Source organism: Larimichthys crocea, chromosome XXI, assembly GCF_000972845.2.
Source record: "Larimichthys crocea isolate SSNF chromosome XXI, L_crocea_2.0, whole genome shotgun sequence".
NCBI classification, from domain to species: domain Eukaryota; kingdom Metazoa; phylum Chordata; class Actinopteri; family Sciaenidae; genus Larimichthys; species Larimichthys crocea.
Window position 1 is genome coordinate 15,726,250 of NC_040031.1, and position 72,089 is coordinate 15,798,338.

At 42.7% G+C, this 72,089-nt stretch overlaps 1 protein-coding gene across 7 annotated transcripts; it reads right to left on the reverse strand.

The window, feature by feature from the left end:
- Nucleotides 1-28,476: 28,476 nt before the first annotated feature.
- On the reverse strand, nt 28,477-48,042 carry tle3a (TLE family member 3, transcriptional corepressor a). Of its 7 annotated transcripts, none has more exons than XM_027272820.1 (22): nt 47,452-48,042; nt 46,651-46,831; nt 46,014-46,114; nt 45,755-45,818; nt 44,316-44,360; nt 40,091-40,153; nt 39,746-39,850; nt 38,050-38,079; nt 35,982-36,186; nt 35,555-35,562; nt 33,927-34,049; nt 33,425-33,475; nt 33,173-33,325; nt 32,571-32,703; nt 32,285-32,457; nt 31,892-31,965; nt 31,563-31,812; nt 30,913-31,160; nt 30,641-30,788; nt 30,377-30,527; nt 30,148-30,224; nt 28,477-29,859 (listed from the first exon to the last, which is right to left on the reverse strand). In XM_027272820.1, exons 2-22 carry the CDS (start codon nt 46,672-46,674, stop codon nt 29,752-29,754), a joined length of 2,334 nt encoding a protein of 777 aa, XP_027128621.1. In that variant the 5' UTR covers nt 46,675-46,831; nt 47,452-48,042; the 3' UTR covers nt 28,477-29,751. The 7 variants fall into 7 exon arrangements, with proteins under 7 accessions (XP_027128621.1, XP_027128620.1, XP_027128623.1 ...); XM_027272819.1 differs by having other exon boundaries at nt 32,285-32,460; nt 47,452-48,036; XM_027272822.1 differs by having other exon boundaries at nt 32,285-32,460; nt 39,776-39,850; nt 47,452-48,035.
- Nucleotides 48,043-72,089: the final 24,047 nt, after the last annotated feature.

Genomic DNA, 72,089 nt, shown 5'->3' on the forward strand with positions numbered 1-72,089 from the left:
TGGCTGGCTCACCATATATACAAGCATCACATCCCAAAACAACGCTGCGTTTGTTGGTAATATATTCGAACAGAATGTCTTACACAATACGCAACCCAACTCCTCCACATTTATAAAACACTAAAGCAAATGGGCTCAAAACATGCATTTGCATCCTAAAGCGTATACATTCAAAAATGTGCTCTCACACACACACACACACACGCTCGCATGACCTGCATTGCTCTCTTTCCAGCTGTAGGCAAACTGCAGCAGTGGCTATTAATGTTTTACAACATAGTGTATCTGTGTCTCTGTCTCTGTCTTTTTTTTTTTTCTTTTTTTTTCAAGGGCACACTGCCAGGGGGAAAGCGTGGGAGGGGTTTGGTGGAGGGTTGGGTGTTCAGACACAGACAATATTTCCCCCATCTCTCGTGCCTCAATGCTTCACTGCTCGCCAGACTCAATCACATGTGCGGTGTGCTTTCATGAATTAATAACGGGCACTTTGGAGGCCTGGCAGGAACATGGTGACCACACACTGATGGAAGTTTAATGAGCAGCACGGGGACCACGCCGCCATGGCATTGGCGGGTCTCTCAGCGCACTAGGCCATGTCCCCGGCCCTCCCCACAGAGCCACAGTGTTTGGGCTCTCATTACCTAGATAAATATATCTGCCCTCTGGATCAGCCCACAGGCTCTGCTTCCTCCTTCTTCCACTCCCCCCCCCCCCCCCCAAGAGATGCTATCACGGCCCTGATTACACTGCCATGCCCTTGGGACAATGGCTGGGCTGAAATCACAAGAACACAAACATCAGTCTCAATTCACTCCTCTGCTAAATATCAGGCCTCAGCACAGCAGCAGCTCAGCCACAGCACGACAGAGGTTCAGCATTGTCCAGGCAGAGATCACTGAGAGCTGTGACTGGAGCAAGGTTCAATGGTGTTTCCAATAGGCAATTATCTCAATTGGATCACATTTGGATTCAGGCTGTAGCACAGGGTAATTACGGAGGTCAGCAGCTAAGAGTGTACCTCCCCCCTCCCTCCCTCCCTCCTCTTTCCCAATGTCTATCTCCCTCTCCTTCTTCCTTGCTATCCAGGCTCTCTGGGGACTGCCCACTGATGAGTCTCTGAGATGCAACACGCTCATTGATTTAAGACCAGCCACAGGCATTGATTTGAAATGGCTGAGGTACCAGGGCGCAGAGCACCCTGCCCATCTTAATGACTAGATCAAATGCATCACACCTCCTCAACTGGCCTGGTCCAATACTCACTACATTCCAGACGAACTACAATCACACAAGTAATTCCCTTTTAGACTCTTGAATTTATTCCAATGCTCCATCTTTACTTTAATCCATAGGAAGTGAATTGAACATTGCTATTCGCCGTGAATGAAATGTTGAAGGGGCGGCTACAAGAAACCAGCTTTAAGTACATTTACTCAAGTATTGTAAATTCTAAAGCACTTTGTACTCTGCTGCAGTATTCACTTGTACACTTGAGCATTTACAATTTATAATAACATAATTATAATTAAATATTGCACTTCAGGGCTGCTATTAAAAATTTATTTTCCTCAACTAATCTGCTGATTGTTTTCTCAATGGGTCTTTCAGTCTATGAAATGTTTAAAGAAAATAGTGATAAAATGCCATTCACAGTTTATAAGAGCCCATAGACGCTTTAGATTTTCACGTTTTGTCCAACTAACATTTCAAAATCTAGAGATATTTCATTAAATGTCATGTGTATGAGAATGCACCAAATCCTCACATTTAATAAGCTTAAAAATTAAGCAATTAATTAATTAACAAAGTGCTTAAAAGAGAATTCAGGAAACTGATTAAAAGAAAGGATTTTTTTAATAAAACCTAGGTCTTTTCATAAAATATGATACGTTATTATTGATTCAACAACACGTACAACATTAAAGGATATAATAAATAATGTATATATATAGTATATATTAATATTGCCCAGAATGCAACTCAATCATTGACACTTTGGTTGGAGATTTGGGTGTGTTATGGTAGCAGCGGCTAACATAGCCTCAAGCAGAGATGAGGAGGGGGCTACAGCGGTCTGGTAACTTTCAGTCCTCAGCCAATGAAGGAGAGAGTGAGTCGACATTGTAATCATCAAATACAGAGTGTGATTCTACTAAATCCTACACACTTGGTCCTTTAAATAACACTCTGAGTGCAGGACTTTTACTTGTAGTGTGAGTATTTTACACTGTGGTATTGGTACTTCTGCTTAAAGCGTCTTCTACCATGGTTCAAAATGGAACATGCACGATGCACATTAATATATCATAGTGGTCTGTAGGTGCAATTTGTATTCAAAGAGTAACTGATGGCTTTGGAGGCAGATGTAATATGCACTTGTAATGAAATGGAAAGGCCTCCTTGAAATCCCCGGTGTGGAGGGGTCTCTTCGTTTTCTTGCCTCTTGCACCTCTTGCTCTCATGTTTATATAACAGTATAGTCTCAATCATTCTCTCCAGCTGGTTGAAGGTTACCAGGGGCAAGAGCGGTAACAAATGGGCTCTGCGCACCATCTGAGAGCTAGCAGGCTGAAGGCTGGATAATGGCCTGTCATAATGGACAATATAGGCAGAACCCTCCTGAGACCAGGAAACCAAAGAACAAGTAGGCTGAATTATTCATGGTTACCATGGCGGCCCGCACAGCTGCATTACATTAGGCTCTTCATTAGCCGTGCCGTATTCTACAAAAAGCTTGAAACTAAAATATGACCAATATTTCCCATTGAGGGAAGACATTATCATAAGCTCTCAAGGGGGTTTATTCCTGCTTAAATGTGCCTGAGAGCTGACCTTCCTCACCACAGTAATAATGTGGTGGGGATTAAAATGTGATTCCATCCACGACAAGAGCTTCTCATGCTTATTCTAATGATGGGTGCACTGTGACAGCTTGGGCTCGTCTGACACTGCAGTCATTTCCCACTAATAAGACACTTAACACAGGGCCTCTCACTCCTCTTCTCTCTCTGAATACTGCAATGAGCCAGACACAAGTAGGAAGAAATTGCACTCTGGGTTATATTTGCTTTTCACCTACATGTACAAATCCGTCTGTCACTCAGATTACATTTAGAGAGATAATATGGAGAGCGAACACTTTCTATATCACAAAAGGTTGCATGCTTTCTGCATGCATATACACAGAGGGAGTGATGTTAGGGGTTTTTGTCATCACTTTCATAAAAACGCACTTCAAATTTGCAAGTGAGATCAGGCAGTGTGTTTCCAATGCTGCGCAGGATTTTATGCCAACATCCAGTTTTTATATTTCGAAATTGCAGAGCTTCTTAGCCGAAGTCCTCAACTTTGCTTACGCTAGTTGTTGTCTCATTAAAGCTAAAGGTTGATCTCGACCTTACCTTATATAAAGTGTCCTATGCCATTAGTGCCAACCTTCAAGGCTGAGACAACAGAGAACGCAGACAGTTGGACCAATGTACCACATTTAAAAAAAAGAAATAAATGTTGTGATATTCATGCAAATGCAACGCCACTGCCTCAGGACACAAGCTCTCCTCCAAGAATGATGAAGAAAAGTAATGTGAGGGATTTGTTTAAGTTAGTAATTCCCCTTTTAAAAGGTACATGAACATCTATCCATAGCCACATAGCCACCATAACTATTTCATAGCTTCCAACAAGAGCTTATAATCTACTTAAATGTTCATGATTTGTCTATATAAAATGCAAAACCCACACAAAGGTTTGTATAAAAAAATCTCACTGCAACTGGTGCGATATATCTGATTAGATATCCGATCTTGCTAATTAGCACTACACACAAAGTACAGTTGAGGAAATATGACATTAGTTTGCAGGTACTTAGAAACCAAGATATAAGACCAATTAAAATCATGACCTGATGATGGCACTAAATGAAATGAATGCGCCAGATTTCATGGCGATCCATCTAATAGTCCAGACATTTCACACAAAGCCACAAATGTCAACCTCAGGGTGGCGCTTGAGGAAAAGTCAGAGGATCACCAAAGTCATTAATATTGCTCCTCTGGGCACAATGGATGCCTGTACAAAATGTTATAGCTATCCATCGAGTTGTTGTTGAGATATTTCAGTCTGAGCCAAAGTGGTGTACCAACTGACTGACAGCACATCCCTAGAGCAACGCTGCTAGCGTGGCTAGACTTGCCTGACTTATAGCTGGAAAAGAAAAGCTTTAAAAACAAATGTGTTTTTAACATATAAAAACATACCCAGAGTAAAGCAAAGCTGAAAAAAATGACCTTAGACTTGGATTTGATAACAAAGTCATACATCATCCTTCTTACATAAAGTACAGACTGCTGTATTGATCGTTACGTAAACTTCTGATCTTGTTTAAGTGAAATAAATTGTGTGAGCAGCCCACGCATCCCAGCTGTTGAAACAAGGGAGAGATGAAAGCAGTAGCACATCAGCGGCGCTGCTATTTCAGTCATCAACCGATGTACACACAGTCCATCATTTATTCATAGGGGGCAGTCTGTCAGAACAGGATGGCTCATGTTGACCACTGTACCTCCAAACCTGCAGTTCAGGACCAGTGAATAGCTGGGCAGACAGTTTAAAGGTCATAATACCTGCACAACCGAAGGTGGGTCTCAATTACCAGAGGCATCTCATTTTTCAGCCGCAAAAATGTTTTAATCAGCTGGTGAGATATTTGACAGCCAGACTGGGGCAATTAGTCGTCTCACATTTGACTTCATTCCATAAATGGGATTCAGACACATGTTGACACACATGTACACAAATCCATTCAGGCTCAGACAGATACCACACATGCCACATGCAGTCAGTTATGCATGCATGACCTTTCATACATAAACAAATGCACACACTCACACACACACATCCACAGAAACCCATCCACCCATTCAATCACACACATTAAACCGCACACACACACACAAACACACTCACACAGCACAAAGATCCATTTTCTGGGGAAGCAAAATGATTAGCACTGCTGAAACATGAACGGTTATTAAAAAGTCAATACATTGTCATTATAAGTGAAGACTGTTCCCTCAGAGTGAAGATATCGATCCATTCATGTGCTTACTGGTCATCGACCCGGCCAGTAATTTGCTCCCAAACAGATTTGAGATGAGGTTTCTATTCCATGATGGCCTATATCTCTGTTACACTCGCCCAGAGCTGAAGCTTCCACACTGAAATGGATTCAATATGATTTAAATATGTCCAAGGTCACGACGCCATGTTGGACATAGGAGAGCAGGGTTTTGTTCTATATAATTATTTACTACTTCACCGCAATTTGTATTTAATGACCGGATCCATCCTGGAGCTTTTAATCATATCACTTGATCTTCATCAGCAGATAGCAGAGTTTGCCCATTTGTCATGAAACTGTAGACGCTACAATCTATATTGACAATTTTCATCTGTAACTACAAATCCAGGACAACCGAGCTGAACTCCATACATCATGTGATATGACTGAATGCTACAGCAGTCAACTAGGTCAAAGAGCAAATTGACCCTCAGTATTTTCCCCGTTAGGTTCTCAAGCTCAAGTTTGTTTACTTTTACTTTTCTTACAACTGGTTGTGTATTTTAGTAGCTGTGACCTTTAGTTTTTATAGCCAGTGGGGGAGCCACCTTAGTCAACAAATGAAGCTTATTACTGTATATACTACTACTACCTCGTGCAGACAGTACTATACAGTCAATCTCCATAAGCCCCCATATTAAAATGTCCCACTTCACAGCAGAAATGTAATGCAACTCACCTGTTCAGGCTTAAAGTTATGCATAATTAACAGTTGCCACTGTTGACAGGTGGATGTCATTACATGTGGCTTGTTTGAGCACTCAGGCGTCATTCAGTCCGCCTCTGGAAGATCCACATCTTTGCCCATTTGTAGGTCGGCCAAGATGCCGATGGCTAGAGTCACCTCACTCTGAGCTTCACGACAGCTCGGATACGACGTCCATATTCATACTATCTCTGGTATCAACTCACGTTTTTGTATAGTTAAAATAATCAAAATTACAATTTTTTGGCAGTGATCATGTTGAGAAAAGTAAAGTGTGATTATTTAAGGAAACAAAGCTTCTGTTCAACAGTTGTATTGTCCTTTAAAAAGAAAAGAAAGAGTAGAAAAGAGTAAAAAGCTCCTGAGCCATTGGCTTTGATTTGGCTTCATTTGATCAAACTGATTCTCTGTGGACTTCCACCTCCTGTGCCTTCACCAAGCTCCTATGACAAGCCTGTTTGTCTTAGAAACAATGCATTATTTAATTGGATATTATTCATAGGTAATTCAAATGCAGACCTAGTCATAAAAGAGACCTTGAAGATTTATGTTTGCTTAATCCTTTGAATTTGTGTATGCTGTGTGATTTAGCAATGCACTGGAGCAAAACCCAATCATATGAAAAGAAAAAAAAAAGCCCTGTTTAATATTCATAATCCCTTTTGAACTGTAAACTCCATCTGTAGTTTAAAGTGATGACTCGTTCTAAGCATAATCTTAATCCTTTTTTACGCAGCTTAGTCCTGAAACCAAAGGGAACTGGGGGGAAATTGAAAGCTGCCATCAATGCAATAAACCAGAATCAAATACAAGCAGAAGGGCACCATCTAATTCTCATACAAGGGCACTAATGCTGTTCATCTGTCCCTCACTGCTAAACAATATATTGTTCTACAATCCAGGATCTCCATATTAGAAAACTAGATTCTTTAGAACTGTTAATAGTGAAGAATAATGTGAAAATCCAAGGTGCAAACCATAAAAAAAGTTTCCAGCAGTAGGTCATTATAGTTTCACTTTCCCTTAGTTTGGGTTCCATCAGACTCTCCTGGTTTCATTCTGCATCCTTGTGTATTAAACTTAGACTATGGTGACCCTTGGTTTGGTCCAAAGAAGACATTGCATAATTCAGTTTGTTAACATGCTATAATACTGTAATCCAATTATACCAAGTGTAAGGTCAAAACTATAACTAGGTTATCTTCCTCACATTAAGGTAATTGTACTGCACTGAGAAAGATTTGATTAACATAGTTGGATTATTTTAAGCCCCATTGTGTAACTTTTCTACCATAAAATAACAGATTAAAATGTTAAATTAAATCATTTTTATGGACACTTTCATGTAATCAGGTGAATGGTGTCTCTCATTCCTACTCTGTCTGTTCTTGCACAATGTAACTTTGTGCCCAGCTACAGCAGAAAGTCACAAACTAAGGACTACCCTCTTTTCCTCTGACTGCTCCACATCAGCTCTGTAATTTACAGAGTTTCCTGATTGACAGTAAAATAAACTGCTGCAAACTATAGCTGCTGTTAACTGATATTGGCTCGGTTTAATAGCCTGAATTGTGAGCACAAAGCACCAGGGAGTGTTTGTACCACAGGCGTTTTGGACCACCATGAAAAGGAAGTTTTCAAGTCTGGGGTGCTCAGTAATGCTGACAGTGTCGTGCTAGAACTGGAGCTGGGCAAGTGGGTAATGGCAGAGGAGAAGACACTGAAGATGATGTAGATGGAGGAAGTTAAGAGTGAAGCAGCAATATTATGATAAACAAATTGTTGCACGTAAGCGTGGCCGAAAGGCTGAAAGAGATGGTCAGGATGGAGGAGGAAGATAAGAAAGAAGTCACGCTGAAATTAATGACAAAGAAATTCAAGAGCTAGAAATATCAAGAAACAAATCTAGGACAGAGGTAAACAATGCTGCCATTCAAATGTCTTACGGCAACGATGCTGGCAAGAGAAACAAAGACAGCCTACAAGGATTTATGTTTTAGCAGTCACTGTTTCCTGTCCCCTCGTTGCTGCTCCCAAACCACCAGCCTTTTATCTCCATCCAAACTACACCAGTGATCTGAGGTAAGTCTACAGTCTACATCAAACAGCGAAGAACCACTGTGCAAAAACTCTCTGGTGCTACCTAAAAGAAGGAAAAATCGAGGGACAACTGTGAATCATCCCTGCAATCTTACTGACGCTCCAATTACAAGAGAAGTTCCTGGAGTAATATCCTTGCTTCTAGCACAATTAACACACTTGTCCAGATAAATGTAATCACTGTTAAAAGGGCAATAAGCCACACAAGGCTGTGATTTACAGTGATTTTAGAACAGCTAAGGGGTTCACCGCTTCACATCGTGCCTAACAATGCTGTTCTAAAATCACTGCAAACCACGGCCTTTTGGGGCTCGTTGCTTAAATTAACGTGAGAGCTCCCTGCACAATCACTGGCTATGCTAAAGCTGGGGTTAACAACAGTCACATAAAATATTATTGCTGCTAACCTTCAGACATATATAATATAAGTTGCTCAGGGTCAGGAAACACGCAGGTTTGTTTGAGATGGTTGTTAGGAGAGCTGTGAGTGGCCTTAGTAAACTGAAGAAAGTCCCAGAGAGGAGAGTTCACAGATGAGGAGATATAAAACTCTTCCCACAGAGGTGTCAGGTTTTCCTAACTGGATTATGAGTGAAAGTCAAAGCCATCAGATAAACAAGCCTGTGCCAACACAAGGTATGAGCAATCACCCTTGCTCATTTAAGACAGACACAAAGTGATTCACTGTCCACATACATGTCCAGAAAAGCCGTGAAAATAAACAGACCATCTGAACGTAAAGTATCAAATCTGTGGCCGTCCACAGATGTAGTTTCCTGTGTATCCAGATAGTGTATCTGGATCTTGCCAAGGCAGACTGCAGCACACACAACACATTAAGAATGTGTCTCGAATGACCACTTGAATGACAACTTTGCTGCTGAACATGCAAATAACCAGTTACACAGTTTCTTTTCCACAGACTAGAGCCAACACTTGACATCAGAGGTCTTGAGTTACAGCTTGACAAATAAGGTATTTATTGCAGGGCTGCTGTGCTGGATCACATTATCTACAGTATATACTGCACGTCTAGTTTATGCAGGTGATGACACATGACCACAGTGGTGAAAGTAACATCAGTAGTATTTACCAGTAAAATGCCTGCCTTACTTCAGAAAACAGTAAAAGTATTAGCATCAAAATATACTTAGACTTTGTACCCGGATGGCCCATTCAGAATAATATTATATTACTGGATTACAATTAGGGATGCACGTTACAAACTTAACTTCTTCCTCAGAGTTTTTGTGCTCACTCGTCTCGCAGGTTCTCATGGATCAATAAAGTCTATTTCATCTCATCTTATCTTCACCACTGTCTGACTACTAACAGATGTGATTTGAGAAAATGGTGCCTGATGTGTCCCACGTGTTTTGGATGCAATTACACTTGTATTTAGTGTTTAAGTTCTGCTTGTGCTGAGTATGAACCGACTTTTTTAAAAAAAGGGTAATGACTCGTCTTCTACAAAACAATATAAACCACCTTTCTTGATCTCAGTGTAAGTAATCTGAAATACACTCTGCAGAGAGATTAGGTTGAAACATTTTGTTGTCTTCATCTGTGTCTGTTTTTCACTTAGCTTTGTGCGATGATGAATGGAGCCCTGGGAGTTATGGATGGGTTAATTAGCAGTGAGAGCTCATCTCATTAGACAGTGAATGGCATTAGTGCTGAGTCTAACATGCTGTCAGAGCTCTGATGACACATTCCTCCACAGACCTGCTTGTGCAGCTTTGCATGTGTGTTGGTCTGTTTATAGACGGTGACCACGTTATTGCTGAGACACATCATTACATTGCTTGTCTGCACAACACACTTACACTATGCAATGCTACACCTGTACTTGCAAAACGACTTGATGTGTAATTTTGTGACAACTCATTTTTAAAAAAGTAGCTGCCTGCAGGCTTCAAGCTAATGTTTCTCTTACTGTATTGTGAACATATCCAAGAGACTTACAGGAAATAATCACAATGCATTAATAACACACAAAAAAATAAATAAATGCAGAAGGACAGTAAGTTTTAAAGTCTTATTGGTTTCTGTAGGCTACCTGGAAACGTGGTTTGGTTTTGCTAAATTTATCAAAAAATAAACTGGTTATCAAATATTATTTTCTTATTCTAAATTAAACTTGACAAAAGAGATTTTTCAGCAGGAACTACATTATGAAATACAGCCTGCAAAGCCAAAACCAACTTCACATATTTTCAGCCTCATTTGTCTATAAGTACCTCTGAAAAAATAAAATAAAATAGCCAGCCAGCCAGCAAGTAGTCCTGGTGCAGAACTATTATGTATGCATCGCTCTGTCAGTGGCCAGTAAGTACCACCATATTTCACCGAGATCCTGCGCAGCAAAACGAACCACCTACTCACTGGCCAGAGTTATAGTAGGCCACCAACAAGGGACTTGTAACCTTGAAGCAGGTCAGATTTATCCAAGAAGAATTGAATCCAAAAAAATCAGGTGAGTTGTCTCATCTCGTCTGTACTGTACATGTTTATACATATAAAAAAAAAATTCTCAAAACGCAGTAAAGATTGTTGTTTTAAATGCAAATTGAGGAATTTTCTTAAATCCTTTCAGATGATAAACCACATCTTCTGTCTAAAACAAGTCAAATGACGAGAGAGAGAGAGAAGCCAGCAAAACAAAGCTGCAAACGATTTAAAAGAAATGACTTGACACATTAAAATACATCCACACCACATCATTGCAGCTGTGGACCAAACAGAGAAATCTTTTTTTCCTCAATGGAAGTCTGAGTATGATCGCGTGGATCTCACACAATGTTAATAAACGGGTTTAAATAACATTATAAAAATGAAGCATTTTGCCACATTTGTTACACTTTGTTAGGTAATGTGGTCGGAAATGAAGCAACCCCAATATATATATGATTTTTACAGGACATAGAAGAAAATTGCGGAGTTAAATCTTTCACTTGGGTCTTCATTTTCATGCATTTTCTCCACAGCCGTCTGTTCAGTCTGACCGTCTTTACTTCCACAGATAGATTCCTGCATTAATGGTCTGATAGCAGATGCAAAGTGTCTTCAGTTTAGAATCTAATTAAGTTTGATCTAACCGAGCCACGGAGCAGGTGTGAATCCCTCTCCTTCCACACTGTCTGCTTATCTTTGACATGGGAAGCAATCCAGCAACTCACACGTCCGTAGCACCTTTCTGATCATTTACACGTCTTAATAATTTAATGATTCTGGCAATTGGACATTAAATTTCTTATTTTTTAATCAGGTAAACCACAGGAGCTTTCTCTATGTCGGTCAAATACAGATCATTTGACAAATCATCCCCGGTAGCAGGCTTAATGTCTCGTGCATATTCATAGCTTTTTCAGATTTCCAATCAAAGTGGCTGGCAGGTCTCTGGTGAGAGCTGTGCCTCTCACTCCTCTATGAATCATTCATGCTGTTTAACTCACAGTTGTTTGGGTGCATCTGGCTCGGGGAGGTATGGGGTTGGCCAAATGGAGAGGCCACATGGCGGCTCCAGATGTTTTGCTTTTGTATATGCACAGCTCATCAAAAACAACAAGCACTGCCACCCGAGAGTCTCCACCATCTGGGAGACACCAGACTACAGCTCCTTGTGTTCCCTGGTGAGTTATTGGAGGGCTCTTTTGAAAAGATAGGAGTTAGTTTCAGGCCACCCCCTCCCCTTGTTGTTGTACATTCAACAGCTATGATGACAGGAGCTCCTCGTTTACCGTTGCTAAATTTTGGGCAGCAGGCCGTTAATTTGAAGACAGTTATTCAGCTGGAGGGTCTGGATTAAAAACAAAACAAAACAAAAACATCCACCCTGTTGAAGTATTCTTGAGCAAGACAGCAAATCACTGACAGATGAGATGTTGTGTAGCTGCCATTTGGCTGACCTGCTCAAGTAAAATAGGTTGCAGCAAACTGACTTCACTCTTAACGGATCAGTGCAAAAAATGATTAACAGTCATAGTGATGAGAGAAGTGTCTGAGAGCTGAAGTTCACTTTTTCGCACAAAGTTTTTGAATATCTGTCAGGTCATAATATGCTGTGTGCTGTGTGCTGTGTTCTCTGCAGGCTCTTTGTGTCCAGCCCCTTGTGCACATCACACCCATCCCCAGATCCCTGCCACTCTCAGTAAAATCATTATTTAGTCCTTTTGTAAGCAAGCAGTGTCCCAGATCACAAATTAATCTTTCATATGTTTCCAAGATCTAGCCTTCTGTAATCCCATCTGTATGAGACACAACAAAGCACAGCCAGAGAGAGCGCATGAATTATTCATTCATTTCTCATGAAAGGCTTTCGTTATGTCTGTCATGTTTCACTCTCGCAAGGAAAATCCATTGATCCTTGCTTTTTCTCTGACAACAAGAACAAACAAGCGACATCACATGGCTGTGCATTTTCTCACACTCGCGACAAATAGATCTGACAAAAATGCGCTGGCAGCAAAGCAATGTATAATATGCATATGTGCATAATGTGTAGACACATTACAGACGCTCACTCACACATATTGTATGCACACCACATTAAACACATCCCCGTGCTCTTAACTAATAGCTGCAAGTGCAACCTCAGGGAAAATGTTTGAACTAGAACACAGCGAGACACAGTGGATTAAGTCACTTGTGCCTTGCCAGTAATCATTTATCTCCAGTAGTATTATAATATAATGGGCGCGTCTTCTTTTTGACAAGCTGCCTTCATAATTCAGTGCAACAGAATAGAGAAAACAGCATTGTTAACAAGAAAAGGCTTTAAATCACAAGCATGGAGTACATTTCCTGTAAAATATTAATGTGGAAAGTGTGTTTGTGTACAAGGAACAAAGGGCAGAGTGTTGTACATCAATGGGCTGACAGTGCTGCAGGCTCCACAGACCGGGCTCTGCTTACTCCAGCTATGGCACACTGTGTATGTATAGGGGGTTGGTGCATGGGGGAAAGAGAGAGGGTCATTTATAATATATAGGCCTGCTGGAGCGTGAGGTGTTGGGTCTGCTTAGGTTAGTGTGCATAGCTCTGTGTGGCTGGTCCTCACCTCACTCTGAGCACTTCCCTTATTTACTTTAAAGGCTTTCCTCTGGAGCCTTGTTTTGAAACTTGGGTGGGAGCTGGATGGATAAGACAGATCTAATTCACCGATACTCCATTTTTACCATGAGGAGCCTATCGTCTTACAAGATTGGGATCACACACACACACACACACACACACACACACACACACAGAACTCTTCCCCCTGATAGTTACACAGTGTTGTAAGTCCACATTAGCGTCTTGTTACCTGCGATGTAATGAGGTTAGTTGGGTGGTTGTCTGCAGGGTGCTCCAGTAATGCTCTTGGCTCGCAGGTCGGAGGCATCTGACTGCATCCTATTAAGAGCAACACGGTGGCTTTATCTCCACAATGAAAAACCAAACATCAGACACTTTGTACCAACTGTACAATTACAATTAGTCCTATAGTGCACCTGTAGTCTGTTCTATTCCTGTCACGCATGCTTATTTCATAGAACGCTGTAGCTCTGTCAAGTTGCTTGTGCTGATTGTGTGTACTTGACTATGTAGATTACACAGCAGCTTGCAGGATAAGAGTGCTGTTGTTGGCCCTGGCTGCCTCCTCCCTGCCTGTCAGCGCCAAGCGGAGATGAGCTTGTGGCCCGTTCTGTCTGCTGTTAATCCTGCCTGTTCTGCTTTGTCAAAGCTGCTGTTTGAACAATGGAGCTGTCTTCTTGTCTGCTAATTTAGGAACAAACATTTGCCTGCGTAGCAAACAAGCTCTCCCAGGAAGTGCTATTAATAGGATAATTAAGCAGACGGTAATGAGCAGGATTACTGCTAATTATGACAAGATTTGTTTTGGCATTTGCCTGAGAGGCAGCGGAGTGTTAAAGTCTGCACAGGAGTTCATCACTGCACTGAGCGAGCAGGCACCTGAGTAAACAGACTGGGACTCACCGGGGGTATGGGTGTGCTATGTGCACATGTGCATGTGTGTGTTTGTGGGTGGATAGGGGGGGTGCCGGGATAAAGAGAGGGGAGATAATAGCAAAAGCACAACAATGCCAGAGGTACTGCCAGGCAAGGCTATCACTTTGAAACAAGGTCAATCCAACATGCCTCCATTCAGCTTTATGGCTGTGAGTGGCTGCCAGCTGACCCCGTATGCAGTATCCATGTCCTAGAGCTAGTGGAAAAAATGCCCACCATAATTTCCCAGACCAATATAACATCTTCAAATGTCTTGTTTTGTCTGACCAACAGGCCAAAGCCTAAAGTAATTCAATTTACAATGTTATAAAGATGAGAGAAAAGCAGCAGATTCTCCCAGGAGAGGGTGAGATGAGGAGTTGCAATCAGCACCTGGTAGAAGTAGGTCAAGGATATTGGTGCTTTACGGTGATAGCAGGGATAATTATGAAATTTAATTGATAAAAAACAATTAATAGACTTACCAGAGGAAGAAAGACAGTAGTCAACTCATTAGACACACTTAAGGAACATCTGTTTAATTTTCCCTCGTCTGTCGAGACAACATCTGACTATAAATGATGCTACTAATTACACTGGCTGCAATATATTAAAATTTAGGTATGTTTCTCTTGATGTTTTCATCAAACACTTCATTTTTTCAGAATAAAATGCGTCACTTGCAGGTGACAGAAAAAAAAGAAGCAAATGACTTTTTTCAGCTGATTGCATGGTATTGTTGTCAAAGAGCTTCATTAACTATCCATTTCTTCTGTCATTAAAAGCTAAAAGACGTGATGTTTTGTTTGAAATTTCATATTTATAAAATAAGTGATTTTTTTTTACTTTTGTAGCCAACAATAAAGGGCAAAAAGGCACATCTTAACACTAGATGTTTGATTATTTTTCAGCATATTAGTGTCATTAGTTGTTGTAATATTGTCATGCTCTCACATTATGATAAGATATTAAATTAGACTGTTCCTTCCTGGGAACACAGCAGTTGGAAGAATTAAACCGTGGGGTGACTTTAACGGAGATGAAACCTTAATTCACGAGATTCAATCAGAAACTGACAACAAACAAGCCTAGTTGAAGTGAAGGGGAATCTTAATGCGATTGTAGCTAAAGCTCAGACAGTGAGCCGCCTCCATTAAAGCATGCCACACGGCCCAGCAGCTCCAGATAAGACAGCTGAGTCTGGGATTTAGAGCTTTGGCTTATCGTCATCTTCACACCACTGTCTCACCAAGAGCAGGGAACATGGCTCCCACCAAATCCTCTCCGACTGGGAACCAAGTTTGTGTTTGGGCTGTGGGTGCAGTCCAATTCGGGCACAGGTACATTAATAGGTTGTGACTCTCAATTAGGACCTTGATCTCTTAGCCTCCTTAAAACACATATCGGCTTTGGCACGCCAACAAGACTTTTCATTCTGTAGCAGAAGCTAGGATGAGATTATAGAGAGGGAGAGCTGCGTGGAGCACTGTTTCAGAAATAAAATTGCTTTTATTCCACCCAACATGTGTTCAGTGAGATTAAGGCATAATCTTACAACGTTTAATAAGAGCCCGTTTGTGGCCTTCCGGCTGAGGCAGAAAAAGTGGAGCATGCCTGCTCTACTTTAAATCCTGTTTATTGAATTATAAAGAACCTTAACGGATCAGCAATGTGACTCATACATTTAAATATTTGGCATTTTCACGTCAAGGCGCATCATCGAGCAAAGTATGCATGTGTTTAGAAAAACTTTTTCTAACCAGCAATTTAATTTAATTCAAAACATAAATGAACTCCATTAACAAAATAATGACTATATGTGGAATAGTTTGAGGGTATAGGATGATTTATTTTATGTAAATTCATACAAAAAAGGTACAATTTCAATTACCAAAGGATATTGGGTAGAACACGAGTAATGATCCTTTTATTTAAGATTCAGTAGTGAAGGGGAAAAAAGATAAAATGCACGAGATTTGTCACCACAACCTACATCCAAATCCTGCTCTATTCTCAAACATAAGGCCATATTGGAAATCCCCAACCTCAATTTATGTAATCCAAAGCCCTTGCATGAACTTCAGCTTGAGCTCTGGCTTTCAAGAGGTATTTGGAAGTTAAAGTCTCAGATCAGATTTGGACAGATTAGAATTAAGAGTTGGAAGTCTGGGAGGGGTGGATATGAGGATTTGCACTGCTCCACGAGACGGCCTTGTCAGTGATAAGTTATACTGAGCCACGGGTAAGAGGATTGCCCAGACTAATCCGAATCAAAAGACATACCATGTGAATTACATCCCGAAACAGGTTCGCTTACAGAGATTAGAAACCTGCATGTAAATCCTGTCATACTCTACTTGGCGCTGCAAGATGAGCCTGAAAGAACAAATACAAACATGCGCTTTGTACCCTGCTGCAACGGCTGGCAGCAGGTCGGCTACCAAAAATCGTCAGCTTCCTTGATTACAGCTTTCTTTTTCCTATTCTTTAGAAAATTAGATATCCATTGATGAGACTATCTAGGCCAAGCACACTAATTATTCACACCACATCTAAGAAAGTGCTTATGCTGAGGGTTGAGAATAACCCTGACACCCACATAACAGCCTACTCACTCCTCCCATCCTTCCCTCCCTCCCACCATCACTAAAAGCTAAGCTCCACTTCAATGAAGCATTTATTTCTCTTCCTGTTTGACACGGGTGATTCTATCAAGGCATCTGGCAGCAAGTGCTGTAATACAAGGCTTTCTGTTGAGACGTCAAAGAATGCTACTCTCTGCCGTAGTGAAAGAGAAAAAAATAGCTTACATTTTTCTCCCTCTTTTTTTTTTTTTTTTTTTTTCCTCCAGAAGTACTGAACAAACAAGACTTGTATCCCTGGCCCAGAAATGCTTCAAAGAGCACATGTCTGCTGGGACTGGCTGTGAAATGTAGAGCAGTGTTGGCTGCTTAGCTTTGCATTTCAGCCAGAGCAAGCTCATAAGAGCACTGCAGAAATCTGGGCAGATCTGTAAACCAGAGAGAGTGGAGTATGAGCCACAACATCTCTCACTGCAACATCTACACAAGGTGGAAACATGTTACTGTGATGCAAAAAACAAAACAACAACAACAAAAAAAGCAAAACAGCTGCAGTTTCATAACTTATCCACTACTCGCATATTTCACACTGTCTGAACTGCATACTTATTGCTGCGGGTAATAAGACACAGTGATCCCAGAAAGCTCGGAGTAACCATAGGTACTGCTACTGATAAAAACTGATGAATAATATCACATCTTTAAGATGGAATGAATCTGTTGGGCCCTCATGTGTACAAGGGAAATATACTATGGTAATTACCCTACACATCAGGCCTTGTGAAAAATGCAGCAAAGCAAAGCTATTTTGTTGTAGATTGAATGCATGTAAATGCTTTAGGGCACAGTGTAAATGGAGAGCACTGAGACGAAAGCAGTAGGAGCCGGCATAAGAAAAACCATCAAGCGGTGGTGCAAAACTCTCTGCAGCGCTATGAAGCATGCCGAATAGAGGTCTCTCGCTGCAGTATAATGGCTCATAAAGCCGCAAATGGTATTTCCACTTCATTCAGTCTCAGGGCCAGGTTCCAAGCAGCTCCTCAACGATGGAATTGAACCCATTAGCAATCGATTAAAGAACCAGCAGGCAGTCACCACTCCTGCCTGCAGGGAGGACAGGGTATGGCGGGGGTGGGGGACTGTCGGCCAGCCAACCGAGTCTCCTGGGGCTTGAGGTTCAAATCTTTGTTTATGTAGAAATGGTGGCGAGCACTTTAACCTTGGATCCCACCCCTGTAGAGCAGATTAAGACAGTCAGATTGTGGGAGCTGGGAGTGCTTTGAGACGCAGAGCACGTCTTTTGATTGACACATCACGTCACTGATGCACAAGGTACAACGCATCCCTGAGATAAGACAGCACCCGCAGGACACCTGTGACTCCTCAAGAGATGGCCGGTTACCAATTTTAATGAGCATATTCATAAGTACTATTGAATGTTTGAGCCGGGGATGTTTACCCAGACCATGAGATATGAATGATGAACAATTTGACCTTTGGAAACAGATTAGAATTTCAATCAAGTGACCACAAACCAATCCATAAAACTATATAAAAACGGAGAGCAGAGTCCTGTGATCACCACAGGCTTAAAACATCTTAAAACGGCCACTCTCGGTTTTTACAAGTCCCTTTGGCACATACAAGTAATAGGATATAAAATTTAAAGTGTATATATATAAGTTCTTCTCTACACTGCACTGTATATGCTCCGTACATACATCCTGTCAGCTTTTTGTTCTTGGAGCCGACCTTTGCCTGCATGGGCCTCATAACTGACATTTTCAATTACACTGCAAACAACTTATCAATATGCATGGATTTCCCAGCCAATATTAGAGCAAACAGAGTCGTTTGGAGAGCCGAGTCTGTCAGGGGAGAGAAATAGGACAGACATGTCAAGGTCAGGATTTTGTTAATGAGGGACGGCCCGCTGAATAATTGAATGGGCTGAGCAGTATCGACTGTTGAAGCAGAAGCGTTTAAAGCGTTGGCGATCGTTAAGGAAAATCCTCCCAGCACTTTATGTTCCGTGGCAGTAATTTATGCACGGGCATCCAAGCGGGTGCCCTATGGTTCACAGCACTGAATGCACAAAGCAATGAGTGGATTAGCCAAGCACACTCTAGAAACAGCAGCCAAGCGTGCAAGTCATTCCTGTGGATGAAGTAATGACTCTGGCAGTGCAATTATTCAGCTGAGCATTTTAAATACACAGACAAATGGCAGCGAGAGAAACGTGGAGGGTTTGCTCTGCGCACCTAGCAGAAACATGGAAAAAATAGTTAATCGTGAGCAGAATGTCAAGGCTGAATGTGCAAAGCAGAGCAGCTACAGTAGTGACAGATTGTGATCCAGAGTAATGGAAACATAACGTGTGACTTTTATGCTGTGTACTCTGTAAACATGTCCCTAAGAAAAATCAACTAAACTGATGACATCAGCTGCTACCGGATTCCCTGGCAGACACAACTGTGATATTTGGCCACAGAAAACAAATTCTGATAACTGTGGCACAAAAGCAACAGATGCAAACGCATGCAAACATGCAAAGTAATGCTGTTTTAGCCAAATGCCCCCTTTGTTTTGAGCGCAATCTCAGCCATTTTTAATCTGCAACCAAGAACTGCTCAAGCTGTTGTTGTTGCAGTAACATACTCGAGCACTTCTCAGGCCTTTAAGCCTCCACCCCTCTCTCCTCTCTGTAGGTTGGGAGCTTTGGGGGTCTTCTAATCCCTCTATGTAATTACTGCTCCCTGCAATGGGCAGACCATCTCTGTGTAAATCAGATTAGCTGACCTAAATCGCTCTTGTTTCTCTCTACCCCATCAAACAATTCCTTATCTGCACCCAGAGAGCTAAACAACACACAGACACCACTCCTCCAACCTCCCGCCCCCAAAGACATGGCCTGTTTATTTGATCAGCGCAGGAAAGCAAACAGTTTCTCCATGATACACAAACAGGCTGGGCTGGGCCGACCCTGCTGGGTGGCCAGAGAGCAAGGGTAGGGGGCTGAAGACATGCAGATAACCACCTCCATCACGTCCACAACTTCCATGCCAGGGACATTAAAAGCAAAGGAAGCGAGGCAGACACATCACACGGACAGCGTTGTTGCTCAATGTGTGGTAAATAAAGGTCACCCGAACATGATAGAGATGTATTACTCCTCTCTGTGCTGCCTCCTCGCCTCCTTCCCATCCAATTTATTCCTCAGGTCATACATTTACAACTTTGAGAGAGGGGGGCGGAGGGGGCGGAGGAGGGGGATATAGAGAGGAAATGCTGCTCTTCAGTGGGAATAGAGACAGGCTAAAGTAAAGAGGGGGAACAATGAGGTCCTGTGATCCCTGCTGTCTCCGCCGCATCCCTTGCTCCCCCCTCCCTCCCTCCCTCCCCCCTGAGCCCCAATCAGGCTGAACCACTGCTCTCAGTGCGACAGCCAGGCCTTTGTTGCTGTCTGAATGGAGGTTAAATATCCCTCGAAATCAGAGCTCTTTGGCTTTCTGGATGCATAGTCAGAGACCCAGTTGCCTTTCACATGCTAATGCCCGTGTTTTTTATTTCCTTTGTAACCATGGTTAGACAGCGGTATCATGCTAAAGGGCGATGAATAAAGCGGGTGAATTTGTTTTTTTTCTCAGCTTTTTTCCCCTCTTTCCCTCTCCTCTTTTCTCCCATTCCTCCCCCCTTTTCTCTCTCACCCTCTTTTATCACCATCTCTGCCGAGCCAGCCCACATTCCATCCCCCTCCTGCAGGGGTTTAAAAAAGCACAGATGGTCTCTCCTGACCTGCTATTCATCATTGTGTCAAAAGCTTTGTCAGAATAATGCTCCACAACAACAAGCTGAAGGATTTTATTTGTTTCTATTGATGAGGCCCGTTAATTTCACAGACGTCTCATTAGGCTTAAACCACCAATTAATTTCTTTTGTTCTCATTAAATGGCTAATTCTAAACATGAACCGCACTGACAATGAGTGCTGCTCAGAGCCAAAGCCAGACAGCGCTGCTACCGCCACGGAGCTACTGGAGCGTGAAGCAGGCAGGTAGAGGGAGAAAATTGAAGAGCAGGAGATGGGGGGTGGATGGGCAGGAGAATGAGAGAGAGAGGAGAGAGAGAGAGAAAGTGTCGGAAAGAGCGAGGTAGCGAAGGAGAGCCCTGACAAAAGCCTCTGTTAATTTGTAGACGCCCTTAACACTAGGCATGGATGGCAACTCATTAACTGCTTGCAGATTTTTTTTTCCTGTCAGGGGATCAAGTGGCCCTCAGAGGTAAAGGTTGCAATCATCTGTTGGTGGCAGCAGCCAGCACTCAGCTCTGTCTAAAAAATGAAAATAAAAATGATAGCGGAATAAATCAAAATACAAATGGGAACAAAAGAAAAAAATGAAAGGCACAGACTGGGAACCAAGGTAGTAATTTTTCTATTGGAAGTGTGCTCACAAAAGCTATCTTGTGCCTGCACTCCATTATAGCAGTGCAAGCTGTCATTATGGCCAAGGATATATGGAAGCATCATAATATCCAGAGATTGGTAGTTTGTTAGACAGCACTGTACAATTTGCTGCAGCCTTGAAGGATCCTTGAGCCTCTCTTGACAATTTACTGAGGGAATTGCCGGAGCGTTGCCTTTTGTCTGCTGGAGACACAGGGGCAATTATCCAGCCTCCTGTAATGTTTCCCTGACTTTAATCTCCTGGCTGAGAGCGTAAAGCAGAATGGGTAAGGTTTCAGAGTGCCTCTGGGTTCTATTAACACACAACTGCTGTTTCTGTTCAGGCCAGGCAGCCAAGAGAGGACTGCAATCTGACAGACAGGCATCCCCTGGGCTTTTAGGGAGAAAACATGATTATGTCATAATATATTTTCAAAAAGAGATCCATTTGAAAGATTGCCCCTCTGTCTTTTCAATATAACATGGCTCTGCTTTTGTCAGGCACAGTGGGAGCACTGGGAATGACAGATGCTTCAATGAACCAAACAGGGATAGAAATAAAGTGTTTACCAGGAGAGAGAAAAAAAAAAAAATCACAAGAGAGCCAGGGCAAGAAATCTAGTTTCACTAACCATTTCATCAAACAAATCTCATTAGCCTTGCGTTTATATTCCCTTAAATGTATTTTCCTAGAGTAAATATACTGCAGAGTCATGGTCATTAAAGCTCACTTATGATTTAACTCCTCCTGCCACCATAAATAATAATTAGAAGTACATTTAAGCAAAATATTAGAGCTGCAATAATAAGTCCTTGAGTTGATTAAAACTATACATCAATAAAAAGTTAACAGGCAACCTTTTTGATAATCGATTCATCATGTTGTCTTTTCCAAAGGTGCTAAACGTTCTCTTGTCCCAGCTCCACGAATGCTTTTCTTCTAACTGATTAATTTGGGTTTTGTGCTGTTGGTTGAACAAAACAAAACGTTTGAATGAATATCCTTGGGCTGTGGGAAATGAATGGGCATTTGTCATTGTCACTTTTTAATAATGTATCCATTAATACAGGAAATAATTAGCAGGTTAATTGATGATGAAAATAATTATTAGCTAAGGCCCTAAAAAACATGACAGACACACTGGATTTTACATAAAGCTGAAAGTTTTTCTAAAACAGTGTTTGGTTCCTGAGGATCAGTAGGTGTGTCTGTCCACTCCACTAAATGAAAGCAAACGTATCACTCCGTGGCTGTGAATAACACTTGAGCTTCAGAACAGAGTGTGTGTATGTGGACAGGATTGAGCTCTCCAGCACAAAGATCATGCACCCACTTCACTTTTACTTATATGTGTAAGAGCTTTCCAAATAGCTAAGAGACAAGGGTAGGCAATCTTGTGATCAAAGTATATGCCTTTTTAGAGTGTGGGCTGCTCTCTGCGACTCTCCAGTGATGACTATAGGATGCTACAGCAATACTGAAACGAGATGAGAGGGAAGCATCTCAATGTTTTCTAAAAAAGAGTATGCAATGTGTGTATTAGACAGATAAAAAAATACATATACACCACACGAATCAGTCCACTGTGCTGGACATTGTAAATTTGTTGTGGAAAGTATTATCTCAAATCAACATTCAGAGATTTCACTGATTATCGCTTCTCTTTCTTTTCTTTTTTTAAAATTATTGTTCATCTTTTTTGTTTCAATCCTATTTTTTCCTTTAGTTTCTATCACCAGAAACAGTATTTTCACAGTTATGATGCAATTGTGATAATTACAGTTACAGTTATAAAGTTCAAATCAGTTCAAACCAATTATATTTGTTTAGAATATTTTCTATATATATACATATGTATTTTTTTCTGTGAAGATCAATTTGACACAATATTTTTCAATACTAAGGGAATTGTTAATACAGTCGATATAAATATAAATGCGATGCTGCAGTGTTTAATTCCATTTTTCATGAATTTGATAAAATTTGTGTTAGTGAGCTCTTGTCCTTTGCCACTCGATGCAGATGCGGCATATCAAGATGCTGATTATTATTGCACATGTGTGTCTTGGAGTGGTCATAGAAAGAAAAATCAACTCTAAAATGTTCAGTTTTGTCATGCAACAAAATACCACAACTTCCGAGGGACTGTATGAATGACCTGTTGCCATTTGGTAGTACATGCAACCAGCATGCTCACAACTGCAGCTTCCTCCACATCCAGTTTCCTTAAGACAGCTAATGCCATCAGATCTGCGGCATAACAGGAACTTCGGCCTAGATGTAGGAATACGTAAATTGTAAGGTTTAGGGCTGTCTTATGACAAAGTAGTGCAGCGAGAATATATTTACTATAGCATGCACTTAAATAGATATTAACTTTTCTTTTGTCTGTCCACAGCAGTGCTTTGCTCCACTTCTGTGCTGGTGAGTGCACTGTCTTCTATATGTAACACGCTGACTATATATAATTAACTCATATAACCTCACTTCAAAAAGCCCACACTATCCCTTTAAGCCACAGACAATGAACACAGGTGTATTTTATTGATGTAAGTTGAATGCACACCGTGGCAAGATCCTGAGGCCCATTGTTGTGCCATTCATCCACCGCCATCGCCCCATGTTGCAGAACAATAATACGTCTGTACACAACTCCTAGAAGCTGAAAACATCACAATGACCTGTATACTGTAGACATTTTGCCCATTGAGCATGTTTGGGACGCTCTGGATCGGCGTGTACGACAGTGTGTTCCAGTTCCTGTCTATATCCAGCAATTTCACACAGACGTTGAAGAGAAGAACAAGGCCACAATCAACAACCTCCAATTCACAAGATGTGTTACCCTTCCCCCCAAAAAAGCAACTCTGTAGCCCTGTGTGAAATAGCCATAGCTCAGTGCCTAATAATGCCTTTTTTCAACTGAACATGTTAAGAGTCGCCTTTTATTATGACCAGTTCAAGGCACACATGCAATATTCATGCTGTTTAATCAGCATCTTGAAGTGTCCTCGGCAAAGGAAAAGAAAAACAAACGCGCTGCATTTTTCTCGAGTGTGTTTAACACTTAAAGCTGGTCCAACACACAGCAAGTAATGTAACTAACGTTTGCTAGGTTGTGTATGAGCGAGCACATAAGATACTCACAACTCTCCTGCTATTACAGCCAACATCACAACAACAGCACGTCTTGAAAGTAAGGTCAATGTCCTCGGGCAATAATTTAACATTACCTGACACAGAAATCATGGCCTGGAATGTTTGGAATGGTGTTCCCCATTTACAGTCAGCGCTGTGTAGAAACAACAGATTTTTTTCCAGCTTGCACACAGCGGACAGCTAGTGGACTGTGAGGAGATATTCACAGAATTCGACATGACGTGTATTTGATTAGAAATGCATACTCTATCTTTAATGCGGTGAGCCGCTTGCTGTTCAAAGGAGTGATACAATCTACTACAATGAAGCATTAATCTGAACAAACTCAAGAATCTCTTTTGAATTCAAAACAATCGGTCATGAGAGTTCTCCTTCAGTTTCCAATTCTTCCAGTCAAATCAAGCCCGACAGGGCTGGCTTGATTTGATAGTTGATTTGACATGAGTCTGGATATTTTCAGCTCTTCAAAGTTGGTATCTGGAGCTGCTGTCACATGAAATACTGAAGGACTGAGGCCTTCTAAGGTGGCTATTGTTGGGTTTCCTTTAGAGTAGCTGTGGTTGAGTTTGTGTCGGTTGCAATGGATCCCTATAGTGACATATCTTCACCGCGGAAAAAATCAATCAAAACATCCATAGAAAAGTATCAAATAACCCCTCCAAGACCTTGCACATCTCTGCTAGTCATCTGTATTACGGAGAAAGCACTGACGGTTACTTGTTTTTCCATTAATTAATCCACCACATAGTATTCCAGAAATATGTCCTATATTACTCGAACAAAAGCATATTGTTTTTAAGAAAGTTACAGGCAAAACTATCCGATTTTATTCGACAGTTTGAGAGAAAATATGAGGCCCAATAAAGTTTACTACTAACCCTAGCCCTGTGTCTGTACATAATTTATTCCATAGTGCTGAAACAAACTCAAACAATAGGAATACTGACATAAACTGAGATAAATATTAACTATTAAACTATTAATTAATTACCCTTTTTTTAAATTCAGTAGTATGTAATCAAGCTGTTCAATCAGATTTATGGTTAAAAAAAAAAGATATCTTACAAGTAAACACAGGCAGGAGAAAGGGCCAAAGGGAAACACCGCTCCCACTTTAGTTCAATACCACAATTTCCTCTGTAATTAGTCATGTTGCTTATACACCTCCAGCTGTGCCTTAATCAAAGAATGTGTGTGGAAATATAATTAGCATGTTAGCATAATGCATATAATAAAGAAGTACTTGTAGCTGTCTTGATCTGAACATCAAAGAGCACGTTGGTTCCTTCTCAGGGCATTAGTATCATACAAATCTAATTACTCCAAGTATTGAATTACTGGGTTTTAGTGGATACTTGGAGCAAGTACAAAGGAATGTCTCGACAGTAGCCTTGCCTTCCAGTGAAAAATGGCCATTATAAAAATGCCAGACGTGAGAAGATGGTGAAACAACATACTGATAATGTGTGGTCGTCTGCTCCTCATGGCAAATCAGAAGGAATTTAGCTTTTCTAGCTTCACGGCCCTCCAGCTGCAGTGACACAAACCTGCCCGGTGCAGACAGTCCCTTGACCTCAATATCTAAAATAGCATCCAGTCCATTACTGCGCCTGTGTCATCTCACTAAGCTCTAAGACTCCACGAGGTGAAGTGCAACATCAAGTTCTCATGTAGAAAGTCCTGCAAACATCAGTAGTCTGAACACAGCCGCGAAAGCAGCAGAAGCGGCGGCGGCGGCAGAAGCAATCCAGCCTAATCCAAATGAATCCGGGTCTCCCAGGTTTGTTCATCCTGGTTGGAGGGTGATGACTGCTCTGCTCTGCTGGGGTGCTTATCTGCTGTCAGTGGTCGGTGGCTGTACAGGCCTCGTGTTATCAGGGCTCAGCCTGCTCAGGGATTGGAGGGCCTATGGAAAGTAAACATAGAACCTGTCCTTTGCTTATCTATCCCAGGAGAGAGAGAGAGTGTGTGTGTGTGTGTGTATTATATGTGCGTGCATGTGTGTCTGCGTGAGGCAGAGAGAGAGAGAGAGAGAGAGAGAGAGAGAGAGAGAGAGAAGCGTGTTGCCATGGCAAACTCCTCCTTTAAACCCCCCACCCACCCACCAGCGCCACCACCCCTCCACTCTAGAGGAGAACCCTGGTGGTCTTTGTGTAATGCGATTCCACTAGAATGCACTGTGGATTAAAGCTGCACTGCCTTTGGGCCCTAAGCAGGGCAACAGTGAAGACATTATTACCCAGATCAAATGCTGTAATCACTAGGCACTGGGGGCTTTCACATCCATTGCAGATAAAAACCTAGGACTGGCAATACTCAGGTGATTAGGGGATTATTATTCTGCATTTCAGCACGGTGCCAGTCCCTCACTGTTGAAAAAAAAAAAAAAAAAAAAAAACCCTGATTCTCTGTGTGACGGATGGGGGGGGAGGGCGGAAAACAAAATGCCAGCCAAAAGGACCAGCCAGGATTCTGGTGGACTGTGATCAATGCCTGGCAACTACAGCTAAAAAAAAAAAAAAAACATTCACACAGTGGTTTGCATGTGCAAGCCCACATATTGGCAGTACAGACCCCCCCTCTTGATTTTCTGTAGGGTCTTTGAGTCTTGGCTCTAACAATCGAAGCAGAAGTAGAGAATTGGACTATGTTTAGAGCTGTTATAAAACACTTAAGCCATTCTAGTGTCTTAGTCTGCACTGTAGCCCTCTAAATAGAACAGAGCAGCATGGGCGTTTGCATGAGAACCTTACTGAAAGCCCTCCATTGAGAGGTAGATCAGCGGAAGGCGAGACAATGACCCCCTCAGTGTCCAGCAATGGGCACTCAGGAGGTACAACCTTTCATCTGCAGATATTCCACTGTTTGATTAAGTGAGGAAGAAAATTCTACTTGAGCAAGGAGCTTAAGCTACAAATGCACACAGGAAGTACACACTTCAGCGATGTGGGAAAAGGAAGACTATAGCCTTTAACAAATGAGCCCGTGAGAGCAGAACATGGCGGCTGGCTCCATACTGAAAGCATCCGGCCCTGCTTTTATAATCTAACAATAACATCTCTGAAGAGGCAGCAGTATGAAGGGCTCACAGCTTCATGCAGTCCTACAAGAGCCTTGCTCTGGAATGGAAGGACTCGGCCATTCACCCTTATTCTACCCAAAAGTACTCAACTACTAAAAGACCACTCAAGAGAACTCAAGAGCAGTGTTTGCGTCATATTTCTGAAGTGCCACTGCATAGAAACTCTGCCTTATTGTATCACTCGGAGACGGCTGTGGGTTTTCAGAACTGCCACGATGAATGGATACAGTTTTTCAAAAACATGGCAGCTGACAGGGACCACAGTTGGGTCGAGTACACCGTAGCTCAAATATTAATGCAAGCGCAGTAATTTTCCGACTTAAAGCCATAGCCAGAGGTCTCTAGCAGCTTCCCTGTCTTCTTTTCATGTTTGCAGTTCTCCTGAGACACTTGTCAGTTCCTATCTGGATGCATTTACAGCAATTTACTGATGTACGTCCATTTGCTGTCAGGGAAAGCCTGCGAGTAAGTCTGTATGCACTGTAGACACAGACAAGAGCAAGTGAGAGCCCCCGTACAGTATAAGTGCACAGGGCAATGAACATATGAGGACACATTTCTGGTTTACAGTAGAGCCAAGAGACATTAAGCATGTCAATACATGCAGCATATTTCTTTCAGTTACTGGTGTAGTCAACAACAGTCGTGGCATTAGCTGGTTTACACCCTGTCTCATGGCTGGCTGCAGCACGAAAGCAAATGTTAATCAGAGTCTGTAAATCTAGAACTGCCTTAGGGAAAAGTTTGATTTATCTCACTTAGAGTTGGATGGGAAGATTAACACTACTCTCCTGACACATGCATGGTAAATATATAGCTACTGGGCAGTCAGTAAACAGGAGTAAACAGCCAGCATCACTCTGTCCAAAGTCTACCATTAAAGCTCACTAAATACCCGATCACACCTTGTTTGTTTATTTCAAAAACTATCATTTTAAGATACGTTATGAGTTGGATTTGTTAGCTAGGAGCAGTGACTTCCTGCAGGCTTTTTATTGTGAGGTTTCCAGCCAACCACTACAGCTTCCTGGAAATGACTACACTTGAGAGTTGTTGACGGTTAGATTTTGGTACTTTCAGACAGAGCAATGGATAAGTTTCCTTGTTTACACTGAGCTAACTGGCTGCTGTAGCCTAATATTTACAGTACATGAGCCATTAGATTAATGTCACTCTTTTGTGAAAATGAATCATCATATTTCCCAAAATCTCAGATTAAAATGTCTACTATTACATCTGAATCTGAGATTTGGGGAAATAAGCAGCAGCACTATAGAAATTCAGTCAAGATGATTTTTTATTTTTATATAAAAACAGTTTATTGATTTATCAACAACTGCCAACTGTACAATCCTTAGGGATGATGAAACGTGTATGCTACACAGTCTAACTTGTGTTTATGTAGAGACCATTCCTGTCTATGATAAGATTGTAGTTGAATATTATGAAATACTGAAGAAAGCAAACAGAGCATACCCAAAATGTAAAATGTGGTAATGGCTTTGCCTGCCACCTTCATGAGTAACCATGTAAGTCTTGCTCATCAGTCACAGAGAGTCAAACAAGGGAGGCAACAGTTAACTCCTGACTGATGACTAAACTTTGCTGAACGGAGAAATGAAGATTCATACAATAGTTGAGTCAACAGACTGAACAAGTCAAAGCTGCTTCTCTGTAAAATCCATCAGTCCTCCAGTTGATAGTTATCCAATTTAATGTCACTGAAAGCAGCCAGTGTTCAGCGATAGGTCTTCATTTCAAAGTGGAATTTTTGATGACCGGGGGCCAAAGGTAGAAGTTAACTGGAAATGGTGATTTTCTCCTTCTTCGAGTCTGAAAAAGGACCTTTTCCAAAATTCTCCACTGCTAAAATCCATGGGACAAATGTCTGTGTTACAGCAAATAGTGAAGAAAAAAAAATGCTGTTGTCAGGGAGGGGGAAAAAAATCCAAATTAGATTTCCGAAAAGGTCATTCTGGACAACGAACATGAAAAAAAAAAAGCAGAGGAGGGAAAAAACTGAAATAGAATATCCTCTTACAAAGTCCTAATCTAATTTCCATCCCCAGAGGGGACAGAAAATCACGGAGAGAACAAGAAAGAACCATCACAAGCGTAACTGGACACCAAAATATAAATCTATAAAAGGCCTTTTATTACTCCATTATGTACACTTTTCACAGGACCTCCAAGGAGAAGCTCCAGAGCGAAGCGCCGCTTCTAGTTGTGTCATGGAACTTTATCTCCACATTAAAAAGGACGAATAAAAAAGAAATATCCAACAAACAGAAAAACAGCAAGACATTATTTTCTTCTTAGTGCCTTGGGGGAAATGCACTTGCTGTACAAGTGTTAGTTGTATGAGTGAGGAAGGGCAGAGCCAAAGAGGTCACAGCATCCAGGGCAACAACAGCACCAACGTCCATTTCAGTCTGGCACTGCCAAACTTCCTGCCCATCCACCCCGGGGCTGCAGGCAACATCCATGCTGTCTGTGTGAGGGAAGGTAGATGGAGGAAGAGTCTACTGTTCCTGAGCATGAGCATGCTCCGAGTCAAAGCAGTCTGTTCTAGTAGATCACTTCATATACAGTGGCCTTCTTGTCACCAGAGCCTGTCACAATATACTTGTCGTCTGTCGAGATGTCACAGCTCAGGACAGACGAGGATTCCTTGGACTGGAGAAGATAAAAAAAGGCATTTTAGTCTTGGAGGCAGTTAACATTTTCAACTACATTTAAGTTAAGTGGAGAGGATTAGCTGACTACAGGGCAAGATTAGATTGCAATGACATCAAGTTCTGGCCTGATGCCCCTCAAAAAGACTTCTTTGTCAGGTCAATAATTCAGGTTCAGTTTTCACTGATAGGAGAGTCCTGTCAGACAGCGGACGCTGTGTCCTTCCTCTCAGAGACAACTGTGCATACTTTTGGACTGGCTGCAGACAGAGTGTATTGATCTGCATACCTGGAATATGCTGGCGCCATAAGGAGTCCTCCAAGCGTTCAACAGATTGTCCTTCCCAGTGCTTACAAACCATTTACCTGCAACGACAACAACGGTACTAAGACGTGGTGGAAAACTAACCAACAAATAAAGGGTTATCAGGTGTGTAGCCTTGACCGACTGAAGTTTTAGCACTAAATAAAATAGGACAGGCTTATCTCTCGCTCATTTTATTTGCGTTTGTTCATACCACAGTAGGCGAACTTGAGGGACAGGACACAGCTCTCGTGCAGGTGGAGCTGATACTTGTCAGGCTTTGAGTGGTGGAGCACTTCCACGTTGCTGCTCTCCATGCCCACAGCGAGCCACTCTCCAGTCGGACAATAGCCCAAGGAGAATATCTGGAAACAGAAAAAGGAAGAGTAATTACTGATAGGACTAAAAACAAACTGTCCTCAACAGTAATTCTGCGGATGTCTGTGTTATCCATCTCTTCTATGTTACTGGGTTGCACCTGTGATGTGAAGTCATGCTGCTGCAGCTGTCGACCCTCCCTCAGATCCCAGGAGCGAACAGTGTTGTCAAGACCGCCTGTCCAAAGCTTAGTGCCATCGTGAGATATGTCAATACAGCTAGCACCATCCGTGTGACCCTGGAACTGCCTACAATTTAAAGTCAGAAGGCATACAACCATTTATTGACATCTCCTGTTAAAATGACTCACACAACAGCAATCTTGTTGCTGGGCCAAAGCCCACACAGTGTGAATAAGTGTTTTCTTCGAACCTAACAAGAGTCTGGTTGTGCAGGTCCCAAACGGCAATGTTTCCATCACTGCAGCAGGAGAAGCAGACTTTGGCATCGGGGCTGATGGCCAACGCGTAGCATGCTGGGGCTGAAGAGGTTAGCTCAGCCTTGATGCGGGGTGTCTGAGAAGCCAGATCCCAGATGGTCAATGTGCTGGCCTCGCCTCCAACAATCAATGTGCGGCCATCAGGCAGCAGCTTACAGGAGCGGATGTAGTTATCCCTGTTCTGATGAACAGAGGACAAACTGAATCAATACGTGTTCAAGGCAGTGGAGCAAGAAAGATTTAAAAACAAGTCGGTGGGAAAGAGGATGAAAATCCTTCTGTCAAAAAAAAAAAAAGCAATCTCTGAGTATTTCTCAAAATTCACAAGTTTTTAGCTTGGTGCTTGTTTAGCTTTTTTTTTGGTGCTGTTCACATTTCAAGTCAACTATAATTTATCTGTTGTGTAAGGTTTATCATTTTCTTCCATTATTGTATACCAGTGCCTTTGCTTAAACTGTCAGCGGGGTGTTTTGACCGTTGTTAATCAGGTTGTGTATGAACAGCTTTTGAAAACAACTGCACAAAAAAAAATAAAGGTGTATATGAGTTCATGAGTAAAATGTGAATCAGCAGCAATCCTCACCAGACAGTCCAGTTGGGACACTGGGCTCTTGCTGCCAGGTTGGCTGATGTCCCAGATTTTGACACAGCCTTTGCCACCAGTGTAGACATGACGTGTGGGGTTGCTAATGGTAACAGCGCAAACCACCTCGCCGTGGCTCAGTGTATTGATCTGACGGGCGTGGCGTGGAATACCGGGGCCAATCAGGGCGTCGGGCGGGAAGGGCACGGGCTGCATTTGACCATCTGCACTGACGTGGAAGGAATAAGCCCTGATGGGAAAGACAGACATGTGTTTTATATCACTGTTGTTTTTAAAAATGAAAATAACACATGTGGTGAGACACTTACGGTTTGCCACCAGAAATGGATGTGAGACTGGCTGGAAGGCCTGGAGCTCGCATGTGGGTGTGAGGATCAAACCCCTGAAAAATGACAAGATGGAAACCTTCAACTAAAAGATTGGATACTGACAAGTGATCAAATGATTCTAAAAAAAGGAATAGTTTGACATTTTGGGAAATATGCTTATTTGCTTTCTTACAGCCACTCATAGAAAAACAGCAAGTCTAAAATTCCACAGAGAACCTTTAACAGACAAATATTGATCTTTTCATCTAACTCTCTGCAAGAAAGTAAATGAGTGCATTTCCCAAAATGTCAACTTGTTCTTTTTAACTATGTGCAGTGGATTTTAGGTGATCACAAATGCAGCTACATAAAAAGGGCAGGAAAGGGTGTTACCATGGGGGGACGTCCATAGGCTGCCGCTGCAGCAGCGCTCATCTGAGGGGAGATGTGCAGACCAGCATACACACCAGGACTAGTCAGGCCTCCATTCATTTCATGATGGCCCATCATGGCAAAGGGGGTAGGGTAGGAGCCTGCGATGGACAGAGGGGTACGCAAAGCTGGGGCTGCTGCGGACAAAGACAGGAGAAGGATATTGGTATTTGACATGACCATACAGCGGGGAGAGGACGGAAAAAGATTATCTCCGTTGCTAGAGAGGAAAGAGAGCGGTACCAACCGAGAGCATCCATGCCTGGTGGTTTGCCCAGGATGGGTCTGAGCCCAGGAGTGGAGCTGGTGCCAGGGGTGGGGGCGTCGTTGCGGGGAGTGGGGGTGTTGGACTTGAGGCCAGGCGTGGAGGATTTGTCATTCTGTCGAGGGAACAAGAGAGCAAGCACATTCACAATCCCGGAAACCAGGCACTGTGCAGACTGACAATTTGAGAGCAAACTGAACTTAATCCAATCTAATTCTGACAACCCTCATAGGCCTGCAGAGCCATAAACTGCTATTTATTCTAAAACCTATTATGGCCACAATGGAGATGGGGCCGTTTTTTATCCCCTTACTGCTTTGGCTTTAATCTTTTAGTGAGGCAGAGGGGAAAAAATCCTGGAATAGTTAAATACATTGAGCTATTAACAGAGAGGACCTGAGTGATCCTGATGCGGGACAATATTATCCCTGACATTTAGTCATGCACTTAAAACACCGACAGCCATTCCTAATCCACCACAGAAAGCGTTCCAGATTTATTTGCACATATCCCTTTGCTCTCTCCGCAAATTCTCACTTAAACCCTTTCTGTCCTACTTTGTTTGTAACTCCTGATTGTCTTACATGACTGAGCTCCTTGGCCTTGGAAGATGGGGTGCTTCCAGAGGATGCCACTGATGCAGGGCTGTTGGGCGTGTCCTTCTTTGGAGGGCGAGGCTTATCAATGCCATTTTCAGGCGGTGAGTGGGCTGGGCTTGCCCGTGGAGTGGCAGGGTCCTGGAGAGAAACACAGCGATGGATTTTTGACGTTTAAATAATAGTTTCATCTCAGTTCATGACAATATGGCATTTACAATTACACGCTGCACTGCTCACCTCATTAGACACATCCACCACCAGGTCATCACTCTTCTCTCCATCACTGTCCTGTAAAGATTAGTGGCAAATTAGTCACCTAAACAAAGCTTTTTTTTAATCTAAACCACAGGAGGACCAAGGGAATGCATTGGCATTTTGAATATTGTGCTTCTTTGCTTCTTGCCGAGAGTTGGATAAGCCTGGAACAATGAGCGGTAACTTTTGCCAAGCAGCCAGCAACTCCATGATGCCATTGTTCCAGGCTGCAAAAAATTCTCCTGCACAAAATCCCTCATAAAAGCACAATGTGTCATTTTTTGGTGTTTGTATGAATTAAACAAACAAGGAGTAATGTGTGAAATAGCTTTACAGGGGCTGTTTTTTGTTTTTTTTATCTTCGGACACTAGCCAGGCTACCCGTTTCTCTCTGTTTCCAGTCTTTATGCTAAGCTAAGATTTCCAATTCTAGGTTGTAGCTTCATATTTAATGAATGGGTGAACTATTCCTTTAGTGACTTACATATCTGCTCATGCTGTCCTTCTCCTCCACTTTGCGTTTCTTAGAGTCCAAACTGTAGTCAGAGGAGCTGCGGTGCTTTTCACTGGATGTGCGTAAGCTTTCTGATGGGGATATGGAGTTATTCTGTAAAGAGAAAACCAAACACACTTTATTGCCATTTCATCTTCGATCGTAAAAGTGAGCAGCGAGTCATTCATCAGTTACAAATTCACAGCGAACATGCTGTGCCAATCCAAATAATAAAAATGCCTCATTCACACAACTATGGATGCTGCAGACTCTTAAAAATGCAGCTGTAGGCCAGCTCCACGCAGTACCCTGACACCAGCCAAGCCCAATCTCACACACAAGCCTGTCCCTGGCCAAACAACAGAAAGGGCCGTTATCTGGACTGAAAGGAGGAGGGCTTGTTTTCCGAGCTGGGCTCCCTCCTCCTCATAACTGGACAACAAACAGCCTCACAGGGACATGAGCAGTGTGTTGTGGCTGAACAGAGGGCCTTTTCTCCAGAGTCAGTCAGGCTAAGCGCGAGAAAGAGAAAGGGGAGGAGAGACACCGAGAAAAAGAGAAAAAGAGAGAGAGAGAGAGGACTGTATGTTGTGGGCATTGATTGCTGCAGCGCGCTTGGGCACCATGTCAGCTCAGGCTTTGAGCTCTGATAAAGAAAGAGAATCTATATCCTGCCAGTGGGCATGGCGGCGTGGGACTGACTGGTGCTTCTTCATGGAGCCTGCCTGCCCACACAAGCTGGGACAGCTCACTCCAAACACCAACAGAATGGGTGGAACTAGGCAGTTGTCCAATGGCTTTCACATGAGTTTGCCATTTGCCTGTAAACTGCCAAGTTCTCCTGATTCCCTCTGTCCCTTTCCTCTGACGACCAAAGCAACAACATGGACTAAGTCAGTGGCAGCCCAGAGAAGTGAACAATGGCCGATGGACTAGCAGTCTGGGCAAAGGGCCACTGTCTGCATAATGGCTGACCTTTAAAGAGATGCTTAGCGTGACTCATTAACCAAAGTCACCACTCTGCTATCAGATGACCTGGGACAAGAGCACAGAAACAAAACAGCCTGCTAATCGCCCCAGGAGTTCCATTTCTTCAGACATGACTGCACCCATTCAGCTGGCCCAGCCTGCAGAAACACAATCTCACAGGCCCATCACAAGCCATCAGAGATCGCAGCCATTCAAATAAAACGCTTTAACAGGTCCAGCCAGACAGGGTGGAGAAAAAGAAAACAAAACAATTCTCCATTTGTGTTCATAAATATTCATCACATGCCAAGGAGGAGAAAGAGTGAGCTGGTAAACAAGGGAAACAGTAGAAGGGATCAAATAAATCCTTTAAGAAGGGGAAGTCCAAGTCTTTCTTTAATTGTGATGAAATTACAAGGCTTCTAATCTCTCCGGCATGATACCAGTCATTTCCCTTCTGGATTAAAAGCACAGGACTTGTATTCCAAACCTCATTTCCAATTAATCATTTTATTGGAAGCAGATTACAACAGTGCATGAAATCAGCGGCAGCATGCTGTTAGGAGGGCGTTTTACTTGACATTTGCAGTGGAGATGGGGATGCGTGATGAATTATGAAATGACAAACAGTTGCGGGTTCAGACACTCACCGTGTTCTCTGCATCGCAGACATCACAATGGCGGCAGAGGTGATGATGAAACCAAGTGGAGCAAGAAGAAAAACAAGTCAGTTAGCATATCATAACATGCTTCTGGCTGAACGTACGAGAATCAACTGCAGGGCACAAGGCCCCTCTTATCACCGTGTGTTGGAGCTGTTGAATAGCTTATGCAGTCATGGGCTGGGAATGTACCAGCTCATTACCCAGACAGAATGTGAACAGACAGGATGTGCTCCTCACCTAAGGGCCCTACCATTCTGCTCTAGAGACTGAGGAGCACGGCACACTAAATTGGTTTTTCCCTGTTTAACACCTATGCAATAATGTTAAAATGAATACACGTTTCAATTCTTCTAAATAATCTGGTTAAGCAGCTAATAAGACAGCAATATGCAATATGAGTTTAACTCCTCACCTCTGTGTTCGAGATCGTGGTGGTTCTTCTCATCTTTCACTGGGAGGTGGGCTTGGCTGCCCAGGGCACCTAATGCCAACAGGCCTGATCCAGAGCCTGTCACAGGGGGGATGCCGGGCGGCTGCAGGCCTGAGGGATGAGGTGGCAGCTGGACCGGAGGCCCGTGAGCAGCATGGGAGAGGTGCTGTGCCTGGAGCTGCTGCTGCTGTAAGTAGACAGGGGAGACAAGCAGAGAGACACCAAGTGGGTCCGACGGAAAAGGCAAGGAGGAACCACACACTAAAAAAAAAAGTGAGGCAGACTGATCAGTTAAACCCTGCATGATATTAGCGCATTCACACATCTATTACTGTCAGGATCAGAGAGCAATCCCCCTCAGTGCTATTTCCATACCAGGCCAGGGTGGGCTAAGCCCTAGATCTGCGCTGAGGAGAGTCAACGCCACAAGTAACAATCAACTCCTCAACACGTCTAACGCATGAGACGTACAACCACACAGCGTTAGTAGCGCGCAATGAGTTGAAAATGAAATATTTTTCACTCTACGTCAACAAAACAGCAAAGCAAATTTTGACACAACTGCCGCTCAATGCACGGGACTTCATTTGATATCAGGAAAACTAGCACATTTTATACTGCAGAGGCACAGCACCGCTCTGCCATCAGCGAGACGAGCAATCCTCTTAAGAAACATCAAGCTGTGTAGGAATCTGTCAGCCTGTAGGCTAAACAACTACCTGCTTTTTAAACACTTCTGGAAACACAACCAGTGTCTCTCTACTTAGTCCTCTCATATTCATGTTCCTGGATTAACAGAACATGAATCATTTGCACATCCAAACTTTAAAAGACTGAGGGAATACTAAGTGCCAGAAACTGGCACTGCTTCCCTCTCACTCACTCAGTATGAGTGTGTGTGTGTGTGTGTGTTTGTGTGTACGTCTGGAAGGCTGCTCCGGCAGCCAGGACCAGGGGTCCCATGCTGGCACTCAGTCAACCCTCCAATATTCACCATCAATATTTGAAAAGGCACAGTGAAATGGATGGGAGTTAAAAGGCACTCAGCATGGAAGTAAGCAGTTTAAAGCAAGGTTAAATAATACTTAGCTGAGACACCAATAAAAACATCAGCAATTTATTACCCGTCTACAAGCCAGCTGAATAATTCAGCTGCTGTTACAGCGTGCACCTACTCTCTTTTACACGACAGACTTCAATCAGTGATCATTTACGAGCCTCCATGATTTACCATTTCAGGAATATCGGGCATTTTGTAGCAACTGGGGAGGACAATGCGGTGCACCTAACACCTAACACCTACTTAGAAATACATCCACTCAGTAGGATCTCTTTTTAAAAACAGATATATCCACTCACAGATCCTACAAAAAAGGTCACATCCTACTAAAATATGTCCTTAAAAATCATATCTGCGGGGTCTTTTTAATTGCTCATCTCCCTCTGTTGTATCTGCCCTGAAGGTAGAGAAAACCAGATTGGAAAATAGTGAGGTTTTTAACTAGCAACCGTGTCCTTTGCTCCATAGGGCAGATGTCAATCCAATTACAAAATGTACCCAGGACACAGAGGAAGAAAGAGGGAGAGAGCAAGACACAGAGAGGGAGTGAGTGTGTTATAATATTGTGTCCATGAGGGAAATTAAGGAGCCAGTTCATTGGCAGGGGAGAGCCATCCTTGCTCATTGTGTTTAATGAGGCACTGATGGGTAATATGCATGGTTGATCAGCAAGAGCCCTCATTAGAGGGCCATAAATGAAGACAATAATAAATAAAGAAAGGAGCCTGGCCTATTTCCTCTAATTTAATATTCCAAGATAAAGACCTACTCTTTGCCCCTTTTTTCTCAGTGTTGCTACAGAAAGAAAAAAAAACCCACACACAGGCAAAATTGAGCAAATGCATTATAGTAGATGCTTGTGTACTAATTACAATACCTATTGTGAAACACATAGCACTTGGGACACAAAAACATGCACAATCCCGTCAAGCCCAGATATGTGCACTGACAACACCATGGCACATACAGATATTTGTGGATGCCACTGACCATGAGAGCAGGGTAGGCAGCTTGCTGCTGCTGAAAAGGAGGAGGACACAAATTGGTCAGGGCTACAGATGCTTTAGACATCCACTCTCCATTATTATATACCGCAAATTATGTTGTTGCAGACAAAAAGAAATCTCTTTCAGTTAAATACCCTCAAAGCCATTGAATGGGATTCATCCAGGTGGCCACTCATTCAAAAAAAGGTGGGCTTATCTGAACAACTTCTTGGTTGCCTTCAATATTTTGTGTGTTTCCTAATCAAACAGGAAGCACCACCTGTCAGGTTCATCTCGACGCAAGCAGCTGCCCTAGTTGCATCCTATTAATGGCCCTCAGCCCCATCAATAAGGCATGCAGCTGGCTTCTGGATGCTGCCTGTCTACCTGGCACGCTCTTTCACCCCACCTTGCTTTACAATATGCATGAGGATTTTGGCATGCCTACAGAGCTTCTCCTCAATGAATAACTAATGGAGAGGTATTCGTAAAACATACAGTAGCTACATTTCCACCTCCTCTGACATGACCAACCGGCGTGTCTTGGGGTGAGGGCCAGAGTGCTTCATAAAACAGACTGGATGCCAAATAGGACCATATACTAAAAATCGTGAATGGGCTCGTCCAATATTTCATAAAATGTAGATTTTAATACTCTTAATTTTAAAATTATAGCCAAAGACTAGCAGAGAGCTACAGCGAAAGGATCACAGCTACAAATTCATAAAAGTACGGCAATATTTCAGGACAGTTTTAAATATGAAATCACAGACACAGTAAGAAGACACAAATCAGATCAGCTTCTGCTTGCAGCTGCTCTGCTTTTATCGAAGTGTAATAATGCATCTGCTTCAGTCCGACAGATAAAAAAAAACAAACAGCTCTCCATCACCTAAGACACATCCTCAGACAAATACTAGGAAGCAATTATCCTGGAACAAAAGGTCACAAAGGGGACATTAATTGAATTCCAATATGTGCCTCCAGTCATCAAATCAGCCTTTGGGCCCTCTTATGCATGCTAAAGACTCTGCGAGGTTCAACTGTAGTAATAAGATGACTGATAACTTGAGCTTTCGAGGGTGAAACCAATCACTTGTGTTTTAAGAGTGCAGGGTGAGCACAGCTGATCAATTAGAAGCAGATGGTGTTTTGAAGTGATGAACGCCGTACATTACAGCTCGGCGCTGCGGCGAGCAAAGACAACTGTGCTGCAGAGCTGTGATGGCTGCCTGCTTGCCTGTACTGTCTCAGCTAGCTTTGCAAACGCTGGCTGTGTTCTGCTCACCCTCAGCCTTTTAATTCCCACAGCTATCCAGGTCAGCAGTGAGGGATGAGGCTCCTCGTTAAAACCTTAGCCAATTAAAGCAATACAGGCTGCGAAAGGGATCTCAAGAGCTCTCCGGCTCGCATTTATAAACACACAACAAGGCAGTGAAGATGCCACAGAGACCAAGGCTGGAGCAACAGACCAGCTCTCGAGAGCTACACTTGTTGTGTATATAGTTTGAATACATTGGTGAAGAATATAGTGCTGAATTGGAAACAAATATATATATCATCACATTTCACTTCACTGTTCAGACTACTTGCATAAAGAAAACATGGACATGGAAAAGTACTATTTAGAATGATTATTCTATGTGCAGGTTTGTCCCTAACCAAGGTCAAATGAAGGAATAAAAAGGGGGTATACACACGGTGAGAGGCAGATTGGGAAGTCCACGTACCCCGATGATCGCATTCAGCTCACTCATAGTCACCTGCTTAGCCCGCTCCACTGCCTGAGCAACCTGCTGTTGGTGCTGTGGGAAGACATTTACAAAAACATGATTGGGCATGCAAACATCTATCATCACACACCCACACTCACTTATCTGTGAATTTCACACTTAATTTTTCATAGTGCTGCTGCAATATTTAAAAAAAAAAGATTTTTTTTTTAAGTGAGGGCAAATGCCACACACTGCTACAATGTACAATGAATGACTTATTTTTAATACTGAACTATGACACTGTTTCAGAGCCGCATTCAGAAAACTCACCTCTTGTGACAGGAAAGGCATAATTTGAGCTAAAATTGCGTTGAGCCGTTTGGCAATCTCCGTCTGGAAAAACAAAAAGAGGAGCAAAATTAGACGGTAAAGTATGAAACAGACAGTGACTTCATATAACCCCGCCTTTAATGTTTACACCGATTAAGTCAATTACTGCGGCAATCAGAACTGCTTGACTCAACATCCTCTAAACAGCGTGATATTGACATTTGAAATATTTAAAACATTAGGAGAGCCCAGGGGGATGGAGCACAGCTGTGCTGAGAGTGCACTCCATGCTAAACGGATATGAGCAGGCAGAGTGCTGCTGTGTTGAGAGGATCCTCTCTCACTCTGCCCTCCTTCCCCTCATCTGCAACTGCGGTGTCCTGCAGTTAACCTCAGAGTTAAACCACACAACCACACCCCAGGAAGAGAGGCCCACTAAACCAGACTGCACTGTTTACTTACATGTGACAGTGTAGATAATTTACATTAAGGGGTTATAAGTGCAACGTGAGCAAAGTTTCCAAACCGTAATGACCTCGTGGGGGTACCACACCTCAAATCTATGACCAATACCATTAGAAGACAACATTACGAGTACAGTATGCTAGAGCTCTGCCTTTTCCAAGACGGAAGCCCTGTCCATTTCTCACTGCAATCAACTGCCCAGCCCACCACCCTCCCAACCTCCCATCCATCCACAGAGCCCTGCCTCCATTCTTCTGCTTGTCTACCAACTGCCATGGCAACGGCTGCAGCCCTATCTTGCTGGGATCATTATGCAAATGGCACCTCTGCTTGACCGTAACAGGCTTTAAAATCATATTACGTGCTTGGAGGCAGGTCATTAAATTGAATTTTCAGCCTGTCGATCACATGAACGTAGCAAATGAATGGTGGATAAAAAGAGCAATGGTAGGAGGTGTGATACACCCCCCCCACCTCCTCTTCCCTTCCTCCTCTGTAAAAACACTGCACAGCCAGCTTGGTTTGCCTCCTTCTCCTTCCAGGGATGGGAGATGAGACTCTCAGGTTCAAGCTCTGCGCTGGGAGCAGAAAAATATCAGTGCCAAAGCTACATCATCTATGGAATTTATGAGCTGCAGTTCAACCCAAGGCCACTGCGGAACACAAACACATCACAGGGATTTTCTACGATTTTTCATTTGGAGCAGCACACACAATGTACTTTGCAGACCGTCAGCTTATTTATTACACACGGCAGAAATGCCAGGCAGTTTTGGCAGCCAGACATATTACCTCTGAGCAGAGCCAGAGAGATTGGAGAGTAATGTCCAACAGAACGAGACCTGCTGACCCAAGCTGCAACATGGATAGCCACTTAGCCGGGCAAGCCAGCAGCGCAAACAAGCTGAAGATGAAATATCGGATGAAGTAAAGTAAAGCCTTGGATCAGAGAGGCAATAATGTGAAATAAATATATGGTAGCATGTGTTATAGAAAGTACAATAGTTCATAAGATAACACTGATTACTGTGCAGACGGGAAATACTCGACGCACAACAAATGTGACCCACAACCAATAAAGCAATGACGGGAGTTAGATAAAGGTTTTATGAACATTAGTATTAATACAATGCAGTAAGTGCTCTAGCAAGAGCTCAAGAACGCCCTCAGAAATGGTTGAAAAGCTACAGAGCCTGTATAATCCATGTTTGTTGAGATAAGCCATGTCAATAGCAGTCGAACATTTGACAGGATTTGTGAAAAGGCCTTGAGTGCACAGTCCATTCCTCTGTAGCTTAGTGTCATGGTGACAGCTGGTTGGGAGAGGTCAGAAGGTGGCCGATCTTGTGCGCCCTAAACAACTGGCACCCTCTACACTTTCACACCACAACATGCAAATACATGGAAAAGGCATCATGTCAGGCTCGCCACTGCTGTCAAAATAGATACAGAGCAGAGCTGGGAGGATTTTTTTTTTTTTGTTCTGCCGGCAGATAAAAATGGGGCTGTTGTCACTTTAAGTAGATGACAGCTTGGCCCTTGAGAGGCCAGCTTTGCACTGCTGCTACACAATTACAGGTACTCGGACCTGTGTAGCACCACTTTAAGAGCACTCTCAGGCTGGCTTGTCAATGGTGTGCAGAAAGGTATTCGCCTGTTGCTATCAGCAGTGGGAAAATGGAGTCGAGACACTGATGAGTATTAAATACAGAGAGAAAAAAAACAATGGTGGCTCTGGTCACATGATCCATCTATAAACAATACTTGAGTAGTCAGATTTAGAGGGCCTCCAATTTGTCCAAGATGACAGCACCATCCCTTTCCTGATTTTTCTAGTAGGAAGAAAATTAGACTAGCACTTCACTGGAGTCTCATCTAAGCCAGAAAATAATGCAAAAACTGAGAGGTTGCACAAAGCCCTAGACCCTTTGTTAATGTAAAGCGAGTCCAGAACACGTTTTTAATTGGCATATGTTATCTGTATTGAAATGGCCGAGGCCAAAAAGCCTGCCTAAATGGATGCATGAGTCATTACTATGACCATAGCAATCAGTCAGCTGATTTTCTCTTGTAAAAGGCTGACTGATTTCAAAATAATAAAGTTATTCTAACAAAAACAGCCTAAAACTATAACCATCTCCGTTATGCCATGTCGTAAAATTCAATAATTTTGTGTTTATATAAGTGGATCTGACACCCAACAGTTCACACCCTGTAATTATTACACTCCAGTCCGGTCCCACATGACAGATTGGGCACATGGGAGCATTGATGGCTTGGAAAGCCAGTTTCTCCAACCACTTTTCACTGCACGCCTCTTTTGTATGAATACTGCAGACAGTCCGCTGGCTGACCGAGTTTGTTTTGGCCCTAGGCATGGCAGATAGTTTGCTACTTAGCAAATGACTCCCGCAGCCACGGGTCTCATGTCTGCATTACGACTACAGGTAACAGCCAAATCTGATTGAGCCACGCTAACACCCAAACCCAAAACCCTGTGCAGCTCTTGGAAACAAGCGCCAGATGACGGTAATTACTAGCTGACATCACGCAGCAGAAATTAGCCGTTTGTATCTACATACTGTCACAGCTGATAAAGAGGGATCAGATAACACTGCCACATCAGTCCATCTGAGCTGTGCCGGTGTGTGCATTCTGAAATTTGAATTATGTCCCTGCACGGTAATGAAAAAGGCACAGTTAGAGGAATGGATTTCCTCACTATGGAATAAATCTCCTGGCAGGAAAATAATATGTCTATGTGCATCCAATAATCCATCCCAACCCTGCCTGTTAACCACTCCTCATCTTCTCCTCCTCCTCCTCCTCCTCCCTGCATGAGCTGTAAGCTGGGGGAGCCGCATGGACGGGGCCCACACTGTTTGCTCACAAACATGCCGTTCAGCAGGTTAGGGCCCCACTGATGAATTATTCAAGCGCTTCCATCAGCTCTGTTGAGGTTCCTGATAAAAGTCAGGCGCTAAAATGGATCAGTCGATTAACCTGTTTACACAGAGCTGGGCTGTTGCCCCTCCCCCAGCTGTATTCTCCAGCACGTCTCCCGACTCCCATCCCCCCCTCCTCTTCCCTCTGGTTGGCGATAAGTGCCTGACAGAAGCTATCAGAGCGACTCGAGGCCTGACAGACATGTGGCAGTGTGACACACAGCCCAGACACTGATGGATCACCCTACCACACCAATCCACCATTCCCCCAACGCTATCATTAACCAGGCTAGGCTTTCGCAGGAGAGGGGACAACCTCACTGGCTTAAGAGCAGCATGCATGGGAATCTCTGAGGGTTACTCATTCATACAATCTTTATCGTTTCAAGCCATCAGTATGATTGATCTATGGGGCAATATGAGATAGGAACTTTTGATATAGATAAGCACACTATAAATGACTAAAGGACTTTTACCCCCCTTTTGTAATTACTGTTCACCTTAAAAAGAAATACTGGCCCATCAGCAGTTCTCTCTCTTAATGATTAAGTCAAGGGCCGGGCCTGCCAAAGTCTGCCTTCAATTTTATCAAAAGGCCGAGACAAATACAGACTTAACACAGCTTAAAAAAAAAGGGTACAAGTAGTACTGCAATTGTACTGCCTTGTTCGTGTGCAGTAGATCCGTCTGTTTACAGCCTATTACTGACGCTCGGTTCAGTTCACAGCCACGAGCAGCTCCTCCTGGGTCTCACATCCCCTGACGCCGTGGAAAACCACTGAGCTGAAAAATATGAGGAGCACAACGGTACCTACCTGTTTGTGCATCTCTATGTTCAGCCCGTAGGACATCTCATAATACTGTAATCAAAGCACAGATATGATTGGGATTAAATGGAGTCGAAAAAACTTCACATTTACAATCACAATGTGTTAACATTTTCTACATATACGTTTTAAAAAGATGGATATAGCTTCTGTTTTACTTCTATACTCAACATTATATTGTTAATTAATGTAACTAACAGACTGTATATGGCCACAAATCAATATATCACATCATCAAATGTTTTTTTTAACCTAAATGCAGTCCAGCTTCTGTGGAGCAAATGTGATGAACTAAAAATCACACACACACAAAAAAAAGGAGCAGCTGACAGCAGATAGCCAATAAATCGATATGTTGTTGTTTATAGTATTAGCCTGGAGAAGAAAGGGGTTAGATTTATTGATCACCATCTTAAGCTCTCAGATCTCCAGGATGTCTATTTACTTAGCGTAACGCAATTGCTCAACACTCTTGATATTTCAAGCCAGGTCAGTCTGTCTGGCTGAAATGTAATCCGTGGAGCCCACAAGTGGCAGCCAGGGCAGAAATGGCTTTCCAGTCAGCGTCTATTTGATGAGGCCAATGCATTATTCAGTCCATTAGCTTCTTCGAAAATTACTCTCAAACAAGAGAGCCATTCTGTCTGAGATCAGAGCCCCACAGCCGTAGCGTAACCTGACACCCAGTGCTGGCTGTGGGATACTTCCCTACATGTTTACCTAACCTCCTCCCTGTCAGGCTGACATGTTGTTTTCCTGTGAAAAGAATGTTTAACTTAAGCCTGCGTGTATTGGTTTAAGTCATCCCTGGCGTATTTACCTGGGACAACAGAACACACTGCCACAGAAGAAGCCTCTGATTGCGTCATGTCTGAGCTGAATTCCTGCGTCATAAGCACACCTATGTTTTTCTAAAAGGGCTGCTCAAATAAAAGCTAATAATTTTGGTTTACACAGAGAAACTAAGGTCAGCTTAGTGCAAAATAAACTGCAGCATCCAAGCTTTCACGTCCTCCATTTTGTTTGCAGTGTGGTGCATTTTTTTCCCACACGCTGCTCTGGCCCTCCACCATCAGCTCACACCTAATTTATGGCCATGCATATGTGTGAGCGTGGAGTCTCCTAGGAGAATAATCAGATCAGCACACACAGAGGGCAACGCTGCAGTCGACCCTTGGAGATCAGGGGCGCTCTATAATGGAGCCTCAGCCCACTGCCGCCTGCCTGCCTGTCAGGAAGAGCTCCTCTGTAACAACCAGCTACATCAAACCCCCCTGGGGGCTTTCACAAGCCTGTACCTGACACTCAACCCGCCCTAACCACCACACAGGTGATCACAATAGCCTGTCTCGCTCCACCCCAACGAGATCTTCAACAAGCCTTGCAATTTGGAACCATAATTGCTCCCTATTGTAACGTAATCTTACCATGACATAGTGGCGCTGCATCTCCGTCTTCTCATTGGCCAGTTTGTCATACTCCACCTTAAGACTAAAATAGAAGACAAGGTGTCAATTTCAGGCGTATCTATCACTTGAATAACTCACTCACACTTAACCAATTGACAGCAAGTGTCCTTTTTTTTTTTTTTCATTACCGCAGAAGTCAACAAACAAAATAACAGCTTTCACCTTAACTATTCAATAGAGAGTAAATGTTGACACTGTCACACTTTGTAGTCATTACCTGTGATACTGGGCTTGCAGGAACTGAAATTCATCTTTAATCCTGTCACAGGACTCTGCTACGGTGAATTTGAAGCCAGGCTGACCGGGCTGATGTGGAGCCTGAAAAGAAGGTTGTTTAAAAAAAAGAAAAAAAAATCACATCAGTCCACAGGTGAAAGTTTTATTCATCATTTTCTACCTTGCACCCCATGCTGCTGCCGAAGGGAGCTGAATGGTTCTCACATTAAGGCTACTTTCAGGATAATATCTCCTCTGCAGTAAGAAAGACATTAACACAGCAAAACCAAAAGATATGTGTCTGCTTCACATCTCCAGAAGCTAATAGCACACCTTGAGTGGACTTTTTTTGCAGTAGGAATGAAATTTAATTTGAAAATGAAATGAAACCACTACCTGTCCTTGTGTTCAACAGACTCCTGTCAGTGTATGCCTTATGAGTAAATATCTCCAAGCATGTAAACCATCTGCATCTATTTAAGTGTCATTGTAATATGTAGATGTTTGAAGGTCTGCATTATGCTTTGAATGGTAGGGAACCATGTCAACATCAGGGTTGTCACACAAATATGTAAGCTGTAGTAAGTAAGAGAGAGAGACAGACACAGAGAGAGAGACAGAGAGGAAGCACTTCTTACCGGATGTCGGCCTTGTGGATACATCTTGAAATGTATCCTTTGTTTATCTCTCCAGTGTACAGGTCCTTTGGCAAAATGGTTGAAATGTGCTCACAGCCACACCAGTCTCAGCAGAGAGGGGGGGGGAGAGGGGGGTGGGGGTGGTGGATGGGGGGGGTAAGGGAGGGAGGTCGTGCAAACCCTGTGTTGAAAAATGACGCGGTTTAATCTATGGACACACACAAAAAAAAAAAAAAAAAAAAAAAAAAAAAAACACAAATGCAGCGCACGTTGTTTCACAACAACAAAGTAGTTCCAGTTATTGCAGGCAGTTTGAATAAATGTCAAAAAAAAAAAAGAAACAGAGAGAGAGAGAGGCAGAAATAGTCTTCTTGTCTTCTTGATGACCTTATTCGGTCAGTGGTCAACGACAGACAAACAAAATCTCCCAATTTGTGATTCAAACTGATGCAAACACAACACAGCGCAGACTGCGCGGGGAGGCTACTTTCACAAAATAAGAATATCTACAACGCTCGGATCAAAATTCGCTTGTTTTGCGACTCTAATCTGAACTGATGTTCTCGTCAAATGACCAAAAAGAAGAAGAAAAAAAACAACCTCCACCTTCCACCTCCTCCACCGCTCTTTAGGACGTCTAAAGGCAGGCCACAGCCGACAGCAGCTGGCTTCCACCTACTGTTTGAGTCCGCGGAAAGGAAAGCGATGGAAACGGTGCGCTGTTGAGCGCGTACGCCCAAATAATAATGATAATAAAGGTAAAAACTAAAAAACAAACCAGCAGATCTTGTGGATACATACCCGTCTGTGCGTCTTCGCCGTCCGACTTTTCTTTTTTTTTGTTTTGTTTTTGTTGTTGTTCCTTGAGAGAAAAAAACAACAACAACAGTGGGGCTACAATTCATGCGTTTAATCCCTCCTAATGTAACCGTGGTGGACGCAGATCTCGACAAGCATCCTCTCCCTCGTTTCTCTCGCCCTCTCTCTCTCTCTGTCTCTCTCTCCTCTCTCCGGAGCGCACACAGCCCAGTCCAGACTGTTAAGGGAGAAAATTTTGTGCGGTCGGGCTCGATTAAACTACTTTATTCTCAGCCGCGAACCCTCCGAGGAATGTGCGCCTTTTGTGGCTGGTTAATCCACCTCACCAACAACAACAACAAAAAAAAGAAGACGAAGAAGAAGAAGGCAAAAAAAAAATAAATACGCTTCCAAAATCTGTCTTCCGACTCCGAAGAGGTTGGAGATTCTTTAAAAGCGTAACATGGTACTCTCCACAATCTCGCATTTCCCCCAGTTGTCCAGCTTACCCCGGTTGCCACACACAGGCAGCAGGGCTGAACTGCCGTGAAAGCACCTATCTGTCCAATCGGATTACTCAGAAGGAATACGGCCACATCTGCCTATCGGAGAGCGACGGCCCCCACGTGGGGGTGCAACGATACATGACATCATCCCGTGGATCCACAAGGCATCATCCGTCCGTCCCACCATGTACAACAACAACAGCAGCAGCAGCGGCAGCAGGCATTGATGTGCCGACGATGATATCCAAATTTGAAAGAGAGACAAATCCCACTCCCATTCATTAAGACTCCTTTTTTTTTTTTTAATTATGAAAGTTGATGATTTATTTATTTATTTATTTGCAGGAGAGGAGGGGGTGAGACCACCACCAGCGGGATGTAGAGAGAGGTGCAACAAGCATTTTTGTATTTTTTTTTTTTATTTAACCCCATACAAGGAAGAAAGGGGAGGGAGGCTTGTTAGTATAAAATGTGAAATATTCAAAGTAGGGACCAAAATGTGCACACACACACACACACACACCGTGAAGGACACTATTATGACCAATCGATCGACGACGTCCATTAAATTAAAGCTTTATTTATTTATTTATTTTTACCCTTAAACATCTCGTGATTCTTACACAACACGCACGCCCACCTATCAGCATTTGTGTAATAGTTTGCACACGCGGGGAGAGCAGAGAGATGATTGCCTTTGTCTGATATGAACATCAGCCATGTCTGAGCGCAGCCTCTATGTACGCCTTGTTTTGAAGCTTCAACTCAACCCCCACGTGGGGAGGGGGGAAGAGGAGGAAGGACTCCTCTGCGGCTTTAAGGCCTCTCGTCCAATAGGAGCGCGGTGCACTTACTCGCCCGCTTCCCATTGGCTCCCAGGCGTCGAGGCTGTCACTCACGGAGCAGCGTTGTCAATCAATACCACGCGGGGTCAAGCGCTGACAAATGCCTGTGCTCCTCGGTCCTCTGCCTGTGAATAGAGCCTGGAATGGCTGCTTAATTAGCTTCGAATGGCTTTTCTCTCCAGTTCAAACAATCTGTTACCACCACGTGGTAATGAGAGCCTACATTAAACAAAGGAAGAAAGGAAGCATGCAAACAGTTGTAACATTACAACCTGTAGTTTTACTTTACATATGGGCCTATGTAAAAAAAAGAGAGAGAGAGAGAGAGAGAGAGAGAGAGAAAGGAAGGGGGGTTGTTTACCTATATCACAAAAGACCAGTCCGCATGTTCTGACTTTAAACATGAGCGATAACCTCAGTATTAATGTTACGCTGCATGGATGGAGAATATTTTTAGATAGAAAACAAGCTACTTAAATGAGTTGTTAGTTGTTACTTCTCGGCTGTGATAACAAGCCTGTGACGCGAAGGAAAACAACAGCAGATGCATTAAAAATGGAAGACTAATTATATTATCTCCTAGTCCTTTAATATATAACACACATTCAAAGCTGTAGATTCATTGGATACGATATGATAGATAGATAGATAGATAGATAGATAGATAGATAGATAGATAGATAGATAGATAGATAGATAGATAGATAGATAGATAGATAGATATTATTATGATCAAGACAACAGAGCTTTACATAAATGAGTCTAAAAGCGTGTATACAGTGATTTCACACTAACCCTAAGGATGGATTCTTACAATACTATAGCTCATTTCAATCTAAAGGCCTGTATGGAATGACTTCACACTGTAGCTAAGGTCATTTTTGTCACGTTTAGGTCTGAGCTTGCCCCAGCAGTCGTCTCACTTGTCATTCTTATCAGCCACCTTGAGGATGTGGGATAACTGTGTTATTTCCAAAAAAAAAAAAAAAAGTATGGAGGCAGTCTGTGAGAAACTCAAGCACACACAAGGGCTGGCGGGCTAATCTCAGCCAGGCACCCCCTCATGCTTTTCAATAGAGAGTGCTTGGATTAAAGGCAACAAAAGGCCGGGCCAAACCCCAGGGAGAGGAGAGGAGAGGAGAGGAAGAGGGGGAGAGCCCTCCACCCACTGAGACCCCCACACTGTTTATTTACACGGAAACCCCAGCCTCAGTGAAACTCCCACCCTGAGGCATTACACACTGGCCTATTTGCAGAGGTGGCTCTAATTCTTGACAGAGCAGGGATTGTCCTCACTCCTGCCACTTTGAACTGAAATCACTCTCCACATAGCTCCGATATAATGAGGAATTATTTTGAACAATCACTGTGGGGGGGGGGCTTGTTGTCCAAAAGTAACTGACACACACTGCATGTTTATCTATGGAAAAATTAATATCACTCCACGAAGCTGCTGTTTTAAAATCATCGTCCTGCAGCCGCCGAACAAGGCAGAGATCAACGACATGGTGGAATCATTTATCATGGACCTATATTGGATGTATTTGGAGATTACACAGCATTGGCTCATTAATGTGACTTGCGGTTAATAAATGACGTGGCCATTTTTCTCTCTAATGCAGGCTTACTTTCCTGTTCATGAAGCAGAAAATGAGGCTCCTGTTACTGCAAAGGCTCGGGTTTGTATTGCAGTGACTTATACTTCAGGGTACTGGCATGCTGTTTATATGGAGATGCACGCAGGCATACTGCACATTCACAAAAACACACATGCATGCTGTGTATTGCAGACATGTCATTCACAAGCAGGAGGTGGAAACTCACAAACACGCGCACACACACACACACACACACACACACATTCCTTACAACAAAGGGCCTACAGTTTGTGGTGGAAAGATGAATTGCCCGTATTGTATAATCAGGATGACTCATCAGACAGTAATCAATGAAAACAGCATGAAAGTTCTTATCAAAGGAGAAAAATGCAGACACGAAGAGTGTCTCAAAACAAAGAGATGAGGACTTTGGCAGAAATCCGGAGCTGTCAGCCCTCAACTGAAGAGGACATAGAGCCAATTGCTGCTCTGAAATGAATATTTTCTGCTATCAACGGCCCTACATTGATAAATATGAGTACAGACGGTAATTATAGCCGTGCATGTTTGTTTATGTGTGTGTGATTTTCCCTTTAAGATAAAACTCAGGTTAATGTTCCAAATAAACAAATGGAAACATTCCATTCTTGGAAACTACAACAGTATACGTTAAATGTTTCATGTAAACGATGCACTTTTCCAAATTTCTGTCAGAAATATTTCCTGTAACTCTCAAAAGGCTTTTTCTTCAAATACATTTTCGGAACAATATCAAGTTATTGTTATTTTCCTGGAGGAACAGCGTTACAACAATTTGTTGCCATCCCAAAAAGAAAACAAAAAACAGTGTCAATAACGTGCCAAGAGAGTTCACGGTTTGAGGGTTTTCCCCCTTTCCACAACGTATTTCACCGTTACAGTTCAGAGTTAATTGCACTCTGCCAGTTAGATTAAAACACACACAATTGCACACTTTGTAGAGAGTCTTGCAACTGATTACTAAAAGCTGTTGGTTCATCTGCAGGTTATTATGTGTTAATATTTCCCAACTGTCTTCGCCTTTGTGGCTCTATATGATGCAAGCTTTGAGGGAATTCTGTCACGTTCAGTTTTATTCAAAGTAAAAACATCATTTAGTTTGCAGTAAGACACCTCAGTCAGCTTAAACATGCTAAATGTAGACTATCTTGATCTTCTATTGGCTGCCTTTGTTAATCCATGACGTCCTTGTCTTTCAGTAGAAATTTAATTCACCTCATTGTTTATAGTTTTCATTTGTGAGTCCATACAGACAGAAATGTGCTGATACACAGTGCAGCTAAAACAGAGAAAGCCTTAGAAGCTCTTCTCTGTGTTCAATCTGTAATAGGTCCCATTGCTGAACCAGCAGGACTCAGGCAGCTGATACATGAACACCTCTTCCCTCTTTCTGCCTCATCCTTGTACACTAAGTTGTTGTCTTGCTTTGTTGATATAGTTCTGTGTCCACCACACGCAAGCAGAGTTGGAGGGCCGCCAGATATATTCTCATCCACTTAAATTCAGCAGCCTACTTTCAGAGAGGTCACGGTGGCGCGGCGGTAACCCTTCTAAACTTCATTTTCGCTCACACCCTTCTCACTGTATAATCAGAAACGCCGTAGTGCCATAGTCAACAGACATTCAGCTCGGGAAATACATAACTGCATAATTTCTATTTTGACAACAAACTGAAGATTACAGCTAGTTACAGGCTACAGGCTCGCAGCTAGTCTGTGTATTGAATTATTCCCCGCCAACAGTCTCCTCCTGGACACGCTCCACAATTCAGGACACAATTACTAAGAAAAGATTTCAGAATTAAACAGATCAGAGGATCAAGTGGTACCAGTTGATTGAGAAGACCTTGAGCTGCTCAACAACGATTTTGTTACTCTAATCCAGTTTGCTAAATGGCTAAAGTGATTAAAAAGATTCTTTAGGCCTAAATTCAGTTATGGCTCATGATTACATTCACATGGCGTGGGAATGACTTTACATGACTTGTCTTGAAAGAAAACATGTTGTCAAGGTAACAGCCCATGCAAAAATAAAAAGTGCAATTGCTGCTGAGGTCAGGTTCGGTGAATTGTTTAGGTAAGTGTCTCACGAGGGTGAACATTATATTCACTTACAGCAAACAGACACGTAATCGTGTGCGACAGGGTGAAAAACTCAACTGTGAGAAATGTGATGACGCAACTTTGTGGAGGTCGGCGTTGAGAGTTATGAATGGTGAGCAGAGCCTTTTAAACTAGCTCCGTGATGATAATGTGAGCTGTGCAGTATCTTCAGAAATATCCCTATGAGGCCTAAATTGCTAATGTGATTTAAAAAAAAAAGTTTCGTTAGGCCTAAATTCAGTTATGGCTCATGATTACATTCACATGGCATGGGATGGGAATGACTTCACATGACCGTCTCCAAAGAAAACATGTTGTCAAGGTAACAGCCCATGCGAGAAAAGTGCAATGACTACTGAGGTCAAGGTCTGTGAATTGTTTAGCTAAGTGTCTCACGAGGGTGAACGTTATATTGAATGACATCAAACAGACACGTAACACTAGTACACGACACGGCGAAACCTCAGTGGAAGATATGGACAGTCAGTGCCGAGATGAATTCATCACAGAGTGTAATGAATGGTAAGCACATCTCTTTAACTTGTGACTAATGATAATATGAGCTGCATAGTATCTCAGAAATTTCCTTACGAGGCAGCACGCTTCTGTCCTTGTATACCACATTTCACCACTTCTGCCTCACTGAGGAGCATTTCATATTCCCTGGAACACAGTAATATAGCTCCACTCCTCCATGCCAAACTGACTCCACAAGTGTTCCTATACCTGCTGACTGACACATGCTTGCTGAAAATGATTCCTTCACCAGCAGCCAGCATTGCTGCTTGCTCTGGAGGGGTACTTGATTCCATTATTAAGTTGAAAAAGAGAGACAGAGCGAAGGGGATGGGGAGGGGAAAAAGAAAAAAAAAGAAAAAAGCTTGACTGGGTAGAGAATAATAGAGAGTTGAGGAAGTTATCAGGGCAGGGGAGAGTGAGCCTGCCGTCTGACAGCAGATCAGAGAGCTCCTCCAGCTGGAACTCCTGCTCATGAGCTCGGCAGAGCAGAGCCCAGCAGTCAGGCCAGGATGATGAGCAGCAGCACCTATATACTGTAGAATAGATCAACTCCACGTCTACACCACAACGCTTCACCATGTGTGGTCGAGGAAGTATTTATTTACTGGCGTGTAAGACTTCGGTGGCTTTATTTATGGCAGAAATGAAATATAATCTATGCTTTCATTTGTGTATAGTCACCTGAAAATAAAAAGTGTGTTACCTTAGAATGAGCCTTTTATATGTACAGATGTGGTGGGTCCTCTTACATGGAGTTTGTCATATTGAACCACCATGTTTCTACTGTAGCCCAGAATGGACAAACTAAACACTAGTACAAATATGAATTACTTACTCCAGCACATATTTTTCATGCTACTTTATTCTTCTGTTCTGCTGCATTTCAGAGGGAATTGTTGTACTTTTTAGATGCTTTGTAGAGCTAACAAAGCATTTGTTTGTCGAGTTCATAGAAAACAATGCATTGTTGAACATAAAAGGTTTTTTGTCTTGTGACTCCTTAAAAACAGCAGTGTTTAGTTGGGACCCTTGTCACGTTTCAGATGTCTATGAGTTGTTAGCAGTCAAACCAAAGAGCCAATTACCCTCTGAACTCCTCAGATGGTTTCATGTGAGTAACTGTTTAAGGCCCGAAGAGGTAAATTAGCAAATATTTCACTCATGACCCTTTGACTCTGTGAAGAGGCCTGACCCCTAGGTTGGGAACCACTGAACGACACTACAAAACAGAATATAGTAAAAGTCAACTCCAGTCACAACAGCATGACGCTGCTTATGCTTTGATGTATTATATGTATATATGTATGCAGCTATAAGTACGTTTACTTTCATCCTTTACAGTACACTTTTCTGATAATACTCCTTTTTACTTAACTGTGATTTGTGTTGCAGGTCCTTTAATTACTATGGAATATTTTTACATTTTTGTGTTGTACTGTTACCTAAGAATTTTACCTTAAAATGACTCAATACTCAATTGAGTATTCCATGAATAATTTGATTATTATTACTGATGTATTAACATTTAAGTAGGATTTCACCTTTGCAGCCGGTCTACTTTAAATTCAGTTATCTCACAATGCATCATATCTTATAAACTGACTCATATGGTTTGTATGTATGTGTATATATGTGTATAAGATCTTGACTGCAGCTGGCACACAAATACAGAAGATTAAAAAGTAGCAGGCAATGAAAATACAAGATCCATATATTTGTACTTAAGCATAGTCCTTGAGGACTATAGATGTGTATGGTCCCCAGAATATTGCTATCAGTGTATTTTTGCTCTCTAAACAAGGACAGAAAAGGGTTAAAAAAAATTATAGAGACAGAAGCCCTGAGAGAGAAAGCGAGACCAAATCAACAAATTAATGCCTGTCCTATGAGAGGCTAAGCCTCTTATTTTTATTTCAAATGAGGATAGAAATTGACTTCCTTATTAAATCTAATTATTAGCCGGTGCCCTCCAAAAGTCTTCTGAAATCGCCTGGAGCGTCCAGGCTATTAGCATAAACACCACCACTGGCAAGCTTAAAACAAATGGTATATTTAGTCAGTGTTAATGGGATTAAAGTGTGCTGGATTCAGAAACAGTTCTACTAACTGTGTGCATCACATCTTCATTATGGATGCCTTGACTTCTCCATTCCCACCCTCTTTGTTTGCATTTCATTCCACTCTGCTGCTTCCCGCTCTGCTCAGTTATTCAACAGATTGTGTTCAATCTTGATCCAAAAATCCCAGACAATCATAAATAATAAAGGATTACACCAATCTCTGAAAAACTGGTGGCTCGCCAGCAGCAATGCACACACAGAGAAATAATTGTTGGCCATCTGTGCGCCAGATTGGTAAGAGAAAGGGTAAACAAGGAGCACAGTGTACCTGCTAAAGCCTTCTCCCCTTCCCTTTCTATCCCTTCAGCCAGAGAACATGAAAGGCTTTGATGACGCTCACCCCTGCAGAATCCACTGGCTCGCTCCAAGAGATTTTTTGATTAGGGAGGTTTCAGAACCACAGACTGACAAGCTGCGCCTGTCAGGAATCTAACAAGGCTTAGGGTTATCTCTCCATCAGCAGTGAAACAGCGCTGATACACTGCACAATGCCAGCCAAATAGAGTAAGGATGGAGGATAATTGACCAGGCAAATGATCGCATTTACATGTCATACAACACAGCTCTCCAGAAAGAAAAGTGAAGTCATGAAAGCTTGCCCACTGCAGTCTCATAAATCACTCCTCTGTGGGCTAAGATTGCATTTACTGGCACACTGTTACTAACACATTGCCAGAACCACTGTTAGAGATGCATAAACCTGCACCCAACATCACAGATCCTTATTAGGGGAAATTGATCCTGCTGCTAAAGATTGTGCAGGGGTCAATCAATGCATTTTGATGTGAGCTGTAAAGTTAATAGTGATGTGGTTTAGATTTATGGGTCAGAGAATAGATCAATATGAGATGGATTTCACATGGTTTCCACCGTGTATTCAATAGTCTGATTGACTCCAATTTACTGTCTCATGATTAAAACTCGTTTAACAAGAACCATCATGCTTATCGTTTGGTTAATAACCACAAAAAAAGCTGGATTTTAATGGGAAACTAAAGGAAAAGTCGAGGTTTTGCATGTTTTTGCTGCTTCGCAGCGAGTAAAAAATTACCTTACAGCTTCCCATCCATCCCAACTGGAGAACCCTCATTATGGTGTGAGATTTATATATGTATATATTGAGAGGGATAGATAGAGATAAATCGTGCAGGATTCTGGAGCATGGAGGAAACAAAAAACAGGGCAGAGTCATAATGAGCTGTGTTTATGTGTAGCGTTGCTTGGCCTGTTGACAGCGGTTAATGAAGTTACAGTTAGTGGGGGGACCTGCTGGCACTAATTAAACTTACTGTCATTAGCAGTGTTGGAAAGAGGAGGCGCTGCAGCAGGAATGGGAGGAGAAAACACAAGCTGATCCATCAGAGCAGCAGCAGCAGCAGACACAAACATTAACACACGCCATGATGTATCTGACAAAGAGGATTAGGTATAACTTTTATTGTGAACAGGGAACTCACTTTGTATTTAAGTTTTATGCAATGATACAAATCCTCTTAAAGCTGACGTACTCAAAAACAAAGACTGCTTTCTTTTAAAGCTAAAGATTAACAATATATAATCTACTCCTAAATGGGGGGAAAAAACAACTGTGATATGAGATTAAACATATATACGACAGTATATCAAGTGCCTAAAGAAATAAAGTTAGCAGAGTTTATATTAAACAGCAGATGCAGGAAATATTTTACACCTAACTGAGCCTACAGTGTGGATCGCTCCTGTAGAAGCCACAGCTCTGACATCTGGAAATGTTGCAGTCACCGCTGAGCTGTTAGAAAGTGGGAGAGAGCTCGATTGACTGTCACAGAGTCTGAGTGGAGCTCAGTGTGTGCCATCTTAACCACAGCTCCATCGTAGCCTGTAATCCAGCTCACCACCAAAGCCACCGCTGTTGGCTGCCTGCGCAGACCAAGCCTCACAGTTTGTTTATGCAGCACGTAGACCCGGCCATTAAAAGTGGGAAGCCTGTCAAAAATAAAAAGAGACTTTTCATGTTTGAGGGCTGCAATTGTGGCTCTTGTGTGATGTTTTTCCTCCACACTGACCCCTTGCTTTGAGGTCGGGAAGCCGCTTAACCCTGGGCTGTGGAGCCAGCCGATTGGCTGGGACAAATGCAGTATTTTTGAATGTGGTGGCGTAGTGGGTGCCTCCGGCAGAGGTACTGTGGTTGCGTGCAATGACTATGGCTGTGTAACCAAGGCAGCCTACACATCATTATAATGGCTCCTCAGGCTAAGAAGCCAAAGATCCTTCATAAATGTGCACATCATTTCCCTTATTGTGTCCTAGTTACCTTTCCTCATGTTCCCCAAACCTCAATACACGGCAAAGTTAACTGTGCAACAAGCTGAGCAAATGCTAGATATTGCACCGATAAAAAAACGAAGGCATGGCAACATACTTGTATTGAAATATTGAAATAATCTGTAGAAATACTTCTGCACGACATGCAACGTCCCCATTTACAGAAGCTGCTTACAAATGATACAAGCTGTTCAAAATAGCTATCCCCAGCTCACAGCCATTCAAATACTAAAGCAGCGCAGGGAGAATGTGGAAATTTGCTATGTAGTTAACTTGCGACAGCCACCAATTAGGTTTACGATTCGGGCGCCTTTGGGCCACTGTCGCCAGGCCTCAGTCTCCCTCTGATGTCATTACACAAATCTGCTGCAGTCTGACAGAGCAACCGGGCTGTAGGACACAGAGGGAGAAGGAGAAGGAAAGTTGGCTTGGCTCCTCTCTTCTGATAGCAGCAGATAAGCCGGCCTTGGGGCCTCTTATCTCATCTGTGGATCCTGTGTAAATGTAAGTTTTAGTCTGGCAGATTACATCAGCAGAGCCTGTTGGGGACAGAGGCCGACCGCCAGGGGACCATGATGACTCCCCTCATGCGACAAATGCATCCCCTCCACCCTTCATGGACTAACAAAGCAGGATACTGTGGGAGATGGCTCCTCTCAGCCAGTTAAAGTGAGTCCCCAAAGGAACTGGAATTAAAACTGTCAACTTCCATTTAGTCCAAAACGTTCAGCCCCTATAGCATTTGTTTTCCCTGTCGGCTTCACACTGTGTGCAGTGATAGTGATATTAGTGGACAGCGTGCCTCACTTTGGATAAACGTCTGTATTACAGCTGTGTGATGGTGTGTGTCCTAAGAGAAGAACCGACCAGCTGATGTGGGTCAGGCCCTCTGTGGTCCAGAGACCACAAAGGTGCCATGTGACTGTAAAAAGGTTCATTTTAGGATACATAAACACATCCTCCCTATTTGCCTAAATGTCTCTCTAACTGTCTACTGTATGTACAACACATTCCAGACAGACAGACAGACAGGCCACATCTGTGGAGCGACCAATGGAAGGCCATCCCCCTTTTCCTTCTCCTCTCCTTGCTCCCTGCGTCTGTCATCCCACCCAGAGAGGGGAAGTGGTGAGGTTGGAGTGGTTGGCCAGACGGGGCCAGCTGTGTGACCACAGACCTCTGAGTGTGTGTATGTGGAAGGGAGGGAGGGATCCGCAGGCCTTATTACAGACCCAGCTACACACTGGGCCTCACAAACAGCTACTTCACAGCCAGCGGCAGCCGCTGAGTAGCAGCAGAAACACTGCAGGATTTGTACTGTGACAGCAAGGGAATGTATGCATGTGTGCTACTATCAATCACAAACAACCATATCCGCCATCTAATGTTTTTAGTGCATACTTATGGTTCATTTCTACGTGGAAAAATAAAAATAATCTTCCTACGTTGCTGTTTCATAGACTAAATAAACAGATTAAGTCACTAAACCAACAAACTTACTAAAGGTGATACAGATGTTAAATAACCCTGACAGTTTTGGGAGCAATGTGTTATACCAGAGTCTGCTGCCAGCTCATATCAGCTGAAAGCGACTGCTGCTGGACTGCACCGTCAGCCAGATCACAGGACAGGAGGTCTCAGAGTGATGATGTCACTGTTTTGCCTCAGCCCCCAGGGCAATGATTTATGAGCTAATCTGGGTCTGTCTCTCCAGATTCCAGGTCTTTCTCTCCCTGGGGAGCTGCTAATGGTACAGTGGGATGGAGCCACCATGCAGCAGAAGTCCTCTTAGCTTACAGGGCCTGACATCCATCTCCACGATCATATACCGAAAATAAATAAATAAATAAATAGAAAGAAAAAAAATGTTGACTTCATTTTTACAGCACACACAGACACACACGTACACATACAGGCATGCACGCGCCGTCATACATACCAATACACACACTCGCAGAGAAGCAAATGCTGAATGAATTAAGTATCGCATATATAACCTTGGCTATTTGCAATTTGTCATGCAGCCCAAGAAAGATAATTGAGGCAACCTCCCAGTATGCAAATAGAATGATAATCAGCCTGCGCCACTCTACCAAACACATACGGGGGGGAAAAAAAACAGTTACATTGTTAGCAATTTCTAATAGAGGACACCTATTGACCCATTTTCTCTTGGAAAGCAATTTGTCCCTCCAAAATAAAACTAATAGGTGGCAAGATGAATGGATTAGAGTGGGCTAGACTGGGTGCACCATGCCACGAGGCACTAAATCACCAGATTATTAGTTTTATGAGCCAAGCCCATGAGAGAATAATTGCTAATGTTCCCAGAGTAACCAAGGGAAATAAAGGTAATGGAGCAATTTATAAATTCTGATTGGTATACATAGAGAACTTCCAGCCTATCTCCTTTGTTATTTTACTGCTCTCGATAAAATACGCCCCAAGCCACACAAACACCAGGGCCAGCTATCAAAATCAATACAATCACAGAACCGCGAGTGCTGCTTCTGCTCCTTTGTTATTTTTAGTGCAATGCAGCCTGACTTGCAGTTATAAATCAAACTAATGTGGAAAGGAAAAAAAAAAAAGTACCGACATCAACTTTCATTTCTTAACTTCATTTAGCCTGTCTGGGATGATGATTCACCACCCCTCTGCATACTGTAGGTGTGTGTTATTGATGACAAAGATGAGCTCTGACTGAGATCACACATTGCAAAAGGTGTTAGGATTGTTGTACAGTGATGCACACAGACAGACAAACGTAGGAAAGACAGCATGCCGAGGCAAACAGGTGTCCTGTTTAACACACCCAGTTCCAATGAATAACCGTACTTCACTCATCCTGTTTTTTCGTAACCGCACAACTTTCCATCATACGGACCCAAATCCCTAATTTCCACCTCTTCACAGCTCTCTGATGTTTAAATTGTAAGTTGCACTAAGCCCAAACGCCGTCTGAAATGTTCTGCAGATGTACAGCCTTCTCATGTGGTTCATGAAAGCAGAGATTTATCTGGTTAGAGAGGGCTCGTTGCTTTGCGGCCACAGTCTGCCTCCCTCATATTCAAGTCCAGGTGGGTGGTCTTAGAGTCTTCTCATCTCCATTTCTCCGGAGGATAAACAGCACCATCAACTCCTGGTGTTATGTTTTAAACAAGCCACCCAATTATAATTGCATTAAAATCGAATCAAGCCAGTGCGCTGTTTAAACCAGACGTGCAGCTATAGCCTCTAATGTAATTTGATTCACTGCTGTATTGAATTACACATTCAGGTCAGGGTGAGAGAAGGTAAAACAGATTACGTGTAGAAAACAATATGGAGGCAGCGTTAGAGTGTCATATTATCTCCCAGGCCAAAGCCACTTTTCTATTGGTGGATCTGTGATAGATTTGCTGTGCTGGAGTGTTTGCAGCCAAGCTGAGCTGATGTCTTACCATATGCAGACACGGTATACACACAAACACACACACACACACACACACACACACACTCTACTTGACCTTTCAACAGCAGTGATGACAACTGAGTAACTGAAAATCTCTTCATATACCTTCCACCCACTTCTTGTTTTTCTGTGGTGCAACTGCATTGCTCACTTGTGTTTTCACTTCCTTGTCTTACAGGTATGAAGCAACACAGTGAACCGTGACAGCACTATCTGTTCTGACTTGTCGTAGTATAATTTTTGTGTATTTAACCTTCACGCCCGAGAGGGTAATTCAGAAGAAACAAATGCAGCTGTCCCTGAGCCAAAATGTATAAATGTTTTAAATCCAGCCTCCCACATATCTGCACTTTGTCATCCTATCTGTACTCCTGTAGTCCCACAGAGAGGGTGTTTTTGGGTCACATTGTTGGTTCATCATCACCTCACATTTCCTGTTATGAAATAACATGACACCCGAAACAGTGTAAAACAGATCTTAACAAACCATGAGAGCGGAAACTACGTAGGATGTAAGTTTATCTGACAGTGTGAAGATTCGTCTGTACTGCATTTTTTTCTCCTTCAATTTTTTATGCTGACGCTAATGCATTTCACTCTGACTTCATGGCATCATTTAAACTGAAGCATGTTTTAAAGCAATTCACTATCAACCTCAAATGTCAATTTAATTCCACACACAGCTTTCAAGAACCACTGACAGCAGGACGCAAGCTCAGACATGGAAATTGATTTTCCAACAGATTGATTCCACCCCGGATCTTGTGCTGATCTACAGAGAAAGAAGCAGTAATGACACATTCTGTGATCCCCCAGTTTCTATACGATGTGGTTAGGTTTTATCCAAATGCGACAAGGCCTGCAATAAATCTTGTCTTCCTTCCATCAGCTTGCCAGCAGCTGGGAGCCGTCAAGGGAAGCCACCCCAAGCAAAATGTTATTCCAGCTTGTTAGTGTTTGAAGTCACAGCAAGCTGGGCTGCAGAAGCTGCTGCCTGTGGTTTATGGCTTGTGGGGTTGCTCAAGATATGGAGTCTCACTTTCCAAGTCAGGATGTCTCACCGCCATTGAAGCCACAACTGTAGCTGTGAGATAACGCAGGCACGTTGAGAAGAAAGGACTTCAGAGCAGACATGTGGTCTTGACTCAGTGAGTGACAACACTACAGTGTGTGTATGTGTGTGTGTGTGTGTGTGCGAGCCACAGTTGATGTTGTTTTTCCACATCTGCCTACGGATGCAGTGCTGCAACCACTTGCTGAAACGCTATTGCTTCCTCTTCTTCTTTCAAATACTTAGCCAAAAACATGTCACTTTTTTTTTTGTGACTTTATACACTTGCCAGGTTTTTGCATGACAAAACATTTTTATGCTCCTTTCCATTGTGACAATAAATTAATCAGGCAGTCCTGACAAACTAGCTAAATTAATCTATTTGTACTCAGACACACAAAATGAATAATGAATATAAAAATTGATGTGCAATTGTGTTTCTGTGTAAGAGTCTGGGACATTTTCATATTCCACTACTACAAGGCCACTAAACCACAGCTTCTTTGATTTATTAAATTCAATAATGTCTTGAAAATCTTGGCTCAGATCAGTGTTTCAGTGATTAGAGTGGTTGTGTTTCAGCCACAATAGGTCAAGGGTTGTCAGACATCCAGTGTATCCACAGCTCAGTCTGTGATATTTTTTCTGTAATCCCTCATTGTTGCACTGTGGGACTAATCCCCCAGATTCCCTCACAGTCACAAGACCCTCAAAGACTATCAGCGATCAAACAAACATCTACTGCTGCAGCTTACAACCCAAAGCTTTACTGTTACCGGACAGTATGACAAGAAAATCATTGGAAGCATTCAGGTTTTAGTTCCTGTATTCAAAATTATACTGAAGTACAAAATAATTATGGACAAAATATGACACAAAGTAAACATACTCATGATGCAAATTTAATCTGCTGATGAAATTATTGGCTTGTAATATTACTGAGGCATCCATGCGTAAACACATTTTTAATGGCTGCATCTGGTGGAAGTGCTCATTTTTTATACATTTTCGGTCTATCAGTGCATCATATTTTAAAGGCTGCTCATGTGATTTTTATGTGGAATATGCAAAGTAACATGTATATGTGTCAAATAAATGCCATGGAGTAATATGTACAAGTAGTAGTAGTCATTTTCCATGACTATATTGGATATGCTGTCCAATATTCGCTTAAATATTGTGACCATTGCCTCTACATGTCATGTTTTTCTGATCTAGTCAGGGCTGCAGCTAATTTTTATTTTCAGTCCATCCGATGGTTATTTCATTTCTGTTCATAAAATCAAGAAAATCCTTAAATTGGTTATTCTATCCAGAATCCAAAGACATTTTGCCATTAATCACAGGACGCAAAAAACAAACAGCCAAAATGTCACATTTAACATGCTGCAACCAGAGTGTGTTTGGCACTGTTGCTTAAAAACACGACAAAAACAATTAATGATTATTAAAACAAATCATGTCAACTCCAGTTCTAATGGGCAAGAGTAACAATCACCCATCTGTGCACCCTGGGCTTATTGGGACGAATACTCCAAAGGGAATAGGGGTGCAGCGCAGAGGCAGCTGGAGGAAAGTACACTGAGTGAGAATGACAGTGGAGGATGTGAAAATGTCTCCCTATGTACTACTATGAATAAACCATTAGAGCTTAAGTGAAGGACATGCAGATACTAATTGGATATGCTTGGATGATTCTATTACACTATGAAGATAAGGTTAGGCAAAAAGGTCAAGAGGGCAATGTGATGCTCCACCTGATTCAGTGATAGTTTTCTCCCAGACCTCCCTCCCCCGCCCTCAGACACACACAGACACATGACCTGGGGGTCAGCTGTCGTGGCTGCAGCTCCTGCCCCTCCCTTGGGGACAACAGGCGGACAGGCTATTGATCAGCCGGACGATTATCAGAGCTGAAGCTGTTTATCATGCTGTCTGCTCTCAGCAGGAGGCCTCCGTCTCTAATGGACCATGGTATAGCGCTCCCCTGCACCTGTCCTTGTCACCCCCATACCTTAAGCACCATCGATCCCCACATCACCCGTCCTTGCTCCCTGGTGCCACACTCTCTGGGGGAGGGTGGCTCCTCCTGTGCTGTCAGCACTGAAGTATGTTTCTCATTGATGTCGCCCGGCTGATGAGTCTCTCCTCTGTCCTTTTAGAAACCACTGTCACCCTGGTAACTGCAGTTTGGAAACAATGATGGAAGTATCATCATACGCTGACCCCTGACATATTCATGCTTAGCATACTCAGGCAAGTCATAATGTTCCTCTTTATATCTTAAAGGTTACTCAGCATGTTAAAAGGCTACTCCAGCAGTTTAGTATGGCACATCCATAAAGTTGAAGAGCTCGTCAAAGACGGATAAAAGGGCAAAGAAATCCTTCATTTTCCCCTCGTAGTATGGGTCAAGATCCAAAAATACAAGATACTACATTTCCCAAAATAAAACTTGACAACATTTTTCACTGACCCTCCCTGCATGTCACATGTCTTTCCAGCTCCACATGTCCAGTTTGAAACACACTGTTTTTCCCTGATGACACAAGATTTCCCTGATGACATCACTATGGCATCATTTGGGTTATTTTTTTGCACACTGGTGCACTCCCTCCAGATCACAATGTGCAGAGTTGTCTTCTATATCCTTCCAATCTTTTTCTAACAGTGACAAATAAAAAGATATTTGCTGAGTGTATTTTCTGGTGACTGTGGGTGACCTACTACCTGTGCTCACTTGATAGGATAAACTCATGTCCAGTCACGCACTCTGAGGCTGTGGTCAATATCAGTTATGTGTACAGCAGAGCTGTTACACTGGCCTATTAAAAAAAAGAGGCAGTAAATGTCACACACCGGGAGCCGGGGCCATAAACAAGCCAGTGGACAGTGGTTATTCAGAGGTCACGCAGAGTGCTCAGTCGTCTATGGCGGCAGGCTGGGGGAAACAAAGTGATGAGGATTTAATGATATCCAGCTTTGTGGCTATTGATAGCAGAGTCAATGGGCTGCACGGTGGGTGTCTCTCTGATACACAGCAGATTAGCAGCTCTGTGCCAGATGAAAACGTCAGAGATCAATAGGACACAGGGGAGAATCAATAATCGTCCCACTACTCCGTGGCTTTCATTTGGTGGATTGCTCTGGTCCTTTATGGCCTGCCGTGCTGTCAGCGTGCCATTAACTGCATTCATAAAACATGCATCAGAGATCTGTCACGGGCATCATATGTTAATGCCTGCTGCTAATGAATATGAATGCTCTGTTCATAAGCCAAGTCTCCCTCTCATTACATTGCTTTACACCTCGCTGAGCCCGGAGAGCTCGCCTTGGATGAAATGTAAATCACTGCTTTATTGGAGTAAAATGCATGACTATCATACTAAAACGCCATGCAGATGAGAACAAAATATACTCACTTTGCAGTAGATCGAATGCTTTGAAGCCAATAGTCTTGTAAAAGTGTGAGAAACGAATGGACTAATTGTAGCATCATCGCCAAGCCTGGGATGAGGAAATAACACAGAATATTCAGTCATGTCCTAAATACTATAATCAGCATTACCTGACTTGTCGCGCTTCATTATAGTCCAGAAATCTAAGATTAATTAGCATTATTGTGCACAGTGAGTGAGAGAATTGGACAGTAATTACATTAACCTTCGGGATCACACCTTGTCTTTTTACAAGACGTGTCTGAGCAATAAAAGATTGTTACTGCATAGATGATTACTCTTATCCTTGACAGTGTCTGCCTTCCAAATTGATCCAATTAGCCATTCAGGGCTAATTTAATTACTTGGGGCTGCTATAGCCCTCTCTATCTTTCTGTCCTTGCCACCAGGATAATCATAACTCTGAGCACTGGAACAGATTATCTTTAGCACATGCATGAAGAAAGCAAATTTAATCTGATATGGAAAAGCATGAATTAACAGTCTATCTCACAGCAGAGAGACAAAAATACCCCTCTTTGTCCTGATTTCTTATGTATTAATGTGCTCGATAGCCAGCTTATTCTTTAGTACTGACAGGCCTGTGAAGGAGAAGCTATACAGTCTAGCTCTGTCACTGTTATCATTCTCGGAAGTCTCTCACTTGGTAAACTTCTCTGGAATATCAATCACATGAAAAAAAAACAACAAAAAAACTATGTTTCATTTCAGACACTAATGAAGGTGAGAGCTTGTTCGTATGAAGGAACATCCATATGATTAGTATGCATGGGACAGGCTCCAAGTTGATATTAGGTGAAACCATCTTTATGCACACAGAGTAATCTCATCTGCTTCATTTTTTGAGCACAGCGGTGGGAAGCCGGGCACGTACCAATCTTCTCTGCTCCGGGGACAATATGGGTTTGAGAAATGAGAGGTGGAAGCCACTGCGTTGCCAGCCACATCCATAATTGGCAAACCGAACAAGATGAGAATGAACTCTGGGCTTGGCTCGTCTTTGTTGTAATTAAGATGAAATTCACCAATCATTTAAACTCACAAATGGAGGTTTGACGGGAGGCCAAGAGCCCATTGAAATACGATTGGCTTGCAGTTTAGGTATTTATCTGTCTCTGCAGAACCGAGGAGCCAGTTTCTTCAATCAGCATTCAGGATTGGGGTTCCGGTAAACCTTTGAGTAGAGGTCAAATGGTAATATATCAGAGAAGGCAGAAAACATGTACGCTATAATTGAATTTGAAATTAGAATTAGTGCTCTGTACATGTGAAAGAGAAGTTAATGTGTTGTATCATCTCGGTGTGAAACAGACAACATTAAACATGCACAGTAAAACGAATGTGTTGAAACCTGAAAAATGCTTCTTTCACCTTTTCTTTCTGTTGTATCTCCTCATCTCTCTGTGGGTTTGATTCATAAGCATGACATGTGAGATTCAGGCCGAGCTTTTGGAGCTAATGAGTTGAAACAGATCCAGAGACTTGGTGTTCACAATAGCCAGTGGGAGCCACATTAAAGACGGCTCTGCTCATCCTACAGGGGCTTTCTTCAGAATCTCACTTGGTCATGAGCGGAGCGTATAAACAGTGCTTTAATCAGGGAATTGTTTGGGGAGAGTTCTTTTAATCTGTGATTATAACACCAGATCAATGAGGATTCCTGCTCTGAGCCGTGTCTGTGATAAAAAGGAGGATTTACATCAAATATTCATAGCCCAGCTTTCCCAGAGGATTCACCACCACGGCACAGACAGCCACTGACTTTTATTCTATACAGAGCAGATGGAAAACAAAACCACCAAGTGAATTCCCTGTAAAGACAGAGCTCCTCCAAATTGGGTCTTATGTAAGGAAAGTTGAAAACTGCAGTAATTATCTACAAAGTGCCGCTTTATGTTTAGAGAAACCAGAACTTTAAAACAGGAAAGAAATTGTGCTTTCTTACCATCCTCCTCATGCAAACCATGCATCAGGATAGTGAGCCAGCAACGTGTTAAACATGCTTACGCAACAGTATTATACAGTGAGTGAAAGCAGCAGTCTACTGAGACAAACCCTGTCATTTTAGTCTTTGCTTCATGAATCCCTCTAAAGAACCGAGGCACGATTCAAGAGTGGACGCAGTCTTTTAAGTGCAAGAGTGTAATGAATAATAAATCATTACTGAATTACCAAAGTCAAACAATAAAAAAGTTTTAAGGATCAGAGTGGTAAATGTCTCTTCGTGTCATTCAAGAGTGTTTTAGTTTTTTTACATACAAAAATTATGTAATGAGAGAAAAACACTAGTTTCATTTATAGGCTATATTCGCTCTTATTAATCACTGTTGATTAATGCATTAAACTGCACCTGCACCAATGGTGGCCTATAGATAACACAGTGTTACTGCAACGCTAACAAATCAGAGCCGTGACATAATGTGGCCATTTATAACAAAACAGAGAACCAACACTGGCTCGTAGCAATGCGAGCCAGTTTAATCTTTTTTAATGTTTGATGGTATTTGCTGGAAAGCGGAAGCAACAAGTACATAATTATCTGTCTAATTAAGCTGCCAAAACACAAGCACAGTGCTGGAGCACCTCTGAAACAGTGAGTGCACCATTCATTAGCATGTGCTATAAGCTTATTAATCATCTAACAGCCAATTAGCACACTGTTACCATTTGCAGTGGGTGTGTAAATAAATTCCTGGGTTAATTTCTTCCTCTGATAATAAAGGGAACATTATGAAAATTAGCTCTGTGACTATGTAAATGATCTATGTCGTTAATTGCATAGCAGCGATAGATGTTTGCCATGAACCAGGCTGGTGATGCAACAAATATTTCCCGGGCTGTTAGAGAAATTAATCGGGTAGCTGCTGATTCCCTGGAGGAATCCACAAGCTACAATAATGACATTTACCCAGCCCTCTGGCACACTGATAATGACAATGTCGCTGCTTGGCAGCAGGCCAGTGGGAGGTGAGGGCGATGGTGTGGGGCTGGCAATCATCTCTGAGAAAGACAGAACGGACACACACACACACACACACACACACACACCCACACACACACACAAATATAGACACACAGGCCACACTGGCAGAAAAACAGAAGGCTTTAAGGGCTAAGTCAGCTCTTGTATCACCCACTGGTAATTAATAATAATTGCTTTCTAATAAGGGCTGTGCCATTAGCAAATTACCTCTCTATTGAAATGCAACAACTGCAGCTAAACATGCTGTTATTGGAAATGGTATCTAATGGGATTCACTTGACCAAAACAAAGCACACACACACACACACACACACACACACACACACACACACACACACGCACACACACACACACACGCGCGCGCACGCACACGCACACTGTGAATTCATTGAAAACAACCGATGACCACTCACTGCTAATGGAATAAGATGCATAATGCATTATGACTGTCAAAATAATGTCATCACATGGAGCTGATGCTGCATCACTGTGCAGCGCTGACAGGAGAAGTGAAGGGTGGGGATTTCACTGTTGACGTTTTCCTGACATGTCAGAGAAGTGAGAGATGTTTTGGATGTTAGTAAAACAAAAACAGCAAGGTGGGCTCAGTTTCCTTTTTCGCTTGAACTCCACCACTCCAACCACCTGCCCCCCTCATGTTCTGGCCTTGTGATAAATGCTTCAAGCTGGTCTTAATCATGCGTGTGACAGAGGAGGAAATGGAAGCCAGTCCAGACAGACAGGATGAATGGAGCATTTACTTCGGGTGGCTCCCATAAAAAACAGCTCTCCATGCAATACTGCCCTCGTACTGCTGACAATGTCTGGCTACTGACTGTGCAGCTCAGACACTTTAGCAAATACGCTCTGCAGGGCCAACCGGATAACGTTAGGCTTCACTAATGCCAACAAAAATTCAGAGTATGAATGGATGTGCCCCAAGAAGTGGACGTGTAAACTTTCAGATTTCTTTTGATTCATGCTTTCATGATTATCAAAGGCATATTTATGGTATAAAAGGACAACATTTAGCTGCTTGGACCACAGCTATTTTGTCATATTATGTAAGGGAATGCTCTGAGTTAGTGTTTATTTATCGGCTGCTTAGTCTTGAATTCTCAGTGCAGCCAATTCCTCCCTCCCTCTGCTGCCCAATCAATTAACACACGGGTATTACCAGACCTATTAGAGCCAGCCAAAACCTTCCCAGCCCTGTCATCTGCTGTTGGAACAATTGCTTAATATAACACCAGACTCAAAGGAGCACTTACTGGGGCCCAATCTTCTGGAATCAATAACAACAGGCAGGCTATATTGTTTCAAACAAGGAAACAGTGGGGGATGAGAGGGAGAGAGAGGAGAGAGATGGGAGGTGGGTCAATACAAGTGCTTGGGTTTAAGAGACGCTGGCTCAGCCATATAAAAAAAAAAAAAAAAACACGTGCCCTAAAGTGCTGCTGCTCCCTGACATGGATACAAGCACCACTTCCTGGGCAGAGGGTCTGTGAGGTCTGAGAAAGGACGTGGCCTATCACCAGGCCACTCCACAACTATGTGAAAAGTCACGAGGTTTAACCTCTGAGCTGCAACACAACAGCTAAAGGGCAGCAGCCCGAGGGGGAGATGCTGTGCGGACGTCTACAGCTTTTGTCACCAGCACTGTGGGACACCGTCAGGGAGTGGCAGCAGCCGTGGCATTTAGGGTCAGGGAAGATTTCATTTTCTTGATGATAATTCTTCAGGAGCTGTCCATCAAAGTTGATGAAAATTCAAATTGCGCTGCAAGCAGATGATTAGAAAGGCATTTGCCATCCACATAACACAAATGTCACAGTCTTGCTAGCATAACAATGACAGGGTAGAGCCACCCGGCAGCACTAATGGAGAGCATTTTTCTAGTAAGTGAAGCTGTCGCCTCTCTGGGGCCTGTCAATGTCAGAGCTGCATGGATCGCATCATTTCCTGTGCCAGCAGGGTGAGCTGGCTGGGGACACCACAAGGTATCGATCTGTCTGTAATCACACGAGCAGTTTGGGCTTCAGAAAAACTTCATCCTGAAGTGCTTAGCTTTAAGGACAGGATCCAATTTCTTTGCACAGTGCAGGAGAGGACTGAAGGAAGGAGGGAAAGATACGGTGTCAGTGATCTTTACTACAAGCCTGAAACAGAAGAGCAGGCAGATATCGACAGCATGTTGTCTATCATCAGCACTGGAGGCTGGACTGTGCCCCCGTATGGCCCAGTGGAGACACTTGCACGAGACCTCTTCACCAATAAATCCGGTAACCAATCCTTACAGGTTTCTGCTGCCAGGTCGGTTTGTTTCGATCAGTTAAATGCAGGAATAGTACCTGATGTCAAATTATATTGTAAAAAAATATAATATATTTTCAAAAAAGAGCACGAGGAGGGGAAGAGATGATAAATAAAAACCAGCTGGAGGAATGAGACACATTCCTGAAATTCTGAGTCTCCTATTTAAAAGCGAATGCTTAGCTGAATGTGCACTCACACATTTCTATTAAAAATCATCGGTGCAGCTGAATGGCTTTGACAAATTGTGCATTTCTGTGAAAAGTGTGGGAAGAATGACAGGCATTTCTGATGAACTAAATTTGAATAATTGTCTATTTTGAGAGCAGACGAGGTGGTTTTGACTAACAACGAACGGGTGAATGATCACACCTGCATCTTTGGATGAAGACACCAAACCTCAGCCGAACAGTAAAAGGATAGTGCAAGTGAGAGTGAGGAAACAGGTGAAGAGGAGGTGTGAACTATAGCATTCTCCCTGGAGGAGTGTGATTATTTCTACCTCTCATCTCTACTTCTCTTTGATGTATTCACATGAAAGTATCACCAACGCAGACTCAGAATTTCCAAATGAAGGTTTAAATACTGAAAAATGATCAGGCAACTTTTTTGTTATGCATCACTTTACTGTTAACAAGAGGAGTTTTTTCAATAAAGATAAAGAACGGAAATATTTTAGTGATTGAAGAGAGGAAAAATATGATACCTAACAGATTGAGTTTAGATTAGATCCAACAATATCTAATATGTTTTATTAAACTGATGATGTATGACAACACAGATAAACCAAAAAATATTTGTAAAGAAACACTTAAATTACAAATCTGAGTGAATATTTACTCTGCAGCCTCGACATATTGGTGTACAAAGGACCATCCGCCTCCAGACAGACAGACAGAGAGAGCAGTCTGCTGCTGTATGGCTGCTATCAAACAGCACACCATGACTTCTCCCAGCTTACAGCACGCTACCTGCATACATCCCCCCCAGTTGCCATGGTAATAGAGACTGGCGTAAGTAGTGACGGGCCAACCACAGACATCAGAGCGGCTCTTAAGCAGAAACATCAGACGACTGCTGGTGGAGGTGATTTATTAAGCCTGTGTTCAAAGTCCATCTTGAACCATAACAAGCCTATAAGCATGCAACGGATCGAATACATTAAACTGGTTGAGAAAGCCCTCTCCCTCTTCATTATAGTGTTCATATTACATTCCACCATGCATGAAAGGCTGAATGAAAGGACAAATAATAATCTGAATAAAAGATTCTGGAGTGTGGTGAAAAATCAAGCTCACAATCTTATTTGAAGCATATCGTGGTTATGCACAGAGTGAGCCATAATTTTC

Coding starts and splice junctions, on each gene's coding strand:
- tle3a (XM_027272819.1), bottom strand. CDS start 46,674: ATGTATCCACAAGGCCGACATCCG. Junction 44,361..45,754: donor TGCAGCGCCACTATGTCATG/GTAAGATTACGT, acceptor CTTTGATTACAG/TATTATGAGATGTCCTACGG. Junction 30,225..30,376: donor CCTCAAGTTCGCCTACTGTG/GTATGAACAAAC, acceptor TTGTCGTTGCAG/GTAAATGGTTTGTAAGCACT.